The sequence below is a fragment of the Cyanistes caeruleus genome, chromosome 3 (genome assembly GCF_971803275.1).
Source record: "Cyanistes caeruleus chromosome 3, bCyaCae1.hap1.1, whole genome shotgun sequence".
NCBI lineage: Eukaryota > Metazoa > Chordata > Aves > Passeriformes > Paridae > Cyanistes > Cyanistes caeruleus.
The window spans coordinates 36,957,774-37,029,862 of NC_141703.1; the positions used below are offsets into that span (position 1 = coordinate 36,957,774).

At 34.9% G+C, this 72,089-nt stretch overlaps 1 long non-coding RNA gene across 1 annotated transcript; it reads right to left on the minus strand.

Moving 5' to 3' along the window:
- Nucleotides 1-23,869: 23,869 nt before the first annotated feature.
- Nucleotides 23,870-32,575, minus strand: LOC111922744 (uncharacterized). The gene is made up of 3 exons (XR_002860694.2): nt 32,494-32,575; nt 31,034-31,091; nt 23,870-24,427 (listed from the first exon to the last, which is right to left on the minus strand). It is a non-coding gene; the product is annotated as an uncharacterized LOC111922744 (long non-coding RNA).
- Between the last annotated feature and the right edge of the window lie 39,514 nt (nt 32,576-72,089).

The window sequence follows — 72,089 nt, forward strand, 5'->3', positions numbered from 1 at the left end:
TAATTAATTTCTACTTCTGTATTGGTAATAATTTCAGAAATCAACTCCCTTTTATCTCCTAATTTATGTCGTTGCTAGAAGCCTAGTGTCACCCAAAATTCTTTCCCAGATGGATTTAACTGTTGGAAAAAACTGATGGTGGCCTGACCCTTTTTTTTTTGTTTGTTTTATTTTACCTCAAATTTTCCAACATTATGAACTTTAAAATATATGTGGCATATATATTTTAAAGAGAAATGTAACTTTTGTGAAATCCCATCCTACCTGTTCAGGGAGGATCATCCACTAGGAGAAACTAGGATCCTCATATGTCTAACCCATAAAAGATTTTAGTTTTTCCTTTTCTTTGAGTCAGCACATTACCTCTTTTTTTGTTTGTTTGTTTGTTTGTTTGTTTTTCTTTTCCTTTTTTTTCCCTTTTTTCCCAGAGCAATAACAGCATATTTTTCATTTCTTTTTCCTATGCAATGATATGGCATTTAATATATCCAGTTAATTTGTACTGATGAATGCCTATTTAAGGTAAATCTATTTTTCAAAGGAAGGTATGGGCATAAACACTGAAAACTATTTCATTAAGTCAGTGACCTTTATAAAATGAATTCCTGTTGATAAAACTGGATACCACCTAAAGGCAGAAAGAAGGGAAATAGAATTTATATGTGTATTGGTTTTCAAGATTGACATCCGGGAAGAAAACTAGAGGGACAGCTGACATCAAAAGCATAAGAAAATATCTACAATAGTTCTTCTAGTTCTGAGCACTGTAAAATATACATTTTTATTTGATTTTAATTTGAAATAGGAAGTTCCTAGTGCCTGGTGGATTTTAATTTAATACCTAGTAATAATGGAGTTTAACACTCTAATTTTATTGAGAAAGTTTTTCATTTATGCAAGCATAAAACTAATTCACTTTCAAACCTCTTTCTTTCAATGTAAGGAAAAATATATATTACAGTAAACCACAGAAAGCAGCAAGCATGTTAATTATTTTCTCCTTTTACTCCATAATTGAATAGTTTAATTGCCCAATGAATCTGCAGATACTAAGCAGGCTTCTAGCAGTTGTCCTCCAGATTATCGTCAGAGCCTCCAGGGAAAATAATCATTGCAGTAATGACAACTTTTAAGGTAAACAGTGTTTCTATTAAATCAAAACATCAGCATTTGGGTAGACTAGAATCTCATCTATTTACATCAATAAAATATGCACCTTAGGACATTCTAGGTCACAGTTGAGTAATGTATTGCATTTTCCAGTGTTTTTAGAAAGAATGAATAATGACAGTGGAAAGGCTTAGATTCATTAAAGAAAAACAAATTTTGGAGCTTTGCAGGTCTTTATTTAGAAGGAGCTTGTGATATGAGCTGACAGTTGCTTTGTTTAGACAAGTGCCATAACTTCAGTCCACTGACCAAATTTTCTGAAATCAAATGGGGCAATATTTCTGCACACACACTAGGTAAATGATAGCATCAACGGGATAACAGACTTCAGACTGATTTGGAGCAAAATTCTAAAGTAAATAATCTTCTTTTGAAAGGAATGGTATAATTTGACTCAATCTAAATTTTTATCAAAGATGATCTTCAAACAGGAGGGCTGAAATTTAGTGACCAAATCTCTGGGTTTCCCCTTAAATTATAGTGTTGTTCTCTACCCCTTCCTTGTGCTCCAAGTCTTATTTATTCTTGGACTGGGTTTGCATGGCCATATTTTGGTAGCCAGGGCTACAGAGATGGCTTTTGTGAGAAGTTGTCAGAAGTTTCCTCCACATGCAGCAGAGCCATGTCCAATGCCAAGCCAGCTCCAAGACAGATGTGCTGCTGACTGAGGCTGGGTCAATCAAAAATGATGGTAATGCCTCTGTGACAAGACATTTAAGAAAAAAAAAAAGCTATTTTGAAGATGCATTTGTGGGAAGAGAGGAGAGGGGTGAGAATGTGTGAGGAACAGCTCTTCAGACACCAAGGTCAGTAGAGAAGGAGAGGGAGGACGTGCTCCAGGTATCTGAGCTGAGATTCCTTGACAGCATGTGGTGAAGATCATGATGAAGTTTGTTCCCCTGCAGGCAATAAAGGACCACAGGGATCCAGAAATCCACCTGCATCGTCTGGATGAGACCCACACTGGAGCAGGTGGATGCCAGGGTAGAGGCTGTGAACCCATGGGAGATCCGTGGTGGAACAAGGTCCTGGCAGAGACCTGAGATCTGTGGAGAGAGGAATTCACAGTGGAGAAGGTTTCCTGGTAGGTTTTCCAACCCTGTGTGGGACCACATTGGAGCAACCTGTTCTTGAAGGAGTGCCCTTCATGGAAGAGTGTCCAATGTTGGAGCAGGTGAAGGACTCCTCTCCCTGGGCAGTGGCAGAAACATTGAATGAACTGACCATAACCCCCATTCCTCATCTCCCTGCCCCACTGAGGGCTAGGATGTAGAGCTGGAAAAGAGGGAGGTGTGGGGGTAAGGTGTTTTAGAAGTCTTATTTTATTTCTTATTATCCTACTATGATTTTTTAGTAATAAATTCAATTAATATCTCTACTTTGAGTCTGTTTTGCTTGTGGTGGTGTTTGGTGAATGGTCTCTCTCTGTCCTTACTTCAACACACAAACCCTTCATAATATATTCTCTTCCCTGTCCAGCTGTGGAGTAGAATGATAGAGAGGTTTTGGTGGGTGTCTGGCATCCAGTCAAGGGTCAGCCTTGCAGTTCTCAAAACCATATTCCTGATTTCTTAGGAATTCAATGATCTATGCTGTGATACCTAATGCAAGTCTGTCTTCTCCTTCCTTTTGCTATAGAGAATATTTATTGCTCTTCATTGGAGTCTAAATCTTACTCCCAGTATATAACTTTTCCTTGTTACAAATCAGAGTATTTCTGAAACAGATTATAAATAAAGCATTATGAAAAGACAGAGACTGAGAAAGGGATTTTAGGAGCAGGAACAGAATGAAATTTTTAAAAAAGACAAGCTATCTCAATATAAGATTTTCTTGTGAATTTTTAGGAAAAAAAAATTTGAATCGATTCAGAGGACAGAATTAAACCTGCTGTCTTTGCCTGGTAAGAAAGTACCTGTCAAAAGTTAGTTCTGATTCTTGCTTTCCCAACTCTTCAAATAATTCAAAGTCCTGCAGTGCTATCAATGTTCTCAAGGTAAGTTTTCCACCAATAAATGAATTTTTTCCTATGCCAGCACTGTCTGCTATCTAGCACAGTCATTTTCCTTCCTGCTTCCTTACGCAGAGGATGTACTGATAGAGAGTAGCTGAATTCTGTCACAGGTACCACTTGGCTTTTCTAGCTAACCCACCCTCTCTCATGACTCATTTATTCTGTGTGTTACTGTATGCATCAGAGAACAAAGATTTGTTTCAAAAGGCTTACTTTGGAATAGGGAGTGCTATGACGTTTTGTGTTATGTTGGATTAGGGAGCAGGACCGATCAGCTCTGGCAGTCTGCCATGCTCCCAGGATGCCTAGATTATCCATGAAGGTCTGTGATGCTGGTCTGGGCCACAAAACATTAGAAATTTATTTCTATTCTGTTTTTAATAATATTATACTTTAACTTAAGGCTTTTTCATTCTTATTTTTGTATAATTCCCCTATTTCTGGAAGTACTTTATCTACAGACTTTGAATTGACACACCTGTTTTACAACTGTTCTTCAATTAAGAGTCAATGCAGATTTTCCTCCTCTTAGCTGATCAGAATGCAGTTTCTAACAGGTATAATTGCTAAAAGTAATTTATGTCACTTAAATCTTGGTTTATTTTAAAATCAAGATCATAAATACATTACGATATTTATGCCACATTCCCCTGGTCAACACACTGTATTCAAACCCTATTGTTGAACGTGATTTTATTTACACTGCAGAAAAGAAAACAAACAACCAGAAACAAATAAGTGTTATTCTCTATGTTTTTCCACCACTTTCTGTTTAGTTTAAGATGCACATTGTTGTTTCTTTTCTTTTAATATTTATTATCTCTGTTTACAAATAATGAAGTTATGTTTCCCAGGCAGCAAGGTTTCAGTAACCTTTTTGCATAAAAAAGTTGTCCTTTTTTCAAGAAAGTCTTAGTGTTTCTTCTCCTGAATAGGAAGAACTCAGTCAAATATGTTGGCTATTCCTTCACAAGACTGGAAAAAATAAGTCAAACAAAAAATAAAGAAGCTAATATTAAGGATGGCTTCATCCTTGTCATATTCTTAGTTACTTCCTCTGCTTTCTTGTACTGCTTTCAAATCTTTGATATAAAAGATAGCAGCCAAAATAATATTTTCTTCTGCGAGTTCAAAAATATTCTCTTTCTCTGGAGACAGAGATAACAGCATTATGCTCGTTGTGCTGCCCTCAAAGCATTGATTATTTGCTGTTTGTTTTTGTCATCCTTGTGTACTCAGGTTATAGTGTTCTTGCATTGTCAAGCTGCCCACCACTGCCTATTTTTCTGATTCTACAGATTGCTTTCCTGTTCTTTGAGTGTTTTCCCTTAATGGCTATGTGGGCATACTCTTTGCTCAAACCTTTGTGTATGAACATCCTAAAAGTCCTACATACGCACTTTAATCTATAGCAACTGAATGGCAGATAATGAAACTTTAATTAAAAAGAAATCAAGCCATCAAAGTGTTTATATACCTTGCTTAATACTAGAAGGGAACCATTGGAATGGTAAATTCTTGGAACAGACTTAAAGAGGAATTGCCCAAGTTTGTTTGCTTTTACTCTAATCTGATTCAAGAGAGATCAAAAAAACTACAGTGTCTCATAAGCTAGACCAAACATTCCTCTGAAATATCCTCCCAAAAGTTATTATAAGATAAAGAAAACAAATGTACTTTCCTGTGTCTTCCAAAAGAGACCACCTTAAAGTTACACCTGTTAGGGCATTCTGGTCAGTAAACGAGATGTGCTTTTTAAAAAATTCCTTTGCAGAAAGTTGAAAAAAAAAAAAGAAAAAGATGCAATGAGCAGCTGTTGTCAACTCAGTGATCCCATATGCTTCCTCTCGTCTCTATGAGTTGAATATCCTGGTGAGACTACATTTTGTGCTCCACTGCACTCATCTGAGTCAATCCTACCCAGAAAAGGTAAGCTAGTGAAATGTGACATGATAAGACCATAAAAAGTTCTTCTGGCATCCTGGAACACTGATGTAAAGATTGAAGTCCTAATATCTCAAGTTTTGAATCATAGTTACAGTTTTTATCTCTGATAATATCTTCTAATTTTTCTTGTTATTAAATTAACAAAAATTAAATATTTTCCATAATTATTTTCTTTAATGAACCTTAGTCTTCTACAGCCAGACTGTATTTATACAGGCCCTTATTTCCTTCCTACATGGCGTCTGTCTGAGACTCCTGCCAAGCTTCTGCCTACAGAGATCCCTCCACATTCTGTCTCTAAATCAAACAAGTCTTAATCTGGCAGAAAAAGCATAAAGTACAGCTCTTAAACTTGAACTGAGCCTTAAAATCAAATTTGTCTGTACCAACCCAGAAACAGCTGTGCAAGAAACTGGTTTAAACAAGGCTACTGCTGTAACTGCTTTATCCTACATTTCACCCTCCATCTGCAGTATAGATCCACTCTCTCTACACATGGCATTGTGAAATCCTTGTCCCTAAAATTATATAAGCAAGGAAATATGTCCACGGTTTTATTTTCCAGACAGAAGCACCATACCCATAAAAGTTTTCTTCTGTAGATCGTATAAGAATACTGAAGAACAATTTAGACCATAAAAAGCTTGTTGAAAGTACAAATGTCTTCTTCTAGTAAGTTTTGCTTCAAAACATCATATTTGTTATGAAAATCTTTAAGGTGTGTGATTATTTGCAAATAATTAGGACAAAAATTAATGTCTTTATTCTTCCATGAAAATCAAGATGAAACAAAAATGGAATTATAAATTTACTGTTTGATGCTTAAAGATTTTTAGCATTTTTAATATATTTTTCATATACTTGCAACTTTGTAGATTGTTAATACATAGCTATAACTTGTAGCACTTTTTCAGCCTTTTCCCATATTTTAACAAACCCTGACTAATCAATTCTTGAAACTCTGTTTGGTCTTACCTTTCATCTAGCAAGAACACTTTATTTTCACTATACATTGTATGAACAATTATGTATAGAGCTAAGAGATTGGAGGGGGAAGAGCTCCAGTGTAAATATATATATATATATATATATATATATATATATATATATATATATATATATATATATATATATTATATAATATATATAATATATATAATATAATAGAATATAATGTTATATATAATATTATACATTATGTATTATATATTATATATTATAATATATATATTATATGTTATATATTTATTATATTGATAATGTTTGATAGATATACTAATTAACTAACCTTTTAAAAATTGAAAAATTATGGTATATCATGTGTACATATCACCATATTGTGCACCTCAAAGGCTTTCAATTAAAGACTTGCCTTTATATCATCATTGTTTGGAAAGATTTTGTGTTTTATTCTAGGCAACAAGCTAAGTAAGTTTGTCAAATCAGTTTTTAAAAACAAGCCGTTTTTAAAAATTTCCTTCTCTTCCAAATCTATAAAAATGTATTATTTTCATTTTTTATTGAACTGGAAATAAAAAAAAATCTTACAAATATTTTTACCTTCTTTTATTTATGTTTTTAGATAGTCTGAAAACTAATCAGAAGAGTTAATAAAAAAGGAAACATAACCTCAGCATTTCAGAATAATAGAATAGCTCTAGAAATTAGAAACTGAGCTCTAGTCAGGCCAAATTCATCTCTTCTGAAGTATTTTTGCCTTAAAAAAAAAGCACTATTCATTTTTAAAATTCCTGAAATCTTTCAGAGATGAAAGTTAGAATTCCAGAATTTAATAAATCAGTATTGTTGAATTATATATTTGATATATCATGGCTTAAAAGGCTTGATTTAATAAACAGCAGCTACTACTGCTGACAACTTGAAAAATATTCCTCAGATGTTTTTAAAGTCAATTTAATTAATTTTTTTTTTCAAACCTTACCATTCAGTTCCCCAAATCAGGAAAACCTTTTAAGTAAAACAAATAAATAAGCGAGATGAATGAATTAATCCTAGGCTGCAGCAAAAAAAGCAGGTCAAGGGAGGGGATTCTGCCCTTCTACTCTGTTCTTGTGAGACCCCAACTGGAGCTCTGCATTCAACAAAAAATCCTCATCATGGAAGGGACATTGACCTGTTGGAGACTGTCTAGAGGAAAGCTACAGTAATGATCAGGGGAATGGAACATCTCTCCCATGAGGGGAGGATGAGACAGCTGGGGTTGCTCAAACTGGAGAAGAGCTCCAGGGAGATCTTCCAGCATTTGGAAGGCTTCTATTGGAAAGTAGAATTATCTATAGTTGTGACTGAAGGTCTTGGAGATTCATTATGGAAATTCCTTCTAGTACCTAAAGGGGAGCCTTCAAGAAAGATGGACGCAGACTTTTCAGCAGGACCTGTTGCAACAGGAGAGGAAGTAATGGTTTTAAACTGAAAAGGGTCAATTTAGATCAGATGTAAGGATGAAGGTTTTTTAAAATGAGGGTGGTGAAACACTGGAACAGATTGCCCAGACAGGTGGTAGATGACCAGTCTTAGAAACTTTAAAGGTCAGATTGGGCGAGGTTCTGCGCAACTTGATCTGGTGGAAGATATCCCTGCTCTTCATATGGGTTTTGGACTGGATGGCCTTTAAAGGTTCCTTTCAACCCAAACCTTTCTATGATTCTATGTGCTCAACAGATAGATGTGCATGTGTCTGCATACTATAATTAAAACTTAATATGTGATCAGGTGGTTATTTTCCTCAAATGCATTCAGATAATGACCTGGATTATAGAGAAACTTGTAACAAATTTATAGCATTTATTTTATGTCATCTCAAGTACTTGATTTCAGTTTTAGGAAAGAAATACTAATTAATTTTATTTGATAATTTTTTTTGTATTTTTTTCACAAAGCTGTATTTTCAGTTTCCTATCCTAGCCTCAATTGTTTGACCGTTTCAATATTGCATGATAAGGAGTTAATCAATTACATTTAAAATTAAAAATAATTTATACAGAATGTTATGTTGTTTCACATTTTGTGAAATATTTTTCAGGGAAAAAAAAAATAAGACGATTCCTATTTCATTAATTTCTCTTTGTCAAGGAAGTGTAATGAAATTGAATGTGACTATAAAAATTTTGTACCTCTGCCAATGAGATACTAAGAAAACAATAATCTAGTGAAGGGGAAGAGGAAGGGAAATGAATACAAGCTCATAGCTGCAAAATCAGGTGTATAACATGATCTTTAAAAATTTAAGACAAATAAAAGAAGATACATATCTAGAGTGTAATACTAATTTTTTTATTAATTTTTCAAATTCTAATTTTTATCAGCAAGAAAGCTGATAGTAGGTCTTCAGTATAAACAATCCTATTAAAGATCACAGATGAATTTTCATCATATTTTGAGCAAAAACGGTCACTGTTAAGTAATAACTTTAAAATACTCAGAAAACCATACAGACGGTTCATGTTATCTCTATTTACAAGCCTAAAAATTTTATTTCATTAACTGCTGTAAGGTACTCCAGATTTTCATCTCCCATTTCATTCCCTTGGAATTTCCTTGGCATGCTTTCCGTTTTCTTTCCTGCAGGACACAGAGACCTACAGCGTCTAAAACTTAGTTAATACATTCACAGCACGTCTACAGCTGTGCTTCCACATTGTGGTCTGTCCTATGGGACAGCCCCAAGACCCTAGAGTGTACATATGATTAGAGAGGTTTTTCTGGCCAGAAGGAAACACCAGCTCAGGTGCTGCAATGCCCACAACACTGTGGTTTGGGGATTCTTTATGTTTTTTGGTTTGGTTGTTTAGTTGGATTTTTTTGTTATTGTTTTGGTTATGGTTTTTTGGTTTTTTGTTTGATTAATTGGGTTCTGTTGGTTTTACTTTGTTTGAGATATTTTTTTCTGTCTCAGTTTTAAACTTACTAACATTTCTTGATCTAAATCAGTCCACTTTAAACAGCTTGGTTCGCATGTTACTCCTAATGAAACAGAGTTTTACACATCACTGCAATACAGTGAACTCAGAATGAGAGGCTTCTTTGCACCCTATTTCATTCTGCCTTACATACTGAAAGCCATATTACGAAGAATAAATGCTGAGCTTAAGACGATCTTCCAGAAGAGACACTGGTGTTACAGTGTATTTGGCATTTACAGAAACAAAGAATTTTAAAAAGCATTCCTTGTACTTCAAAAATATTCACTGAACTCCAGCAATACTGCCAGCCAGAAAGCCCACATTCCCAGGGATACTGGGGCTGGAAAATATGTGCCCAGTGCATCATTTTAGGGCACCAACACCTTTGAAATCTGGAACACCCATGGAGACTGGGAGCTCAACAGCAACACCAAGATTCAGCTTAGAATTAGGGTTCAGCCAGCCGCAGAGCCTACAGCTCCAGGGTCACTGGTACTAGAAAAGGAATGCCACAAGGATCACAGCAGGGCACCAACAATGCTGCATCCATATTATTCCATTCTAGGCCACTCACTGTTACAGGGACCTCACCCACAGTGTCATAATTCCATTATGGTTAGGATTAGTTAGGGTTCAGGGGGTCATTGAGCCTACACCTCCAGCGACAGCAGGGCTGAAATACACATTCAGAAAAATAGTGAAAGGACACCAGCATTGCTGCATCCACACCTTTCTAATCTGGAAATCCTCTGGTGATAGGGAACTTGGAACAGAGCCCAGACTTATTTATGGTTAGGATTATGGTTTTGACAGCCAGAAATTCCACAATCCCAGGGAAACTGGGGCTTGAAAATGTATGCCCAGTGTGTCACTTCATGTCACCAACATTGCTGCCTTCACACCTTTCAAATCTAGGACACCCACAGAGACTGGGAGCTCAACAGTATCTCCTTAGGGTTGGGTTAGGGTTCAGCTCCTGGGATACTGCTACTGGAAAAGACATGCCAAGAGAATCACACCAGGACATCTACATGACTGCCTCAACACTTATCCTGGCCACCCAAAGTGATGGGGACCACAGGCGTAGCACCAAGGTTCAATTCTGCTTAGGGTTAGGGGTCAAAGAGCCAGAGAACCTGCAACCACACAGCTTTTTCTGTTCCAAGCCCATCCAGCCACTGCAAACTTTTGTCCTTGGCTTCTGTATCTCACTATGGCATTCCAGTTTAATTCCACCTATTTTGAACTGCTTGATATTTATATGTATGAGAAGGAACTCCCTTCTCATATATGTAAGTACCTGGAAACTCATAATCACATTCATATAGGTCTTGTCCACTCAGTTTTGACATCCCACCATACCCCTCTTCTCAGCGTAAGTGAGCAAATTAAACCACAGCTGATTACTAAGTATCATACCCTCAAATGATTTCATGAATATCAGCACATTGATCCATTCACCTAATCTATCAAAATAAATAATTAGGACATGATGAATTGAAAGCAGCCCAATCAATGGAGTTAAAAAAAGAAAGGACACTATCTTTTCAATGTCTTTCTTAAACTGCTGAGAGCAGAAAAGTTTATTGTGTGAAGTGGCTGGTGCTTGTTTACCAATTGAGATGCCTGGTTTTGGGTCCACTGGAATGCATGCAAACCCAATTATTGGTCTTTTCCCCCAATGTCACCTGAAATTAAACTTGAATAGAGTTAATAACATGCTTTTATTACAGATCTAAAAGGAAAACGTTATTTTCAGTGCCTCACTGTCCAGTTTACTTGGGACTGAACAGTTTCATGCTGCTGAAGCTTCTTGTGCAGTCTTGACTAGCGTGAATATGTCTTCATATGCAAAAGACAGGAAAAACTGGTGAATCCCATTCAGCCCACTGCAATTGCAAGTAAAAAAAGAAAAGAGATTTAATCCAAATGGGTCTACAGAATATTGAAGTCAAATGCTATCACATACCACAGCCAAAGAAAGCACAGCATCTCTGGGATAATCTACCCAAGATTTCAGCCTCAGTCATTTTGTACATACAGTGTCTTAAATTACAGGGACAGTCCTTGCCTAATCCTCTTTTTCTGTGTATTAATTCTAAAGCCTACCTTAGGCTTCCCTTCAAAGTATTAGGAGTCTCTAAAATTGTGGAAAGAGTGAACAGAGAAAATCTTCTCAAGATCAATCCATCTGTTCTCCATACTGATCAGTGTACAGATAGGAGGCATGAGAGTCAGAGGAAGGTGGCCTGAAAAGAGGGCCCATGTGGTTTATCTCCCATTCTTTTGTTTTAGAGAAGTATATGAATTCTTCAGTCAGGGAAGCTGGAGAAGGATTAATTCAATAAAACTAGTGTTGAATAATATCTGTTCTGAAATGTCTCTCATATTACCAATTTATTTACCATGTTGTCATGGACGACCCTGACACCAGACTCCTCTGCAGCCATGCGATTCATGCAATCAGTAAAATCAGTAAAAAATCAGAATCAGTAAAAACCTGATACTGTAGTTGTTGGATTAGTGCCTCTTGTGAAATAACTAAACAATTCAATTGAGTAATTGATTGTCTTCAAAATGTAAAGATCCAGTTGAATGTAAAGATTTTGTTCTTATTATATTTATCTGATCCTCTTTAACTTATCTCAGCAGCTCAGTGATCTGTTTAGTTATTAAACTCACATATTGAAGCGCATAAATGTTTACCTTTTTAGATTTCTGAGGCAAGACTGACTAATATTTTTCATTGAGCTAATCAGAACTTTAAACCATCCCTAGCCAATTTAATAGTAAGAACCAAAACTTCACATTAAATGTAAACATTAATCAATTTTATGGTAATAAAGTCTTACCAGTAAATTGGCACTTAAGGTTTTTATTTCATTTACTCTGTCTGTGATTATATTGTGTATATTCAGACTATGGAGATATAAAATAAACCTATGAATTCCTAATCATATGAATAAAAGTCTCTGCATTAGTATAACATATCAGCATTCAAAGCCAACCACAAAATGTCCCATTCTGATGTCTAAAGATCTTGAAACTCCACTTCCCCTGTAATGCAATTACAGAAAATCACACATACTCAGAAGAAAGCAAATACTAGGATCCCGACTCCAAAAAGCTCTTAAGTACCTGACTTCAAGTAAATTAAGCAGGTATTAGGTATTTGCATACATTTGTGGTTCTAGGACTAAACTGCTCTCAATTTTATTCTGCCAATGAAATTGACAGTAACAGTGTGTTCAGAGCCCTGTACCATAATTACAGCTATTGTCACAAGAAAAATTTCTGCCAAAAAGTAGGTCCTGAATTTTACCAATGGGATTAGTCATGAAGAGAGAGAAAAAAGAGCAAGATCAGAAGACAATTTTTGAACCATCTGATAAAGCTGGCAGGAGTATGAGAAGGGAGAAGGACAGATGAAAGTGCCACCGCTTTGTTACTCTCAGCACCCACAAGAAACCTGGTGTACTTGGCTGCAACAAATGTCTCGGCCCATCCTGATTTTCCACCTCCCCTTCCTACTCAGCAGCCTGCCAGGCACTGCAGGATAGCTGCTGAGGGAAAAACAGAAAGAGGCAGTGGTTTAGCAGGATGGTTGAAAAGATACAACTGCTTCCACAAGAGCCAAGGCTTTTCTGGGGAATGAGGATATGCTGCTGCTTGTACAGCTAGACTGTCACTGCTGGAAATAAAGCAGTTTCTGTTTTCATTGAAAGGCATGCTCTACCCTGGCCAAGGGATCCAGTCACTCAACCCAGCCACTCTATCCCTGCAGAAGTAACACAGACTGACACAGGAAGGATAAATGGGAATGGTGTTACCATCCAGGCATATATTTGTGGTGAATTGAACGAAGAATGAACTTTCAGTTGCAAAGAGACAGAAAGCTATTGAAGACAAAAGTTAACAAACCAAATTTCCATTAGCACAATATAGCACACACTTGAAAGTTCTGACTTTTTGACTTTTTGATTTTATGTACAGTGGTCAGCTGGAAACAAGACAATGTCATGTTGCTGCACCTCCATTTAGAGCTCCCAGCTTTAGAGAGATTTTATATCTGTGATCCCACCTGCCTACCTACATTGGTAATTTTGTGCATTTTTCACTAAAATCATCTGCCTTATTAAATTAAGTAAGAGGTTAAATTTGAGGTTGGCAGCTTGGGGTTCTAAAGACATCAGCTATCACATATTCCTTTTGTTCCATGCTGACCTGGTGAATTACCTCGTAATCACATTTTTTTCAAACACTTAAACCACAAGGAAAAAAATCTGTCCTCACCATCAATAAAGGCAGCTAATGGTGACAAATTAGTCAATGTGGCAAGTACAAGACTCTCAGAGAATTGTTCTATTTTATGCCTCTTCCTAGCACAAAGCTATTATGTTCCAATCTACAACTCCATTGATGGCTATTATAAAAAACACCCTCATGCAACTCATCATACTGTAACAGCTTAACAGTGCCTTAAATACCTTATTTTTAAAGATTTTTTTTTGTTGGATTGTTCCCTGGATCAACTTTGAAAACATGAGTAAGAGTTATCAGCATTTCATATTACTAACCTTGAGTGTGTCCCATAAAAAGAAAAAAACCCAGACACCTATATTTGGCTTGGCTTTTAGAATTTCAGTTTATGAGTGTTCTTCCACTCATTAAAAGAGACAAGTAAATAAAAATATGCCCCCCTTCCCCTGCCACAACTTTCTGAACTCAGTGTTCTATCCTATTAGTGTGGAAGTGTGCTAACTCCATAACTCACCATTGCTGTTTATTTACAGTGATCTAATGAATTCAAGCAAATATATGCATTGTCATTTTCAGGATTCTTCTCTCAAACAGACTTGTTTCTGCAGAACTTCGATGTTTTAGCCTCAGGCCACATGCTGTATGTCATTGACAATAAAATTTTATCTTTTCCTTTTGACAGGTAAGGCAGTATTGGCACAGTACTATGGAGGGAAAAAAGTTAATGTTATGGTTGAAAAATACAAATTCTGTATGTGTAACTGTAGGAGCTTTAATATGTTACATAACCATTTGACAACCACAACAAATCTAAGCAGATATGGTTTCAAACATTTCTGAAGTAATTTACACATTAATAATAGATTACACTTATTTAAGCTTTCATAATAAAACCCCTCCTCATTGGAATCTATTGTGCCATATAATTACAAACAATAGTCTTGTTTATAAAGACTTACAAGAATTTACACTTGCTATTATTTAATATCATGTGTGTATCTCAAAACAAATTAACATATCTAACATGACATATCAGTTTAGTGACTGTCAATCATACAGTGATGGATTCATTCATATGAAAGTTTACTTTTATTATTGTCAACACTTATTTTAGGACATGCTTTCTCCAGTAATTGTACTACATAATATTATTTCTAATGAAGTTGAACATTTGTTTATGTGATCTTGTCCATCTCCAAGCCTTAATATTGTTTCTAACTAGAAGTATGAGGAACATTCAAGGCTGCAATTAATAATTATCTAAATTGTTCACAAAGTCTATCATCTACATTGCTGTTATGCAAATATCAGGGAGAATATTTCTTAAAGCTGGTCAAGAGTACAGTAAAATATTCAACCACATACAGAGGACAATATAAAAACTTGAAAAACTAATTGTTTTGAATGTTGTGAACTTCTGCAGACAGAGAATTAGATAATTATTTAAGTGGTATTTATTTAATTATCTGAGATCTTAGCTTCAGCTGATTTAAAACACATTTAAAAATCAGATCTGGATCCTCTTTTTAAGTTTTTTCAGGGAGAGAGATTTTTTTATCCTGGTGAGAGCTGTCATAGATATGGACACACTAATACTATTCAAATAAAACTCCAGAGAATACATACAATGACCTCCTGCTAATAAGTGTAGCATAATTGCATTTGTTTTGAAGTTCTTTTGTGTTAATTATTATAACATTATGAAACTGAGCCCAGGGAATGATTATTCAGGCATTTTTATCACTGACAGCTGGATGCTAATGTGGATTATTTTTATACTGCCCGACTGTATTTCAACAAATTAAGCTACAACTGTGTCCGCATTTTGAATAACTTTATAAAATAGTTGTCCTTTTCCATTGTTTTTTTTTTTCTTATGTTGCCCAGAGACAAATATTACCATACTCTTAAAGAAGTTCCAACGTGAATAAGACAATGAAGGTGCAAAAATTTTCATCAAACTAACTTTCATTGTATGCACTTGGTAAACTATTAACTTTCACATCTTTATCCATCTGTAAAGGCATCTATTAATTTGCACTCAACATTTTCATATCCTGAAATGACAAAAAATACTTAAAGGCAAAGCCTACAGATTTGATCCTGTAAATATTTATGTGCTTAACTATGGAGAATGGAGTTAAAAATCATTATAAGTTATATTGTTCGGTTCTTATTCTGAAGAAGTAGAATTTAGTTTTCTATAAATCTTTTATTACTTTTTTGAAAGCATAATTTTAACTTAACTAAAATCTTCCAACACTGGAGAAGAGCCTGTACTTTCTATACAGCAACAGAAGCACAGACTTCATTGCAGATCAAATATCCACAAATTTACACAGCTCTTCATCTTTGAATTTCAACATTACCTTGTTGTTTGCATTTGTTAAGGTCATTCAACTTTCACAGTATTATTTTTCATTCTTTTTTTCTTAAAATAGGTTCAAAAAATAGCAAGTCATTATATTTTTCTGCTGGCAGATTGTGATACATTGAGTGTAATCCAGAATTATATCAACTAGAACATTCTTTTGTGTAGAAATCTTAGAGGTGACTGCCATGTTATTTGGCAGAAAAAAAGAAAGAGCTCTGTTGTTTCAGCTCACGGATTGCCATCAAACATTACTTTATGGCTTGCTTCTGACAGACCAGGAGATTACAAACCTATGTAAAAACCAAGAAAATTATGAGCCTTGGGACCACTCACCAGTTTCCATGAATATATACCCGGGATTCATAGCTGGTAAAGAAATTGAGCATTCTGCTGGCTTCCCAGGTGACCAGAGATGTCTCCACAACTGAAGTTGAGTTGTTCTGACTCACTGGGAACCCAGCATAGGCAATGTCACTTATGGACTTCTTTCCTCCACCAGAATCTGCCTAATTTCTCCTGCTGGTGCAACTTTGAGGAAGGGCAATAGAAGAATAAATAATGGTGAAAGAGAAAGCAGACCTGTGCTTAAGCTTTGCAGCAAATAGTGTGAACATGCTACAGGAAGGATTAATGTCCAGAAGTCCTAGCTGTACCTTAATTCTGTTTCAGCATAACCTCTTTGTTCAGACAAACTGGCAATGGCAAGCTAGCTGAGTGATGTAGATTGGGGGATATTTAAGATCAGCTTTTCCAGAGGAACACACTTGTATTCTCTTCGGGTATTCCTCCATGTCTGCATGGATGTCCAAGCCTTGTTTAACTCTAGTTTTTTAGACAATCCATTCAAAAACCAATAATTTTCTTCTTTTAAGACAATGTTAAAAGCTGTAACATTATTATGTTGTTGCACCTAAGGCTGGACAGTAACATATCTACTGAATTCTTATAAATAAAATATATTAATGAAATAAACATGAAACCCCCACCAAATCCACAACTTTAAAAAAGTTAACACTTGTTCTTGTTTTTCTTTAATTCTAAAATGTGAATACACTATATTCATTACTGTATTGAGACTAAAAGCTTAATCAGTAGGTCGTTTGCACCAAAATTACATTTCTATCATTATATTATGCAGCCTTCAGTTGGGAAGAATTAACAAAAAATATGGACTAGAACAGTCTGGTGTGTACTCTTTAATACAGCTTCACAGCCTGAAGATGCATAAGTGTTTTTTCTGTCTGTAAAGAATTGTCTAAATGCTCCTAAATTCCAATGGAAACTCTGATAAGTTATCACAAAATTATGGACATTATCAATATTGTTACTTAGATGTAAGCACTACAATGGTTTCAATGCTTAACAAGAAATAAGACATGAAAAACAAAATTCTAACTCCAAAGCAAGACCTTCTTTTGAATTAATCATTTGCTTCTGAGACACATAACTGCAAAATCTGAACACAGTCATGAGGTACCACCTTCAACACTAGCACAAATTTATGAGACACTACTCATAACAAGTGCCACAAGAGAAGTGCCAGAAAATTCATGTTTCCAAAATGTCAATCTAAATCATAAAATGTAGAAAGGAGGGAAGAGAACATTCATGTGTGTCTATGATCAGTAAATAAGACAGATGATAATGCAGAGAAATACCATTTCATGAGCTTTAATAATTTTTCCTGCATATTTTCCATAAGTTATGTTTTGGTATAATTTTGTTTTGATGTTAGTTAGAAAACAAAAAGCGTAATTCCAAAGGAAATATTTTCAAAATTGTAAATGCATTTGTACTTTCTAGAAAAATAGAATTATTATTCTCTTTTCCCTTCCCTTGCCCTTTGTAACTTTATTTTGTCAGAGAAAGGCTCCATAAAACTTCATTTAAATTACAATTATTTTCATTCTCATTTCATCTGTAAGTCTCAGTGCAACCTCAAAATGGCTATGAGATTGACTATGCATTATATAGAATTTTTTATTATTTGACATTCTCCAAAGAATTTCCATGTGTAAATGGTCATAACAGAAATAGAAGCCTTTCATATATATATATATATATATATATATATATATATATATATATATATATATATGTGTGTGTGTAATTTTTCTTTTTAGGCCATGGAATTATTCAAAAGATTATATTAAACCATTATATTTATGATAGAAAATTTTATTTGGAGATTATATGAAGGATCCATCAGTGAGCTGTTGCTGTTTTGCATCTCTCTGACACAGTGAAGCAGCTGTAAATTCTCTGCACTGGTTGGATTTGCAGCTGCTTTTTGCTGCCATCGTGACACAAAGCAGCAAGGCCATCTTGGTGAATCTGGTCTGTAGCTGACATCCTTTAGATTACATATATATCTTTACACATCACTGCTCAGGACTTTGGAAATTTGATTTATAGACCATACAACCTAATGAGAAGAACAGGGCAGACAGACAGACAGAAAAGCTGGCTGGCTAGCTTTGTTAAGGGGTGATACAGATGCAGTTCAAAGCCTTTAGAACAGGCATTCCTCACGTATTTCTCAAGGATTTATTTATTGTGTATACAGTATTGTAGAGAGATATGATTTCTCATTGCCATGCTAAATCCTTGACTTCCAGAGCTTTAGATTAGAACTTGAGTAAATTAACAGCACGTTCTACTTTTTTCTGTGAGAAATATTGGTTTTTTTTCTTTTGCAGCCAGAACTTTTCTTCTGCTATGTGGATCAGTTTACATCTTATTTATTCCATCTGTTAAAAATGATAGCTTCCTCTGAATAAATCTAATCTGAGTACTCGGATTTTCATCTGTGTTGCTGTGCTCATTGAATTCAGAAGTATCAGCTTGCCCTAAGCATTTCAGAGCTCAGGAAAGGAAGGTGACCTGCTTCAGGCATTCACACAATGATTCAAAACCCACCAATCCTCTTTGATTACTTCCAGCCGTACCTTGAGTCCTGCTTGAAGCACTTCTGGGCTGTGTCAGGAAGAAGAGGCTATCCTTGTATGTCTCCAGAGTAAGCTGTACTACCCTCTCTAAGAGAGAAGAGAAAATGGTTTTCATGGTCTGTGTCAAGCAACTCAGTATAAAAGTCGGTCCATTTCCTTTTCTCAGAATTAATCAAAAGTCTTTTTAGTGGAGCCAGGAAAAATAAGAGATAACACTTATTTTAGTTCTTTAACTGCTTCTTTCTTGTACTTAAAACAATCTTTCAGAAATATCAACATGATGAGACTTATTCTGACCTACTAAATATAGTAATGAAGTATTCCATACATAGCTATTACAGGTATACAAATAAAACTATTATTTGAAACCAGATAATACTTCTATATAATTACTTCTTTTTATATTTTTCTTGTGCTTTAAACAGCAGAACTGATTAATGCAGCAAAGAAAATTAAAAAACCACAAACACCAGCATCACCACCACCAAAAAAAAAAAAAACAACAATCCAAACCAAACTGATCAAAACGAAACAAAAAACCAAAACACTTAACTCATACTAGCTCTGCAGTATATTTTTTTTATTATTATTTTATTCTATTTTTATGGAGTGGAGGATTGCTCTGTTCTTATAAAAGGGAAAGATCTATTCCAATGACAGCTATGAGTGTCTGAGCAACCACCGTATTTAGCACAGTGAAGCTACAAGATGGCCTTTGTTTGTTATGGATTATTATGCAAAATACTCTCTACAGTGAAGATAGGAATAATGGTCTTGTTTAGAGGCACTATTTACTATTTTCATGTAGAAGTTAACCAGTGATGTAAAGCCAGGGATTCTATGACTGGAAAATTACATTTTTTAATTCTGTTTAGGTTTTTCTACAGGGAATCAAGCAAATTATGCATATAGATTGATGTAGATAGAAATTTTTTTGAGTATCTATTGTCATGTTTTGACTCTCTTAGGGGTTAGTCTTTCCAATTTCCCAAAAAGCCACTTACAGATTCTTTATTCACTTGAAAGCTTAGTCTGGGTCTATTTATTCCCATAGTCAATTATTATGGCTAAAGATGGAGATGCATTAGGAAATAATCTTTCCATGTGGATAGATAAGTTTATTTTTAACATATGTGAAAATTTGATTTTATTTTGTTCTGTTGGCCTTGTAACATTGAACAAAATTCACTGAGTTACTTCATTTTCTGCTTAGGGGTGTTAATTTTACTGGTGTGATTTTTTGAAGTGGAAAGGAGTAATTGAGATGGTGGGATATGTGACCAATGATTGAGAAAAATCACCATAGTAGGAGCAATCAGGATTTTAGTTCAGTTCTGTGTGATCTCTGGGTTAGAGTATTGCTATCAGCAGTATTTCTCATATATATTATGTCCTTGTGTTTCCAAAGACAGTATCAGTAATAATTCTTCCACATGAGAAAAGAATACGCACCTATTCCACTGATGAAATTCCAGCCCTACTAATTCAGAGAGAAAATGCTTGTGCCTGAGCCAGTCATCCAAGGTTTCCTTAACAGTCAGGGAACAAAGGACATGCTAGATAGTCCATCAAAACTAATTTGGAGAACGCCACATACACTTGATTTTTTTTCTTATTTTCCTTCTCATCTATGGACTATAAATTTATAGAACTGAGGATATCTATTTTGAGTATATATATATATAAATCTAGACAGATAAATCCTTCACTTCGGTCTCTATCTGCTGATGAGGTTAGGCAAGTTGCCTAATTCTTAAGGTTCTCCCTGATAAGAAAAATACAGTGAAAAATAAGAAAGTGACAATCTTGTGGTTCTGAAAACACAACCTAAAGACAAACATGGACATGTAAGACACCAACCCAGTTACCAGCAGCAGAGACCAGAAGGCTACTTGGCCTTACAGAAGTGCTGGTCAAGAATAGCACCCTTTACATAAGATATGCACTCAAACCCCATGACGTGAAGAATAACGTTTAAAGAACTACACATATACCATAAGCACCTTATGTATTTCTAACACAACCTGTTCAGCTGCTAGTAGTTATTAACCCTGATCACCTCCCACATGATAAAAACATTGCTACTTGACAAATTAAAATATGGCCCTTTGCTGAATCTCTAAAGAGGCACATCCTGTTGGGGTTAATTGAAGTTGTGAAAAATGGCAGGTTAACTACTTTGCACTGTCAGAAGCAGGCTATGGCAGAAAAAAAATTAAGGCTGAAACACAATCCTGCTCAAACAATATATTTCATACCTATCATACCTTGCTTTGCCCCGTCACTGAACACTTGACAAGAACTCAGGGCATTGGAACAGTTTTGATGTGACTGGATTTGTTAGAATAGTGTTGTTAGTTTACTGAATGGTATTTTTACAGAACAGTTTGACATTGAAGACAAATTGAAAATTAAGATTTTGCAAATTAAACTGAGATGTTTTCATCGGTAATCATCACACAGATTTATAAAAAAAAAATTAATAAAAAGAAAAGTTTCAGCTTGATAATTTCAAGTTCAGGCAGTTAACTTAGATGTTTGATTTAGCAGACCTCAGTAAAAACTTCCCAGCCTGAACTTTTGTCGAAAGCCAAAAATAATTATGTGCTCTGCAGCAGTCTCCATGTAATTACATGAAACTAGAGAATGTATTTGTTATTTATGTTCCATAATTTAAAAGTATTGACAATAACACTAGTGACTGAATAAAACAATCCCACATAGCCGTGGAAACCTGTTCTAACATGTAGCAGTTTAGGGAGATAATACCCTAATAATTCCCTCTGTGGGAAAGAGGAAGACACAGGGTTCTTTTTCTCTATCTGTGTCTCTTTTTTCTCTTTTTTTAAGAGGGTATTTGCTCTTAAAAACTTATTTCTTTTCCTCATTAAAAAGCAGAAAAGTCTATAAAACAAAAGCAAGACAGAAAGACTTCCTCCTGACTGGACATGTTACATGTGAAGCTAAATATAGATTATCATTGAAGCAAGATAGTCAGCAAGTGTCTTTTGAGCAGCTTGTGGCTCTTAAGCAGTTCCAGTGCCTCCCCATGCTGAGAGAGCACCATGTGTCCGGCAGGAACGCTGCTGAAAAATCCCAGCCTCCAGCTGTGGGAGGAAGCAAGTCAGCCAACCCTGCCGAGGTCGGTGCTGCCCCATCACCCCAGGCTGTAAATGCTTGCTTGTGCAGATGCACCTCACACTGCACTGAGGACATTTTGAGTACCACAGCCAGACCTCATCACCTGAGCTCTCCCTTGACATCTCTTTTCAAATTGAATGCAGCATATCTGGGGATTGTCAGCCTAATGACTATAAGCAAATCTGAATGCACTGGAATTATAAAATACAACTGATCTTATATGATTTCTTTTAATTTTCTCTAATGAGAATAATTTCTTTTCTAATTACATCTGAAAGCAGCAAGAGTGCTAACACTACACAACAAAGCTCTTTCTATACTGTTAAGGCAGCTTTCCTTGAAAAGAGACTAAGGGATTTATTTTCTTAATTTCTCAAGTTAGTCAGAAAGCAGCTGCTCATGCTTGCAACACAAACAACTTTGAGAAAATATCACGGATATTTTCCTCTGAAGTTTTATGTGTAAATTTAAGTGCACTAATTCCTTAAAAAATTTGTTTAGGTTTATAGAAAATGACTAGTACTGCTGTAATTAAAAAATAATTTTGGTTTAATGGAACAAGGCTGTTTGTCTGTAACTTCTAAAAGGAATGAATACATTAAATATTTTACGAGGCTTCTAAATGCTTGATGATAGAGATTCAGCATGGTCTATTCTCATGCTGGATGGCCAGGAACAAGAGGCCTCTTTTATTGTTCTCTGTAAAACCAATGAAATGGAACCAATTGAAATATTGTGCACAGTCACAGGCACAGGATAATAGTGCTTTTCTGAATGGTAAGAACACAACAAAGTGCATCTCAAGAGCTTTGTTTGTATGGAGCAGACCTCTCCTCGGAATGGACTGTCTGAAGAGGCTTTGCTTAATGCACTGTTTAATAGCAGGGCTCTTCAAGGTCTCCCCACTCCATTATGGCATGTGCACTGCTGCTCCTTGGGTATGAGAACAGAAGCAAAACAACAGGGAAAAAAGACTGAGTTTACCTAACCCATATGACTTCCACTCATTTTCCAAAATGTGCAAGCATTAACAATGGAAAATATTAAATCCAACATTCACAACATATGAATTTATAGATATAGGAGAAAGGAAAACTTCTTCACATTAAAGGCTTTTTTACGTGGTGTAAATGATAGGATTTTCACTGTAAGCTGAAATCACAGAAGCCTTGTGATGGTGAAGATGAGTGAAGTACAAATTTCAACGTAATGGAAATTCTTCTGCTACTGCTCCACAGTCAAAATGTATAAATAAATTTAATATAAAAAAATTTAATATAAAAATCTTTCTTACAGGAATTTGAACTCTTTTTGTTTGATTGAACTGTGTTCTTAAATGCCTTTGCAGGACCTGAGAGTGTAAATACCTCTAAAAATCATATGTGGGCATTGCTTATTTACACATTTTAAATACCTTTTACAAATAATATGGTATTTTGAAATGGTAAGCTCCACTAATTACATAAAAATGCTTATCATCTAGGAAGTACTGGTTTGTTTTTAATAAAGAATGACCAGAGCATGGGGTGAAGGAGATGCAGAGAAACATTGTTGTAAGAGGGAATTGTGTTTTGCTTCAAAGAGTCAGTCTGTTTTCACAAAGAAATCAGATTGTATTAGGGCATATGCATGTAAATTCTTTATGATGTCCAGTATGTAAATGCATTGAATCCTGAAGGCTTAGTTGTAAATAATTGCAAAAGAACACTGAGATCCCAGTCCAGTCTAATGGGGGATTGCAGCAACTAGTCAGTTGCTTCCACTTTCTGACAGAAAGAGCAGCTGAAAAATAAAAGACAAAAGATTAAAGACAAAAGAAAAGAACATATTGTACTAGTGCCATCGGACTAAATGGAATTGACTGCTAAGTTTAACTGATCAGAAAGTTGAAATTGTGGAGCAGTCGGTGTAATATACTGCTTTTCAAATTACTCAAGATCATTAGACTAGAAGTGCACTTTTATCTTCCACTGCAAAAGACCACTAGTATTTCTAATTAAATAATTACTCCCTAGCATCTATATTCAGAGTATATTGAAGAAAAAGCTGATGAATGTATTTGATGTAAAAGTCCTCCAAAGACATGACTTACTTTTTATGAAAAGGATTTTACTGTCTCCTCCCATGATTATTTCTCATCTGAATAATGAAGAATGTATATTCTGAAATAATAAATGAAGAAATCCTTATCCATTTTTCCTACATGAGTGGATTTGGTACCATTCCTTATCTGTGATTAACAGGCTCTGTATCACTCCTCTGGATGCTGAGGTATGTATTACTCATCACCTCCCAACAGTCAGCAGAGAGGAGTAGCTGCCATCTTCCATGAGGCAGCGCTAGGTTCAGTCTGCCTCACTCGATGAAACCTCCACTGGTGGTAGAGGGAGTAGGGAACTACACACTCTGTGTCAAATGGTTCTTTGTCTGGGTTCTTTGTCTTTCAAGGTTTTTTTTTTTTCTTTTTTTCTTTTCTCACGTCCCCATCCCACGTGGAGATTTCTTGACTTCACTCGTATAACTGCTCAATTTCTTTTCTTCTGCTTATTATCTCTGCTTTCTGTCCTTTCAGAAAGTTTCATTTCAGGTGAAAAGGTTTCCTCCAGTCAGTTTTACAGACAGACATTTCCCTTTTTCACATCGAAATTTCCTTCAGTGAAGCGTTAGGGAAAATGTTTGTGTGCACCAAATTATTTCCATTTACTTATGCAGCAATCTTAGAAGCACATTAAATCCTTTTTTATAAAAGAAACTAGAATCCAACATAATACAAAGATAAAACATAACAGTATCCCACCTTGAACAGAGATTTACTTTATCCTTGGCTATCATAACAATAATAGAGAAAATTTGGAACTGAGTTCAAGAAGCAAGAAGAATGGAAACTTAGACAATAGTATTTTTTCTTTGACTTTCTATAATAGATATTTGTATCTCTAAGACATTCTTTTGCATGTCTTCATTTATTAATTTCTAGGGTTTTTTAAAAAAGCTTCACACATGAGTTTTTTAATACAATTTTGTGCAGTAAAAAAAGTCATTGACATTTCAAAGGAAATATTCAATTCCAAAAAAATGTAGTTTTTTCCATTATACTTGCACACACATGGGCACAAACAGATTTTTTGGAGCCCACATTTATTATTGTAAATATGGTTAACATCTATTAGTTGCTCAAAAAATGAAGCTTTTGTATAAAGTGTTATGCAGAAACAGTATTTTTAACTTCAAATTGATTACAAAGAATGCTGAAGTCAACATTCATGAATACAAAACAACCTTGGGACCTGAAAGCATCATATGTACTCTACACTTAATATTGCTGTCGAAATTTTTACACAGCTCAGCTATAGCCTCTACTTATGTTTTCTTAACAGACCAAAATATAAGGACTCAGCATAGATCAGGAAAATTAACTGCAATTAATTGCAAAGAAATTATTTTTCCTTCCCTACATATTCAGAGTTTTATTTGTTTTTCAATTTAAAGTTTGTGGTTTACCTATGATTGACTTTATGGCACAGCCCAGGGTTTAAAACTCTAACAAATCAAGGACTTCTGAAAACTAAGCTTTCTTGCTGTTGTTCCCTATCCCTTGGCCTTGTATTCTCTGTATTTTAGAATTCCCCATCTACTTCTGCTGCTCTTTTTCTGGCTCTTTTTCTGGCTAAAGATGCTAACTTTAAAAGAAAATAATAATAAACTGATTTTCATTTTTCTTTTTTTAATCCAAGATTAGCAGGCTGAATTGACAATTAAGAGCTGTTGGTATTCTTTCTCTTCTAATCTGTGGGTATTCTCCTGTTGGGTCTATTATACTCTCAGCCTTTGTTTTACTACTTGATACTGTTAGCAAATGTCAGTGTTCATCAATATCACAGTTTGTTTTACTGCAGGAAATGCTTTCAATTGAATAGAAATGAAAGGTGAAATGCCATTAGATAAACAGTGCTAAGCACTGAGACTCAGTTCCTCAGAATGATGTTTTTATGATTATTCTGTGGCTCCCGAAGACTACCCTTTCTTGATAGACAGATAAAGTGAAAATTTTAATACACTGTCATGAATCATCTCCCTAGTACTTGCTTCACTTATCCTCCTACAGGAGAGAGAAAGCATGCTGAAAAAAACAACCAAACAAACAACATTCCCATAATACATATAATCATCCACAGACAAATTTTCTGCTTCTTGAAATTGGTAGAAGTTCTGCAGCAAAAGTACGGGTAGGAGTAGCACCTTGCCAGTTATGTATAGTGTGTACTGCACCACTCATCCTGACCTGAACAATGTAATAAAGGGGAAAGGGGAAAGGGGAAAGGGGAAAGGGGAAAGGGGAAAGGGGAAAGGGGAAAGGGGAAAGGGGAAAGGGGAAAGGGGAAAGGGGAAAGGGGAAAGGGGAAAGGGGAAAGGGGAAAGGAGCAAGGAAAGCAGAAAGGGAAATACTTGAATATGTGTCAGTCAGGCAATATGGCTGAACTTAAATGTATACAATTTAAATGCATTTATAAATGTATTCACTTTATGGGTCTGTCTTTAATTTTCTTCATAGTAGCCAGTATTGTACCATATTTTTGATTTCTCACTAAAGCACTGTTGATAAAAAGATTGTTATGACTATTTCTGAGCATTGCTTGTAAAACATTAAGGTTTTGGGGTTTTTGTTTTGTTTTGGTTCATTTCTTTTTCCACAATCTGCTCCCTGCAATGAGTAGGCTGAGGATGCAAAAGAATTTGGGAGGAGATACAACCTTAGCAGTTGACCCAAACTGATCAAAAGGAAATTTGAAGCAGCATAATGTTATTTATGCTCCTCATTAAAAACTGTGGGGAGACAGTCATTGCTCAAAGAGTAGCTGGTCATATTTGTGGGAGGTGGTGAGGGATTACCTCTGTATCACTTGCTTGTTTGGGTTTTTTCCTTCATTCCTACATCCTTTAAATTGTATTCACTAAGACCCAGGGATGTTTTAGTTTTCTTGCTCACTACCTTTTTCAGCTTGAGCAGATGGGAGCAAGCAGTTTGCCATGTGATTTTTAGTTGTCTGATGGGATCAACCCACTGCCATACAGAAAACAAAGGTTTTCAGAAAAAAAGTATTTCTGTTTATGAAACAGAAATAGTTTCTTTGCTTAGCAGAAGTAAAGGGAAAGGGAAGAGTTTGAGTGGTAACACAGAGATGTGGTAAAAGGGGTGGTTTAATTTACAGGATGGTCATATGTTCTTTGAAAGTGTAATTTTTAATTTTGTGTGGTATGTATAAGCATGAGTACTGAATATGTAGATACTCATTGAGGAGATGTAGAGAAGAGAATGAGACATTATTCAGTATTACGGTAACATATTTAGGAAAAAAGAAATACCAGTTTAAGCTCTTCCTTCTATCAATATTTTTGTCTCTAGAGCTATTCAGGTACTATAAGAAAGTTCCATCCTCTAACAATGTGGGTTCTGGTGGTTAATGAGCACCTTCAACAATGACATAACTTAGTGTCGCCTGAATTTTCCCATTAAAATCTAGTGAAAGATCTAATTTTAGTCAGATTTTCTATGACTGCTGAGTGCTAAATATAGCTAATTGAGATAGCAAATTTAGATTCATATATGTAAAAAACAGTCCCTCCCTCTGAACTCCACTCTATCCATGACTTAAATCACAGGCTTTTCATAAGTTTAAACCACAACTGTTAACTTAGTATTTACCTGTATGATTATTTTGTGAATTGTATTCAATAAGTCATTTTCTGTATCCACAGTATATGAAAATGAGAAGTTACCCTTTCTAAAGTTTGTATTGAGTGAATATAGACTTGGAATAGTAAAAAAACAGAATAAAAAAGAGCTGAAGGAAAAAGGTTTTTCTTTGAAAAATCAAAGAACTTTAGAGAAAAAAAATATTTCTATTTAAAATACTAGTCAATTATGATTTATATTTAGCACTTTAGTATTCAATATAAAAATAGTAGATAAACACAAAAAGTGAAGATGAATAGCTTGCAACAAATATGAACAACTCTAAGTGCTGCAGCTATTTCACAGGAAACATTTTTTCCCCACCTTGTATTGAAGTGGGAGTGAATGTCAAGCTAGTTAATCACAACCTTTTTTCCTAACATGTAACCTTTTTCTGTTGCTTTCTTCTCTCCACTGCCTCAATCTCCATTAAAACAGGCTCCTCAAAAGGCAGAGCTTGCTAAAAGCACTCATGGGAGGGCCAGCATGTAAAATCCATGTAACAGTTCATTATTTTCAGAAGTATAAGCAACATTGTGAGAATATTTTAAATAAATAGTGAATAAAAAATACAAAACAATACATGCTGGTCCTAATATATGTGAAGAGATTTTTATTTGTCATTGCTATTTTAGTATTTTGGCTGACTGGATTGAAAACTTTTTTTTTATTTTTTTTTAATGTGAGCCTTTATAATCTGACTTCTGAATGAAAGCAACAGGAAAAATGATAGAAAAACAAATCAAGAAGTACCTGGAATCATATTGTACATACAGAACTGTGCACTATTCCTGTCAAAGTGAATAAATCAAACAAGTTAATGGGCCTGAGTTACAGTGTATCATGCTTTTGATTGTTAGGGATTTTTTGGGTGTTTGGAGGTGGTTTTTTTGTGAGGTTTTGGGAGGGTTAGTTTTGGGGTTTTTTTCTTTTCTTTTTTCTCAAAAAGGTCTCTTGCCCATTTAATGGTATCTACTGATTAGAATTACCATATGGATTCTAAACTTATTTTTCATGTACTAGCAGTACATGTAGTGTACTAGTTGTACACTACACTAGTGTACTAGTGCATTAGTGTACACATGTAGTGTACTACTACACATGTAGTGTACAAACCTAGTACTGTTTTACACCTGTCTTTTCACACTTATACCTAGGTATTTTCTGCCTCAAATAGTTCCGTGAGTAAATAAAATTCCTGTGAAAGTTCTACTCAGACATTTTATCTCCTAGTTTAATTAAGGTTATGTATTGCATTAAGGGATAAAGGGAGATGTAATCCCACGCAGCAATAGTTTTACAATAGCCTAGTCTGAAAAGTAGGTGTAGGCATTGCCAGATTTATATCAAAAAAGGATTCCTATATCATTTGTACACACTGAGATAGAAGATTCATGGCTCTGAGAGTAAAGATGCATGTTAGCAGAATAAGCCAAAGTAATGAGGAATAAAACACGTAGATAACATAGAAGTAAAAAGTAAGAAGTGAAACTGAGTTAAGACTTGGGAAAAAAAGTGAAAAACAAATCAGAGTTTGCTCATATCTAAAAAAACCTGTATTCATTTTTGTCCACAGTTACAATTGTCTTATCATTTTAGAGGACACCTTTCAATCAGCCTCCCATTAAAGTGACCTTCAGTGACCATGTTATGGCACAGGCATTCCAGATTGTCAGAGCAAAAAGCAAGCACAGAAGTTTCTATATGATGATGCATATTTTGGGGTCTAAGAGACCCAGGTGAATTGGTGCGTGAGAAAAGGTAAACTGCTTCCCAGCTTGGGTTGGGTAGGCACACTGTGAGCAGGGAATTAATAAAATGTTCCTGGTAGTGAACATGACAGAGAACAAAAAATCTCAAAGTCCGTGCTGAACTGCTGAACTGAGCTTGTAAAGTTGAATTATTGCTCATGTTTTTCCTTTACTTTAGTTGTCCCAGAACTCCATTGTCACAAATGGTGGAAGATGATTATATGTTTTACTTAGGGCAGGTATTTTTAGGAGATTTTCCCTTAGGCTGTCCACACTTCTAGGCAGTTTTCCCTTCCTACTTTGAAAAAGACATTTGTCCTTTTCTTATTCTACTGAAATATTTTTACACGGTTACTCTGAAATTGTGATGAACAACAAATTTAATGATAAAGAACCTATTAGGCTCAGTATAAGAGCAAGGACCATAACATAGGCATCATCTTTGATTCAGTCTGCTCTCCAGAGCCTCAAAGCCCAGCTACATCTAATTTTTGTTGATTCATTCTGCATAATAGCTATAAGATACCATAATCCTCTCTGTCTGTGCAGTTAAATCTCTCCCAAGATTCTCATCATCTCATATCTTGCTTATTGGAAAGTCTTTCTTTTCAGCTTTGAGAGATGATCTTGCCTCAGTCAAATCTATTCAGAATGCTACCGTAAGGAATATTTTCCTAGCTCGCTTCTCTTCCCTTTACGCCCTTCCACTGATTTTTCTGTCTCATCAAATATACACTATTCTTCTTTATTAACAGGTACCCTAATGGCCAATCCCCACACTACATACCTAGTTTCTGTTTTCTATGACGCCAAGCCTGTGTAGATTCATCACCCTTGCCACATTTTGCAGCAAGCAATTTCAGGCTTACTCTCATACTTCCTTTCATGCCTGGGAGGATCTCCTTTAAAAGACCCCTAGAGCTATCTTGTAATCCACCATCAATTCTCTTCCTAAAGCTGTTATTGGCTATGATGCATAAAAGAAACCAAAGCCCCTAAGCAATTGGTGCAGTAAAACATAGTCTATATTGCCAAGCAGTGTTTGTCTCTTGGTCTCTTTGCAGTGCTCTGTTTTCATCCTGCATTCAGTACACAGACTGTCACCTCAACTGGAACAAGAAAATAATTTAGCTCTACCTCACACCACATGGCTGAGAAGAGTCATAACTCATGATTTGTATTCCCAAGCATTACCTAAATACAGAAAGCAGCAGATGATGCTATTCTAGGATTTTTAGTGCTCTAGCATTCTCTATGATTAGGTGCACATTTCTTACCATAACTTTACTTTTTTGCTTTCAATTTATATTGAAAAGAAAAACCCAACCAAACAGAACACATAAAATTATACATGGAAGCAACTAATTAAATTGGAATAGAGTGATCTGTTGAAAAACTACATTTTTTAATGTAAAATAGCTACTGGATAATAATGGAAAATAATTATTGTATAACTAGGACCTCTTTGGTTATGTTATAAACTTCACTATCTAACCTGTCTTCTATATGCAGACAAGGAAGGGAAAACATCATGGAGTTATATGCCTGTTGGTATCTCCTGCTAGTAAAAGAGTCCCTGTGTGACAGGCTTTAATGTCAACAGGCATTTAAGCTAAAGTTAAATTAATTTCTACCTAGCTTTTGTCCTTACACTTTATACCAAACACAGCAAATAAGGTCACTAGCAGATAAATATCAATTTTAAAGCAAATATTAGAAGGCATTTGTGTCAAACCTACCTGCAAGGATTAAGACCACTGAATAAGGATACCATAGCAGCCAAGACTTTGTCTAAATCTGTCCAAATCCCTTTCTTGAGTTTCCTTTCCCTAGATATCAAGAAGAGAATGCTCTACATCAAGACCTTGCCCCTTTATGGACTCAGAGTAGAAGCAGACATGAATTTATATCTGGTACCTGGGAAGACCTTCTAGATTGCCTAAAGAAATGAAATCTCTTCAACCTATAAAATGCCTTCAATCAAATGCAAAAAAAAAAAAAAATACCAAAAACAAAACTCCAAGTGAAATGTTATATGAAAGAAAGTAAATCAAAGGCAATACTGAAAACTGAATACTCTGCTAAAGTCCTAGTTTCAAACTTGGCAATACAACTAGCTCTTTTCACAGTAGCAGAAGATATTTCAGTCATAGATAAAAGGCTTTATATGTCTGTCATATAAATCAAGTGCGAAAACATAAAAAATGCTCAAAATACTGTTAGCATATTAAGTATTTTAAACAGAGATTCTCCTAAAGAAATTTCTAAAGGAATTTTAGCTGCATGATATTATACAGTTAATTTGTATAACATGTTAAAAAAACAAAAATAAGAATGATCTTAATATTACTATAAAGATAAATAATATTTTATACTTTTTCCTATATCCATTGTAGATATATTTTTAAGAGTTTTTTAAAAACAGAGTACATGCTACTTCTCACTCAAAAGTCCAAAAAGTAAGACTTCTGGGATAGAAGAATGGACAAAGTTTTCACCTATATTACCTGAAAAATGTGCCCAGGCTATTATTGCATCTGTCACAGATGAAGAAGCTACCGTTATGCATCATTTATCCATTCAAGGGTTTACAGCTCCAGCTATTCCAGGGAGGTCACAAATTCACCAGCTATCAGAAAGAACTAGACTCTGTGCTTGCAACTACGATTTAGTGTGGAAGAATTCATAATGTCTACGTAGCCAGGGAGCTGGTTCAACATCTGAGGTAGCTCAAATGTGTAGATAATGTTGCTTTAGTTCATTTGAAACTTATGCTCCATAAAATAATTAAAGATTGACCTTTTTCATGTGAAAGTGTAGCTATTCCACAAGTCTAAGAAACAAGCTTGACTATGCTAGTAAGATTGAAAGGATGCGATGCTTTTGATTGGTATGGATCTACTGAAGCAAGAATTAAGGAGATGACTCCAATTCCTTCTCTGCAGCTATGCTACACAGGCAGATTACAGGAAGATGCCAATTACAAATTTGGTTTTGCAAATGACCCTAAACAGTTCAGTGTAGCAGATGTAAATGAAGTTTAGTGCTATTAAGGCAAGCTGAGTAATTCTAGCCTTATAAACTTACTAGAATCTGAGGGAGGAGCTTCTTTCTATCCCCAGTATATCATTTGTGGAAACCAACTTCCTATAGGGCCTATAAATTAAATTTTCCCTATGAGAAGGTCAGATTATTAAAGTGTTGTTTGAAGGCTGCCTATTTTAAACTCACCTGAGACCACCCATCTGGCAACAATTACAATTAGACTCTTTGCCAAGAAATTAAGAAAGCAAAAACATTTTCTGTCCAACATAAAGAAGGCCCTTCATCTAAGTAGCAATACTTATGTGAATTAACAGACTCAGATTTCCAGCTGCAACACATTTCTTGTTTTCAGTGCCCAATACATGATGCTCATTATTCTTTAAATTGAATAAATCTGCAGCCAGTTCTCAGCTGTCCCTTCTCAGAACAACAACAAAAAACAAGATAAAAACCAACCAGAACCAAACCAAAGCAAAGTCATAAAACTACTGCAGCCATTTGCTTCTGATACTTCTTGTAAGGACCACATAATTATATTGCTGCTTACTTAGTCAAAACTTCCAAAAGTGCTTTATTATCCAAGGTCATTCTCACAAAAACCTTTAATGATTAACTTTTTTTCTGCCAATTGCTGTTTTAAATGCTAGGGTAGCATCCTCTAACTGACTTAGTGGCTGCACAGCTGATAACCAGTGGGGAAAATGGCAGAATGACCCAATTTTTATGCCCTACCAAGCAGAAAAGTCTGGTTTTGCTTTCTTTATGAAATGATCAATAAAAATAAAAATAACCCCCTGAAAATTCTTAAATAATACCTTGAAAAAGATGAAATTATATAATCCAAACATAATTCCTGCAATACAGCTATTAATAGGAAGAACATGAAACTGAAACTAACAACACAAAATATGATGAGCTTGGAATTGTATTGAACTGGTGAATAAAATAAATACAATTTATTTAAGGCCCTATCCAAAAGAAGAATGAGACATAAGATACAGTTTGTCCTCATATTGTATATTTCCAGGTATTTTCTCTACATGCCTGTATTTTCCTTGCTGAACTGTCTCAGGTGTAGAAGATCCATACTCGCTTGCTGTATGATGAACTCAGAGTAAGCACTTGAAGTAACATAATTTTCAAAGGATGCACAGCAAGCTCCAGGTGTTTGGATACTTCAACACTGCAACTGGAACAGGTTTTATACTTCAGAAATGGACAAGGGAGAAAATAGAACCATAGTTTAGCTATGGTACAGAGACTGAATGATTAAAAAAATCTATATTTTAGTTAATACTTAGTCAAAGGACACAATCACTGGACTTCAGACTATGCAAAATTACACATATTACTTACCTGAGACAGGGAAACTCCACAGAAATAAAATCAACATCTATTAGTGCAAAAGGTATAAAAGAAGCACTACTCTCTATAGAAGGGACATCTTCTAAGGCACATTTCTGAATTGAATTCATTCTACTTTAAGGATCATCTGTTTATATTAGGTAAAACTCATGATGTTTGGGCAAGATTTGCCTAAATTTGCAGGTTATTTGTGCCATTTGAAGGATCTACCTCTGCCTTGTTCCCCTGACTCAAGGCTAGATTCATCTGTCAATATCAGATGTCTAGGTATTATTAAAAACTCTATCATTTTCCAGTATTAAGTAAATATTTAACACAGACAAAGGGAAATGGAGGAAGACAATATGTGGAAACTTAGAATAGTTTCACTCAGATCTAAAAGCAAATGAAATTAAAAATAAATGACCTTATTTTATACTTCTATATTTACTATTAATGTTAGTGTGGGTAAAAATAATACAGTATGAATACACTTAAAAAGCCAGAGAAGTGACACCTTTACTATCATACATAGAGTACTGTCATATTTTAACTACAGTCAGCAGCTCAGGCTCACAGAACTTCTCACTCACTCCCCACTGCTAGGATGGGGAGGGTATCAGAAGTGTTCAAGTGAAAAAACTCATGAGTTGAAACTGAGTTTAATAGGTAAAGCAAAAGCTGCTTTTGCAGACATCTACAGGCAAAGCAAAAAAAGGAATTCCTTTGTTGCTTCCTATGGACAAACAGATGTTCAGCCACCTCCAGAAAATCAGGAATCCAGCACATGTAGTGGTGACTTGGGAAGACAAAAGTCATTACTCTGAATGTCCCACCTTCTTCTTTCCCCTGTATTACATGCTGAGCATGACACAATATGGTATGGGATGAAGAACAGCATCCTTTGGCCATTTGGTGTTGGCTGTCCCAGCTGTGCTCCTTCCCAACTCCTTGTGCATCCCACAGTCTGCTCACTGGTGGGGTGGAGTGAGAGGTAGAAAAGGTCTGTGTTAGTGCCACTCAGAAACAGCTAAAACATCCCTGTATTAACAACACTCTTTTCATCACAAATTCAAAACTTAACATCACACAAATTCCTAGCAAAAATATTACCTCTATCCCAGCCAAAATCAATACAATGCATTAGATTATAAATATGTATATAATATAATAGAAATTGCAATCCTTATATTGCAAAACTGAAAAGTAAAGCATCTGATAATTTCAGGGCAATCCAGATACAAATATCCTTGGATTCCAGACTATCCTTCTGTCTTTGATTTGGTTGCACATTGAACTGTGAGAGAAAGTGGATCATGGCCAGGTTAGCTGGACATTTTTTAAGTCAAAATTCACCTCAGAATTCAACAGTCAAATGGCCATTAATATGTATATCCTTATATACAAACTTCATTTTGCTCACTATAAATTGCTCCTTTCTATTCAATGGGCAGCTGTATTCTGTCACTTATATCCTCAGCATAAATTTAAGGTGTCCTTCTATTTTTGCTGAATGCCACCATTATGGAAATAAAATTTTAAGTCACCAGAGAAGGATTCTGCTCAGAGAGGAAATCACACAAGCTCTTAACCAGATGCAGGTGGAGCAAGAAGGCTTAGTACTATTGTACTGTTTGATCATCCAGAAGAAACTGCAAATCTAATCAGATCCCTATGTTGAGAACTTCATGAACAAAAACCAGGCACATACACTCAAAGCAGAGGAGATGATATAACCTCATCCAAAGCCTCCTGTTGCTTTCCACATCCCACACTAATCATTTAAATCTGAATTGTATGAGACTTGGCCAGCTTGCTCTCATCTGTGCTTGAGACTTACCCAGACACAGAAAAGCATTTGACAGCTTTTTATTTGGGGTGAGATAGAGTATAAAACTCCATGTCATGATCATGCTGAAACCATCATATCTATATTTTCATTTTATTCAGGAGCAATAAGGTTTTGTGTCAAATCTGATTAAATTTTACAGAATTTCTATAGCAGTTGCTACATTAAAAGAAGAGAGAGAGGTTTCCAGTGTTATCAATATAAAACTGCTGCAATACTTTCTTCAGTGAGGCATTTAAAATATTAACTCATATGTGATATAAAAGATTAAAAGATTAAGCATATTTTATTAGGAAAATATTGCTATTGCTAGTTTTACTTTCATAAAACTGCAACTTTATCAGCAGCTTTGATATCATCGTTTAATTCACTTGACAGTAGTGCACAAGATTTGAGTCAGCAGTGCCCTGGCATCCAGGAGGGCCACCCATGTCCTAGGGGACATCAGGTACAGCAGCTCCAGTGGGATTGTCCTGCTCTACTCTGCTCTGGGGTGGCCTCACCTGGAATAATGTGTGCAGTTTTGGGTGCCACAATATAAGGAAAATACTTAATTATTGCAGAGTGTCCAGAGGAGGGCAACGAAAATTGATTAAGGGCTTTGAGGGGAAGCCGTATGCGGAGCGGCTGAGATCACTTGGTCAGTTCAGCCTGGAGGAGACTGAGGAGAGACCTCATTGCAGTCTGCAACTTCCTTATGAAGGAAAATGGAGCCACAGGCACTGATGACTTCTCTGTGATGACCAGCGACAAGAACAGTGAGGGAATATCCTGAAGTTTAGTTTAGATATAAGAAAAAAGTTCTTCACCCAGAGGGCGGCTGTGAATTGGAAGAGGCTCCCCAGAGAAGTGGCCACAGCATCAACCTGACATTGTTCAAGAAATGTTTGGACAATGTTCTCAGGTGTGTGGTGTGAAACTTGGGGCTTATCTGAGCAGGGCCAGGGACTGGACTCAATGGTCCTTGTGGGTGCCTTCCAAATCAGCTTGTTCTGTGATTCTGTGACAACTGTTCTAGGAGGTATGCCTCTCAAAGAAGGGTAATGGGACAAATGAGATTAAAATAAGGGACAAGATTCAGTGCTGAACTTGGCAGTGCAATGTTTATTCTTGGACTTGATGACCTTAAGGACCTTTTCAAGTTTGTGGTTCTATGATTCTATGAAAAGGACCATGCATTTCTGAAATCAATGTCCCAAAAATAGAGGCAACAAAATTACAAAGACAGGGAAAGCCTGTTGGCACACAATGGTGATAATTTTTAATAAAGCTGTGTACCTCATCGACCAGGCCTGAGAGGGATCATTTGTTATCATCACTACAGGAGAAATAAAATCCTTAAATACATAACCTATCTGCATTTCCACTCACCACTAGATAACTGACTTATACAAATTATTAGGTGATCAAAATAACTACAAAATTGTGCAGAAGAAAAGATAAAGGATAACAGGCATTTATCAAAGCTCACACTTTTTTTAAACAGCATAGAAAATTTCTTAGGTAAAATTCATGAACATTCTAAGTATCTGATCAGCTGAGAGAAGGTACTTTTCTGAGACAATATTTTTTCCTCTCATTTATTTTGAAGTGAATACAGGGCTTTGTTGATACAAACTATCTCAGTTACATCAGTCAAGTAGAATCTTAATTCCATCCATATTTTTGACCATCTTCCTTCCCCTTTTAGACAACACATAACCAGCAAATATCTACTAAAGGAGGTCTGAATTTAGGATAGTCAAGAGAGAGGTAAAAGGAAATTTTGCTTCTTTCTTCTTAATCTGGACACGCAGCACAACTTTCTCTCTAAGTACCTAAGTACATATACCATGTGCTTTGGAAGCAAATAGTAGCAGCAATAACTATTATCATTTGTACTGAGTTTTACATTTGCCAATCTCTGTGAAAACAGTAATTACTTTACTGAAACAGAGGTTCTGTCATTTACATTTCTCCAGGACATACACACTGTTATGTGTGAACAGACTGAGAACATATTGTAGGTATATATTCTACCATCAATTAAGATTCCTTTTAAACAAAGGGCAATCACTCTCAAAAAGCCAAATAAGTAGCTGCAAGTTCAAACTTCGCTATTAGCCCACCATTAAAATTCTGTATAAGAAAGAAAAAAGAAGAAAAACTGGAAAGCCTAAGGGAGTTTTCATAACCTCCATCACTGAACATGAGAGAGCATTTATTTTTTAAATAATTTAGATACCATGGCAACACTAAACTGACCTTTGCTAATGATGAGCAGGCTTCTACCCAGTGGTGGCTCTCCATGGCCATAAACATCACATGTGTACCAATACTAAAAATGGACAAGGGTGCCTTTTCTGTGGTCCTGAAGGGAGTCTCTCTTCTCCCCTCAGAGTGGGGTGGTCTGGCCCACACAGGCTGTGATGGACAGTGCCTGACCCTGCTTTCTCCCATACTGTGCCTGGATAGCACAGGCCAAAACAGAGAGAAAGCAACGAGGAATTAAATAGTAGAGAAGTTCATGGACCAGTGCTCTTACCCTGATTAATGAGAAACATAGCTTCAAGCTTCAAGAGTAATCCTAAAATCTGCTGTCAATTAGTGTAAGAAGAAAGTAAAGAATATAAAGGCATTGGAAAGGGTGTGTGCATATGTAACTTATAAGTGTTTTTTCTTTCAAATATGTTACAATTTTTCTATATAATTCAAATAGTTTTTCAAAGATAACAGGACCTATAATTGTGAAAATATTTTATTTTTTGTTAACTGATGTTGAGCAAACCTTCATTAGACAAACTCACTTGCAATTTATATCCTTTGAAATTAAGAGAGTTGCCTCAGGAGTAAATTTGATCCAATCTTTTCAGCTGTGTCCTAACATAGATTGGAGTAAAGTGACAATGCTGGAATAAAAATTACTGAAACCTAAAAGAGTGGAATCGAATTCCCAAATCAAGTGGGGAAAATTAAAATTTAAAAAAGTCCTTTTTCAGAAATGTAACTGCTCTGTAACTTTGACAATGATCTTGCTTTCCTATGGCTTTTTGGCAATTACAACTGTAGCTCTCCAGACCGACATGGATTGCTCAGTGTAATGGCACAGGCATGACATTAGAAAAAAATACATTAAGTGGAGGAAACATCACATGGGACATTGACCTTGATTTACAGTAATAATATTCTGTAGTCAAGCACAAAATATGCTCTCTGACTGTCTGCCAGTGAATGAGATTCTTTTTTGTTCCATTGTCTTTTATATTTGTATTTTTCTAATTTTAGTAGCAGTTTTAGTTAAAAAAAAAGGAATAAGACATTTCAAATCTTTGTCCTCAGTTATTTAAAGCGAAAGTTAGCAGTATTCTACACATTATTGTAAAATTTTTTTACTAATTTTGCTTCACCAAATTTATCTTCTTTATTGTCTTTCATACAAGACAAAATTTTAGCAGAAGTTTCCAGATCAAACTTCTAAAAAGAGAAACAAAAATTTTGGACTAACCATCCAGAAAAGAGAGGCTCTGAATATAAATGAGCGCCTAATTCAAAAATATATTTTTTGCTTCCTTGTAAGGAAAACAAACAAAACCTCTGAAACTGGCAACCAGTCCAAAACAACCAACCAAAAAACCACACAACACCAGAAAACAATAAAATAGAGTTAAATGAACAGCAATATTTAAATGTCTCAAAGTGCACCATTGCCTACAAGATAAGTGGGACTCAACAGAGAAGTAATTTCAGTGATCCTCTTCAAATTCTCTATTTTATTATTTTTCTTGATCACAGTTTGGAAAGCTCCCTTTACATGAACTGGTTTCTTATGTTATCAAGACAAAATGAAAATATATTTCACTTGGTGTTACCATTCTAGAGATGAATTTATTTTAACCTGGATTTTAATTGTTAGCAACTATTCCCATTATGCCTTCACACTTATTCTTTAAAAATAATCCAGAAGAGTAAATAAAAATAACTTAATTATATAGTGTGTGACGAAAGAAAATAAAAAGTATTGAAAATATTGGATATGAAGTCTAACTGAGACTTTTCCTTCTTTTTTCCTCCTTTTCATCTTTTTTTCCCCTGGTTTTGAAATGTTGCTGCTGTTGTTCATGGACCTGGCAACAAAAAGAGACACTCCTCTTCAGCAAGGCATAATCAATCCACTGCTGGGAGAGGAATTTTGGCACAACTAGAGGAGACTGTCTCTTGAAAATCTGCTCTGAACTTACAGATCCTTCCAGGTTTCAACTCTGACCTGAATTCTTTGTGTCTTTGTGTTCTTGTCATTAAAAGTCATCAAATGAAACTTTGAGGGGACCAATGAATTAGAGTCCTGGAAAACACTGATTGTAAATTGATTGTTGTAAAATTGTTGTAAAATAAATAAGACAAGGCACAAATCAACTGTGTGACAATGTCTGTGGAAATGTAACTTAATGCATGAATTTTCTAATACTGTTATGTACAGTTGCTATTTATAATTATATAAAACCTAAAAAAAAAAAAAAAAAGCAGTAAAATATGTTATCATATTGTCCTTACTCCAAATATATTTTCAAAAAAATTCTTTGCCCATTTCTGTAAAAGCAATGAGAAGATAATGCTTACTAAACAAAATAAAATGAACTGAAATGATTTGTCTTTTTTTCCAGGAAAAATTAATTTAAAAAAAAAGAAAAATATGAACATTAGGCTTTTCTCTAAATGACATTGCTTTGGTGAAATATCTCTACTAACGAAAATGCATTTTGATTTACTGACTAATAATTCAATATCTGGTAAAATGTTAATACTACTTCTTCATTCCAGCTGATAGTTTTGTCATCTCTATGACAATCAAAATGCAAAGTATAGAAAGTAAGAAGTAACACATGACATAAACTTAGCTAGTAAAGAAAAGACAGAGCCTATTTGTAGTTATTTCAGCTTTTAGAGTTCAACATCCATTAGTTTTATTTCCCCTGAACTGCTTAATATGTAAAGAATTCTAAATTAACATTGCAACAGATGTCAGTCCAGTTAGGTCTGATTCCATACCCTCCTATTAGTGAATGAAATGATTGAGCTCAGTATCCAGTGGTGTCTGAGCACCCTAAATACTGAAAGGCAAAAACTTCATGGAATTCTGATTTTTACAGTCCAACATGCTTCTGAACCCAAATTGTTTAATCCTTCTCTTTGAGAGTATTGCCAATGACAACAATGTTTTGCAGTGTAATTGACTGATGGAAAAGGTCCAATATGTTAAGGAACCAAGAAGGGAAAGGAGGGGTAGGAAGGGGATGTATCTGTTCTTTCTCAGTGCCATTTGGCAATCTGATGAGCTCTGAGAATTTGTCAAAATTAAACTGACCATGCCCGGACGGAATTGTTCTTTTTCTCTTTCCTGGAGCAGCTTTGATGGCAAATGGGGTATTATTTCTATCTTTCTGTCAGACAGTTATAATGTACTGTGTTTATAAATCCACCACCAGTCTGATTTTTGCTAAATGGTCTTTCAAAATCTCCTTACCTCCTTGAATAAGCAGTACTGCCTAAAATGTTGTGAGGTGCCAATATACATTAAGTTGAAAGTTCCCTTGATGTTTTACTTTTTCCAGAAATCTAGCTACTCTGTAGTATTTCTGAGAAGCATATTTTCTTTAGGGTCATAGATGCCAAGACTAACAAGTACAATTTTATGTGTGCAAGAAAATAGTATGGTTCTAATTTGGAAGTATATGTTCTCTTACAGAAAATGCACCTGTGGTAAAGTTTTTTTGAGAAAAGATATTGTAGTATTTTTCTTTATTAGTGAAATGCTATCTCTCTATAGGGTACTTCCCTCTTCCTCTCACAGCTTTAACTTGCAATTACTGCAATGGAATACTTTAGGAGTCCCAGAAATATCATTCTAAAAGGAAAGCACTTCCTGAAAAGCTGCAATATTAATGCACTAGCATTTTGAAAATTACATTCTTTGAAATGAACCAGTGTTGGAGAGGGTGGTAATTCTGAAAGATTCAGAAGCAAATATACTGTTGCACTGGAAGATAAAACTAGTTTGGATTTTTCCAAAACATTAAATTTGAAATGTTAACACCAAATATTAGAATCAAACCACGTTTCAGATTCTAGAAAGGAGCTGTAGTATGATAAGCTGTGATGAACCCAGAGAGCTTCTGGCTTGTTTTTTGAGCTCCATTGAAAAGTAGCCTTAGAAATCTTTAATGCAAACTATCAGCAAGTCTAACCTGAAAATGTGCTACCATTAATGGCACATGGATTTTAATTTTTTTTTTTTAGCATTAAATATGAATTTATAGTTCAGCTTAATTTTTATTCATAAACACGAGTCTAATTTTCTGGCAAACACCTTTCAAATTGAGTTTCTTTAGAAATGTTACAGGTTTGTTTTGACTAACCTTGGTATCTATGGAGCTTTTTTTCTTCCATATCTATGGACTATATTTAAAAGATATTTCACTAACAGTAAAATCAAGCCTATTTTGCATGCACACATTCATATATTCCATAAATGCACATTCATACGCATACAAATTATGTACAAAGTGCATGCATCTGTATTTATACATCAAAGTGATTATGAAATTAGTCTGAGTAGAAAAGTTTGAACAAAAAATAGAAAATGCTGAGAGTCAATCTAAACTTAAGTATTTTCGTAAGCATAGCAGAGGCAGTTAAGGCTGAAATGGTGTACAAAAATGTAATTTACATATGTTTTTCTGATTTCTTTCTGATTTTTTGAATTTTATTTTTCTTTTTAGAAATTCAAAATATTATGCATAAAAATCTAAATCAGATAACAGACTTGTTTGATCAGAACAAGGATCCCCTGGGTGCAAGTATCTTATCTCTGATGTCTGTGATCCGTAAGAGACACCTAAGGCAAGAATTACAAAACGAAACAAACAACCAACCAAAAACCAAAATAAACAACAAGCAACAACAACAATAAAAAACAAAACAAAACCAAAAACCAAAACCAAAACAAAACAGAAAACCCCCAAGCAAACAATTAAGAAAGAAAGAAAAACTGAGAAGGAAATTATAGAATGACTAACCCTTTCAGCCCCTGGTAGGTAGCATAGTTGGATATTTTACTGAACACTGAATATGGATCACACCATTTTAAAACACAGATGAGTGGTTCTATCTACCTGTACTCTGCTACCCACAGCTGCTTACACTTGACATCCCCTGTGTCACTTTGTGACAATGAGTTCCAGGTTTCAATTCTTCATCAAATTAATAATGTCTGGAAATTTTTTTTTTAAAGAGCTATTAATGCATTGCTTCCTTTCTTCAGTTGTTCTTGTCTAAACAAAAAGTTTTAATCTATTTAGTCTTCACACAAACAGCTGATCATACTTGCTGTTGTTCTGGCATTTCTACAAGGTCTTTTTCTGACCATTGCTGACAGTTCAGAGATCTGAAATGACTCACAGAACTTCTTTGCAATTAGAATTATTTAAATTCTTCTAGTCTACATATATTGTTAGTACTATTTTTATTCATTATTTTGTGTGAAAGTAATTTCATTTACAAATTTGTCACCTCTTCATTTGATGACCTCCTCACTCAGTGCTGTCTGATCTTTGCACAAGTACTTACACCCACATTTAAATTTGACTATTCTCAATAATTTTCTGTCATTAAGCAGACTTTGTTACCTGTTTCCACAAGTTAAAATGAAAGCTTTGCAGCCGAATAATATGTGACATTCGATTTAAAAACGGTATTTGATGTTTTTTAAATCCACATTTTGCAATGTCCTATCAAAATTCATAAATAAAAAAAAATTTCTTTGAAAAGTATCTGAGCAATCTTATCATGAGTAAATTCCTGTGGTGGAGGTGGGAAAGGAAGAGAGGAAAAAAGGTGGGGGAAGTAAAATTGAAAAAATCCAGCATTTTCCTTTAACTGGCTTACACTTTTCTGGACAACCTTTTTATTCCCTTGTTGATAAATTAAAAAATCTATTTATTTCTTTTTCCTCAGCCACTCATATTCATTGCTTTGGGAGAGTTACTAGTCTATAAAGTCATACCTTCCACTTACCACAAATAAGATATTATTTTCTTTAATAGAATTTTATATAGCCAGTGGGATTTTTTCCTGCCTTTGCACGAGCATTGTATGGTTTCCTTGATAAACAGGATTCACCTCATGCCATTGATACCAGGTGCTTCACTGAGGAGACAGAAATGTGATCATGCAAGTAACAGTGGCTGAGCTTCATGGAAACAGGAGATGGAATCTGGGCTTCCCACAGTCACTTCTGTGTCTTGTAAAATCATTAGATTCTGAAATGTCCCCACCTATATGTGAAATTATGTCTATGGAAACTTACAGCTTAACCTTGAAGAAAGCATGTTGTACTTTTCTTTTTTGTATTTATATCACAAGAATAACCAGGGGGCCTATTCAGCCCTCAGGGCTGCATCCAGATTTCTAGTTAAAAAAATACAGTCTCCATTCTGCAGAAACTTTATGATGATAATGACTAGATAAAATATATGGTTAAAATAAATCCATAGACAAAGAGAGGTTTAAGGTGACAGCAACAGAAGTATATAATTGCATAGATGACGAGAACATGCTGCAGCTTTGACCTGTTCTTGCTGATTGATTGCAGTTCATGCAGAATCTCATGGAGATGGTAATTCCATGTATCCAATTTATGTCCTTGCTAAATAAATGTATGCTACACATTGTTGCCATAGACATTTCAAGTACAAATTGCAAGCATTGGTATGTTTAAACAGTCATCAGTTCTTGTATTACTGAACCTCATTGAGATAAAACTTTACATTTTTTCTTGAATATTGTAGGATTCTTTTCTTCTAAGATGCAGCAAACAGCCCTTTTCTTTTTTTTTTTTTTTTTTCTTACTTTTCACACTGGAAATAATTTCTCAACCAATGGATAACAGAAAATGCTTCCAATGCAAACCAAGTTTGAATCATCCTCTGGATTTGAAGCCATGGAAATGTAATGACTGACAAAATATTTTCATAAAATTCTGGAGGAGGTAGTCAGAACAAGATATTCTTCTTCTTCAAGAAAGATATTACCATTTTAGTTGTATTAACTTTCCTTAAGCAACACATTGTATTGTTAATCCCAGGTCTTCCTTACCCTTGGCTGCCTTTCCTCAACATCCATGAACCATGAAATATTCAAAGCAACCTACTATTTAGGAATGAGAAATCAATGATTTTGTAAAGGTACTTATAATGGTCAGCCTAAAAGAAGCACAAGAGTAATTTGATATAACAATATCAGTGAGGATGCCTTAATTAGGTTCTTTATTTATAACCTCCAGAGACTGATTTATAACCTTCAGATACTCCAAATCACTCTAGGAAAATTCCATTGACTATATAAATCACTTATATTTACAAAATCAGAAATTCCTATTAGGTGTTTAAATTCTTTCCTCCTGACCTTTTTGTGTTCGTTTTTACTTCTAAGTGGTTTCATCTCTTTCAGTTGTGAATACTTAAAACAAAAATAGGGAAAAAAAGGATAAAAATCAGTGTAACAAAATGTTTCCAGAGGATAGCAAATTGGCACATCCATCTTATGGGGCTCTGAACTACAAAACTCAGTTCTCATAGGCCCATTTCGGCAAGGAGCTTTCTTTGTGGTGGTTCCTCATTGGACCCTCTCTGTATGCCTCAATTGTTTAAATAATAGCCACACATAATAGATATACAAAATAAATAGAAATAACAAGAGGACTCATGCATTCTCATTTTTAAAGACTACTTTTGATCAATGCAGGTCTTTTTCAAACACACTCAGTGATGGACTTTGCTCACTTGGTAAAAGCCATCACTATAATGTAACAGCTTCCATGAAGTAGGTTTCTACCCTTTGGTCTGCTCCATTAAATATCTCAGATCTCCAGTGTCAGTACTGGGTTGTGGTCATCTGAAAATCCATATCAAATAAATTAGTTAATTTCCTGAAGGCTTTCGATAAACAAACTCATTTATTCTGATAAGTGAAAGCACTTGGAAAAGCATGTGCTTCTGGTCTGAGCAAAAGACTGACTCACTGACACTGCAGATAGCTAAGTTTTCTTATGCAGGTGGCCTCATTTCAGATTTATAATCTAAGCCTGGAAATCTAGTTTGACTTCTCTTTTTACTATAGTACTGGAACTATAACAAAGCTGAGAATTAAGTAACACATTTTCCAGCATGTTCCTCACAGTTTCTTCCATGATAGTATTCCATTTCTGTAAAATCATAGCTCTTTGCAGTTACGGATATTTAATTTGGATAAAGATCTCATTGGGAAGTCAATTAGGGTTTGCAGAAAGTTCCACTAAATTAGTACTTAAAAAATTGGGAAAAAAATCCTAAAGTTTGGATAAAATTAATAAAGCTGCTATATATTTTGTTTTTGTTTTTGCAGTGAGTTTTAGATTTTTATAATCTAATAATATTAGACGGCAAATTGTTAATAAGGAAGCTTTCTGCAAAATAGTGTGTGTACACCCAAAGGAGTACACAAGACAATCCACTGGGGTGCAGGAGGATTTTAATTTTGCATCATTATTAAATAATATATATTTTAAACAATAGCAGATTTCATCTTCATCTCATTGTTTTTAATATCTCATTTTATGCATGTTTTATAATGTCTATAATATGTTAGTATAGTAGTACACCTATAAAAATTATAAAGAAAACACAAACGTGCATATATTGGCAGAGCATGTTCACAATTTTCTTATATGGTCATACAGTCAAAAAAAAGTTTAGATACCACTGCAATGAAAAATCAATGGCATTCACAAAACCTTTTTCAAAGTACAAAAACTTTCACGTACAGAAATCTCTTGTATAAATTTTGTGAGCAAAATTAAAAATTGCAGTATAAAGCACTAATCAAAATCAAGATAGTGCATTAGAAATCTGTGAACAGTTCCATAAATAAACACTCTTCATAATCAAAGCAGCTTGTAAAAATCATCTTCCTATCTGTTATGAGTGGCATTTAAATTCTGCACTATTCCTTGACAATTTCCCTATTAGGAAAAAGGTCAGAGATAAAAAGAGTTACAGATGAATACACTTTAATGCGGCATGGGAAAGAAAAGCCCCTTTTGTAAAGAAGACTCATCTCTTGCTAAATTTAGCTAAAATAAATTTTAAAAATATATTTCCTACTCAACTATAAAATATAAGCAGCTACATACATGGAACAACTATTTTTTATTGTTTTTTTGCCAGTCCTTGACAGAAAAATTATGCTTGGGAATTTGAAACTCTTATACACCATTCACATGTACCTAATAAATAATGACAGAGAACTGGGTAAGCCTAGTGGCTTACATGTCTGAATAATATTTACTTAACCAGAACATTAATGCATCACTTTTTTTGTTTTGTTTTGTTTTCCCTGAGCTGAACGGTTCAGCTAACACAATTGCCACAGTCATTCTCTCAGCAGCGCTGAAATCTACATTTAAGTGCCATCTGTGAGGCAGTCAAAAACTGGCTGATTCTGTGCCTTTGTTGTCCTGTAGGATGTTATGCCTTAGTTAATAACTGAGAATTCAAGCACAGAGAAAGATGAATCTCTCTGATGTCATTCCCTTCATTGTATGTGAAGATCTGTGCCCCACCACCTACTAAGCTTTCCCTGACTGACCCGTGTTTACCTTCTGTTGGTGCCACTTCCCACTGTGTTATTGATGTGCTTTTCTGCCCAGGAAGCCGTCCCTCTCAATGCACTTTGTTAAGCTCGGGCCATGGGCACACACTGTTCTTTGTTGTACTGTATATGAGGAATGTTTTTGGAGGGGAACACTGATGGTATCAACGACTTGGAGTTAAAGTGTCCTCGAAGCCACAGAAGCAACACGCTGCATTGCCAAGGCACTGTATTGTAGGGATTAAACTAAAATCTATTCGATTATCAGGCTTTCTCCTCATGCCTAACTGTCTTTCATTTACATAACAGAAACCTATGTGCTTCTAAATACACAGACTAGGCATGTTTCAGTCACTCTTTGATTGCCTTCTCTTATTGTTTAGGTTTTCTTCATTTAGCATTGTTCAAAGCAGTGCAGAATGTCAGTCAACATTTAAGATCAGCAATACCACTTAAGGAACAAAGTCCCTGTCGATTAACCTCCAAAGAAACCTCACATGGAGGCAAGGAATTTGCCTTTCTGATTTGATTTTTTTTGCCTTATATTTAAAGGTGTTTCCCAAAATGCTCTCAATCATGAGTTAGGGAAAGAAAGAGGAAAAAATAGGTACACAAAAAACTGTGGTTGGCAGAAGGACAATTAATGAGGTTATGGTTTGGTCAATACATGCCAGAGACAGATCATGAATATTCTGGGTTTCATTTCCCAAAAGAGCAGAAAATTCACCTCTAAAAATAGTGGGAAATGCTCCTCCTGGGCTTTTATTTTTTCTCTTTGTGGTACTGGTGGTGTTTTCACTAAACCTCTAATACCTGCTTATATTTCCTGAGTAAGTGTACTGGTGAACCAACTTACTCTCTTTCTAATTCTTGTCATTATTCAGAAAGAAATCCATGAAAAGGTGGCTGTTCACTTAGGAATAACAAATCCTGTAAAATTATACCTTGAATGAGGTCTTTCCTTTCCTTCCCTCTGTGCAGTTTGTCTTCTAAACTTAATCGATTCTGACTTTGTCTCTGCAAGAAATGCCAATTGTGCATTCTGATCTCAGTTAACCCACCTAGGGAGAAAAAAGTGTTTCAAAACACATGTGGAACAAGAGGCCTGATGAAGCAAAATGATGAAATGATGACTAAGTCTAATGAGCACTGTGATTTAAAGCATCTAGCCTTTGGGAAAAAAAAATATATTGAGAGAGTTTTCTTTCCTGACTGCCACTTCAACTGAGTTGAGATTAGGTCTGTGACAGCACTACTAATTTTCTTCTTTCTTCTTTCTTCTAGAAGTGCAATGGTCTATATTATCTTATTAGTTATGTTCTTTATTGCATAAATGCTCTGTCTTCTTAGCAGAAAAAAAGTATTAATGAACTTCTGGTGACATCAAGGGGACTAAATGGGTTAATGGATGATAGACATGTTAGATGGGGCACTAAACACATCATCAGAGCTTGTTTATTCTGAATGACAGCATCTGTGATACTCCTGAAACAGGAGGAATATATGAAAAATTGGTTTTCTACATTTACCTGCAATTAATGGTGGTAGTAATTAAACATTTATTCTTGCAGGAAAAATCACAATACTGATTCATTACAGGAACTCCTTAGTTTCTTTTAAAGTGGATCCTTAGATATTGAGAAAGAAAAGCAAGCTAGCAGGAAAGCAAAACAAAAAAAAGACAAACCTGGACTTTACATGATTTTAACATGTCTACATTTGCTTGATTCTAAAATAATAAAGTCAACTAGCACTAACAACATAGTTTGATAACATCTAATATGATGGTCACACTTATTTAAAACATTGAAAAACATTTTCCTCAGGAATCTTTTGTTGTATTTTTCCCCCCATATATCATATGCCTGTACAAAAGGTGAAGGGTGCTTTTTAGGATATGGGTTTCTTTTTTCAGTTACAGAATAATCAGGAAAAAAGTCAAAATTAAGCAGTGAAGATCTGAAGCAACCACTTTCTAATGTACTCTATCTGAATTCTGTGGGAGGAATAGGAAAAAAGAAAGCCCAAAGGAGAACTCCCTGCTGTTTTTAGAGGTGAGTTTTCTGCTCTTGTGGGAAATTAAACCCCAAAAGAGAAGGCAGTGAACACTACTTCTCTGGTATTTATTACAAATCCATTAATCATTAATGTTCTATTTTGTTAGTCAATCAGTAGTAACACAGTTTCATAGAGACTTTGTTGTAATTTGGCATGTCTCAACGTCATTTTTTAAATAGCTAATCAATGGCTTGTATTCAAATTCAAGAGTTTGAAGATTGAAAAAACAGGTTTGATATTTCCCTAACTGAAAGGTCTAAAGAAAAGTAATATTTCATATTTGACACTGCCTTTTTCTTTATTGATCACTCAGTAGAGCTGGAAAAGATCACTGATGTCACTATTGCTTCCCTGCTTCCTGTTTTATTAATGATGATATATTGCTCTCCTTGGAAATAAATACACTGGAAGCAATATACTAAGAACAGGCAAAAGTGCCATACCAGTTCTGGTCATTTTTTTTAATCCCCTTATAGACTAGTTATGGGTGAAATGGTGCAAGCATACTTATTAATTCATGTTCTGTTTGCAGTTGAAAATATGGACTAATTCAAAGGCAAGTGCTTTAAGATAGAAACATTTCTAGCATTTTCAAAGGAGAATTTTTTTTGTTGTTGCTTTAGACAAACTATTTAACAACCTATGGATATGGGGATGTTAATTTTTTTTTTCTCTAGATAAGCAGTAATTTAAGGGTTTTTAAATTTCAGTTTTTTGTTTTAATTAGGACCAATGTTTTAATTTAATTTGAAAAGGAATTAAAAAAAGAAAACAGGACTACTAAGGGATTCATAGCTAGCTATACATAATGAATTACTTTTTTCAGTAATTATTTGTAACATGAATAAGCATGGCATTTGCAAATATAATGATGCACTGTGTATCATCATATCTCTCAAGAGATGTAACATCATATCTCTCAAGACATTTCATAAAAACACGTGGCCTTCATTCATCAGAATTGATGACAAATATACAGTTGCATTCTATATATTGTTTGTAGAACAAAAATATCCATGAATATTTTTCTTCATCCATTTCTCAGTTGCAATGTGCTGTAGACAGATCTTTTAAATGCCAGCCGTGCATTATAGAAGATATGACTAATCTAGAGAATTTCCATTTGAAAGAGAAATGAGTAATAATTGATTGGCCTAGATCCAAAGTCACAGTGGGGTTCAAAAAGCTTGTAAGTGCCCTCATAAAAATAGAAGCTGTATCAACCAATTGAATTTAATTATATGTGAAGGTGATGAGGGAGCTAAACAGCCTGTAATTGGAGTCCAATTACTCAGCTGGTCTTCCATAAAATTAATTCATCTGAAAGTTTGCCATTGTCCCATGCTCGAGGCCTGCTGCTGGTTTAATTAGTTAATACTGAGGAATCTTGAAACATTACATTATTTTGTCTTTATTGCCAATTATGGGTTAAGGAAAATTGTGTATAAAATATTAACATCTGCTTCCAGCACAACTTGAAGAGGGCAAAGGCAAAATATCTTATACTTAATCATGTTAAGGGAGGAAAATTTCTTTAAACACAGAGAGAAATCTTCTGACCAGTCAAGGCTTATCAAATAAAAAAAATCAAGGTGCAAAATATCATTTGAATGAGATGTAATAAAAATATGAAGCATGAGAGTTTATACAGCAGCTTCATGTAGAAACAGTTTAAGTCTGTTATAGAGTTCAAGAATCACTTGGATCCAGAGGAAAGACAGAGAGGAAAATGTGACTGTCCTTTTACTCAGTGATAGGATCCGTATTATCCCTAATAACGATGGGAGTGAGCGCAATAGCTTTCCCTGACGTCCTTCACTACCAGCAACACACCATTCACGTCTAAACATTAACATTAAATAACAATCTTTTATTCTGAAGAGTGTTTTTGTAAAAGGCTTGCTCATTCATAAGCCAACAGCTGCTAGATATTGTTCCAGCAATTTCTGTCTCTCTTTTTCATATGAAACCTGTGTAGACAACTTGAAATTAAATGAAAAGGAGTCAGGAAATACCTGTACTTAAATTAAACTCTAAAAGACAAAAACATTCAGTCCTGGTTTGCTTCAAAACTGTCTGCAGAAACTGCAAGATTTTCTACTGTTTTAACAGATTTTAGATCAGTCTGCTGGCTGAGTTCAAACCTTTTTTTCTTATGGTAATCTTAGAAATAAACATTGAAAAAAATGTTCTATGTGGTCAGAAGTGGGCACCATGTGATACATGACTCCAAAACATTGTTTGAACTTGAAATGGTGAAGGAGAAAAAAAAATACTTGATGAGTCCCAAGAATGGTATGCATTTGTTTCCCCAAAGACTCATTCATATCTATAAAGAGCTAATTACAGTATGAAAGCTATAAAAAGCTCCATTTTGGAAAGTTTGGGGAAAAGTGTATCAACAACAGGCTTTTTTCTTTTTTCAATACTTAAAAGTTAAAATTTAAAGAGAATCCATTTTGTGAACAGTGCAAATTGGATTAAAGTAGCTTTATAAAGACTTAAAGACTTTCTTAAAGACATACGCTACTGAATTTTCTAGGACATACAATAAACAATTTTATCATAGCCCCATTGAACATATGTAATACAAATCACCATTATGGTTTTCTATACCTCTTCCAGGATTAGAACTATTGAAGTGAGTTGCTATTTAAACTCATATTATTGAAAATGTGGGGATAAGTCTCTGCTTACTGAAGTAATATTGAAGTCAGATTTTTAAAACAAAATATACTGTGTATTTCAGAAACTGTGAGAAAGAGGCTAATCTCCTAAGGGCTAGATTTCATGATGACTCAGAAAGGTAAAAAACAAACAGAAAACCCTCTGTGAGAAAACGAGTCAGAAACTGAAGAACTTCATCTAACTTTTAAAGAAAAATAAATATAAGGCTTCATTTCCTAAACTTAAAAAGGAAAGTGCTTGAGCCTTAAACATTCTTTTAGGCCATAGAGATGCATTAAGTTTCTTTGATTAATGTGAACTATTTCTATGCTCTGCCAGCTCTTTAAAACATGAAGAAAAAAACAAAAGAAATATGGAAGTAAAAAAAAAAACCAAAAGAAATATGTTGAACAGTGCAGTCAGGAAGGCAAGGAAGTTACATCAGTAAAACTTAGGGGCTTCCTGACAAGGGAGGGTCTGCCATAAAACCTATTACAAATTATCCAAATGATTTGGTAAACAGATATCAAATAGAATTCACTATATGTAATTAACGTGTAGGATTACTCCATCATGGGTGATAATAGTGGATGACTTCTAAGGCTGTTTCTGCACTTTTCCTTCTGCTGATGGGAAGAGGGCAGAGAGCAGCCCAGCACATGGGAAGTGAGCAGCTGCTGAGGGCTGCTGGTGCTGGAGAGGAGGTGCAGAAATGCTCCCTGTTGAACAGAGATGGCAGGACATTGCCATTAAAAATGTTAAATTTTTGTTAATTGTTAAATTAATGTGGAAAGCATTCACTAAGGAAGGAAACACAAGTACTGGTACCAAATTTTTGTACTAAATTGAGTGCCTGCCATTCAGATAAATAATTCATTTGTCATACAAAAAATCCAAGTGTTCTGTGTTTAGAGTAACAGAGTTTATACAAAGTGACAAATCCTACAAAAAAAAAAATATATCTCCTCTGTCTCCTTCTCTCTCCTTCTATACTCCTTAAAAAGCAGCTCCAAATTATAAGCACCAACTAACAAAAAAAATATTTCCTTTCCTTGGGATGGAAATACTGGAGTAAAAAAATAATGTTGACTTTAATTATATGCAGACAGTGAACTTTATCCCCTTCATTATATTTATGGACTGTATATATTCTGTTTCTCATTCATAGCAGAATAAGTATGTAAAAAGAAAATCTATGACACTTTTACAAATTGTTATTTACAGTTAACAGTGAGGAATAAAATTTCAGCCCTGTATATCTACCAAATCTTTATAAAACAAATAGTTATTTTGGCCCTGGAAATATGAAATTTGAGGTTTATGAAGGAGTATTATGGATCTCTATCTTATTTATGGGACATTTTACTTATATCATGGACATTGAACAGAGCTATTTTATAAACTGTATAGCCACAAATAAGAGAAAATCATAAAAAGTTCAACAAGGAATATAACAAAATTCCCCCTTGTCTACCTTAAATAAATATTTTGTTGAAAAAAAAGAGTCAATATTGAAATATTCCTGTCACTATATTTTATTTTGCACTGACAACAAGAGTATAGATATAAATGATCTGGTATAGTGTCCTCTGTCTGCATCCATGCACTCACCAGAAAGAAACTATTCTTCTCTCTTGAGGAGTTCTTCATATGTCTTTCTCCTCATGGAGAAGTTTCACCCATGTAAGTAGCATAGCTTGACAGCTTCACTCATGAGCAGAAAAAGTCAGTCTTACACTTCTGTTAAAGAAAGTAAATAATTGCTTTGACTGAAAAAAAAAAAATCATTTCCAAGGCAAAAGCTGGATATATGTATTGACATTTTCACGTTGTTGAAATCTATAATCTTTCAAGAAGTCAGCAAACAAGCTGTACTTAAACAAAATTGCCTGCCTACATGAAGTTATTTGCAAGACTGGGACATAAAGGAGCAGCAATCCATAAAGACAAATTTATTTTTATTTGACTTTAATGACCTTTAATATTTGCAGAGCACTTTAGAAATGAAAAATGGTCCATCTAATTTCCACATCAGATGTGTGCGCTTCATCTCATCAATATTCCACCTGTATGTGCATCATTCAGACGGCTGCTCAAGGGCTGGTGACTGACTCTAAAATAAAGTACTGTCAGTGAGAGCCAAAAAGTGAGCTGCAAAAAAAGACTGCTTGTGTTCTTTGGGGCTAAAGACCCTAGACCAAAGAATGCTCAATATACATATCTAATTAGATGTGTTGTTGGGTCCATGCTATGTGACACGGGATGCAAACCTTGCTTTCCTCAGGAAAAAGGAAGACCAAGGCTGTTTGTCATTCCCTCAATAAATTCATGGTCTGTAGAGCTGCTGTTGTACTTTTTGTGGCAGCAGTGGTCTCATAGGTTAGTGTGTCTGAAATAGAAAGGCTGTTTTTACATATAGGGAAAGATTGATTAGTCTTATATAGAACTTTTCATATAAAATTTTGCTACACAAAATGTTGGCAAAGGGACATACTGCTTTTACCCCTCCATTTTAAACTGAAGGTCAGTCTCTATGACAGGACTAAATACATCACTTCTTGTCATTTATACTCTTTCCTTGTTTAACTTGGTTAATTATTTTCACTGTCTTAAGAGAGAATAGTATTTTTAAAATTGGTTTATTTGAAGGAAGAGAGGTCTGCAGCAGAATTTTTTAAAGTGTATCAAATGTATAAATCTGTGTCTTTCAGTATGTGTGTGATAGAAGGTGTTTTATGCCCCACTGAATGATTTCCATTTTCACAGGAATCAGGGATGTAACTGTGAGCAACTTACATTTGATAGTTTTGTTTTGGCTAAACCATAAGCAAAAGGAAGGTGTTTTCCTATTTTGCTGGCAATTACAAGTTTCATTGTTTTATTTTTAATTCACATTCATCCATGTACTCTCATTTTATCATAAGTGTAAAATGCTGTTTTAAAATTACACTGAATGATATTTAGAAGTAATATCAGCTATGGGCCGAGTTCTGATGAACTCATAAACACAAGCCTCCATCAATTTCTTAGTAAGATGTTATTGAGAATACAGACTTTAATAATTTTTACCTGCATAAATATCTGGCAAATAGAACATTAATGGAAAAAAATATTTTTATAAAGTGTGATAATTATAAGAATTATTTTTAAAAGATAAATTATTTGATGGAAAAGAGAAAAAAAATCCCACATAAAGGTAGGTAGTCATGTCATGAGTTTATTATTCTCTTATAAACTGCAAGAGGAAAAAGGAATAGCTGTTGTCACCACATAAGTATTGAGAGCATTGAATGATTTTGTATCTAATTCTATGAAAACTTTTATTTAATATTTGAAGGACTGTTACTGTAGGATACTCCATGTGATAGTAAGTTTCCACAAATAATCTATTATGTAAAGAAAAAATATATATTTTCCTTACTTCCCATTCCATGCTTGCACACGTCTTCCATCCCATGCACATCACAAAGTTGTACCTTTTGCCTTAGTTTCCACAACCCAAGCACAACTGTGGCTTTTAAAAGTGTATCTTTTTCCCTGCCTATATTAGATGACAGAACCTGGAATAGAATTAAAACACATTAAAAAATCTGAGAAGTAAAAAAGCCAATAACTTAGCAAGGAAAACCAGTATCCTTTGTCATTATATAGTCCATAACAGTTATGTTTTTTTTACTGTAACTCTTTGACTTTAAATAAAATAGAAATCTTTCCTCTCCTAAAAGGCTGGAATGCTTAAGGCCTACCCTGAACTTTTCAACTCCTGTGTATGCCTCTTGGATATGGCTCTGTGTTGGCTGCTGAACTCCTGCAAGATCATCTCTGCCCTCCCAGCATTCAGCCAGCTCAAGCACATCTGACTGGGAATTGCTTCCAACCATTGTTTGCAAATGAGTATTTTGGTCACCAGCTGTTTCTCCCTGCAAATACTGCTTCATGCATTGCATGTAGAAATTCTCTACTAATGCTCACACACATATATGTACAAAATTTTGGACTCGAATGCTAAAGAGCAGGATGTTTTATTTGCATAGATTTTAGGTGCATAAAAAAAGAAAAAAAAGGAAAGTAAAAATAAAGAAGAAACCAACCACCATCCCAAAAAAATTCAACCAATCCAATCCAAAACCAAACCCTCAACAAAATAAACAAAAACAAACAAACAACAAACAAGTAGAATGGAATTATTTTGACAATGACAAGAAAATAAATTTTTTTTGAAACATTAGCTGTGTCTGTAAAGAGAAGTGACAGGCACAGATGACGTATAAAAATAACTTCACCTGCACAAGCTGCAGTTGCTAATGTTAAAACATTCCTTTCTCTGTTGCCCTTAGTACATAGCAAATCTCTTCAATGTTGTCATTCAAATATTTTTTCACAGGAGTACTCAGGAAAACCTATAATCTGTATTATGAATCAAACATATTTTTTAGTGGTTGTAGAGTGAATCCATGGAGGCTAATAATTCTTGGATGCAACACAAAAGTTAATATTTCCTCTTGGTAATACTATATGCATAAAGGTATTCCTCTTCTCTCTTCTTCATTTAAGTATTCTCTGGGAATATATTTTATTAATTTAAGCCTCTCCTACATAAGTCCTCTTTACAGAAGAAGACTTACATCTAAATAACTCTCTATAAACTGATATGAAAGCAAGATCTATATAATTAAATCTATTACAGTAAGATAAATTTGATCTAGGAAACACACACATGTCTGTACTCAAATAAATAGCTCATTTGCCTGCAAATTTGTATCATAAATATTGTGGTATTTGACATTAAATAAATACTACTAATTTGAGCAATATATTTGCAATTTCTAAGAGCTGAAAACTATTTTATAAAGAAAAAATAAGAATAGTGCATAAAAATGTGGCATTTTACAATAAAATCTGAAATCCACTGTTAATTGGATTTCTTACATGCAAAGAAGCAGAGTACAGTTTTCAAAACCATAACAGCACAACATAGGCAGGAGCAGCTGTGGCTTATTCCTTCACTGAAGTCACAAAGTTTCACACTGATTGCCCCATACCATCCAATTCCATGCTTCCATTAAGATATTTAATTTCATGGGCATTTCATAAAAGCAGATGGCAAATCAAGGAGTATTTTATGACAGTGGTTTGCAAGTAAGTGGTGGTCTCTAGTTTTCCAGGTGGCCCACGCAACTATAGCTGTCACAACAGTGACACATCTGTCATTTGGTAAGCAGTGACACTTACTGTTTGTTGTAGCCTGAGACTGGTTTAGAGTTTCCAGCATATTTTGTAACCCTCTGCAGTAAAAGAAACAATACTAAACAAAGCAAAACAACAACACCAAAAAAAATCACATTTCTGTACAGCTGCTCTGTATAAAGTAAATCTAACCATGATCAAGCTTGTTAACATGCTAAGAAACCTGAAAATTGTGATCTTTACCATGAACTGATTAGAAATGAGAAAAATAAAAGAAATAGAACTTTTTTTAAAAAAAATCTTAATAGGTTATTATATTATACATATATATATATAATATAATATTATATTATATATAATATGTATTATAGAATATAATGTCTGAGTTTAAAAGCTTAAATTCCTAGATCTATAAAGGACTTCTCCATCTAGAAAGGAAAAAGCAAAAATGTACTTGGGAAAAAAACCCTGAATTCCACACAAATTTAAACAAAATTACTGCTTTTGTTGCATTAAGGCAAAGTTATTTTCATCTTGTTTTCTTTAGTCTTACTTTTAAGCAATCTGCACTGGAGACATGAGAAGAGACTGGAATAGTATGGAATTGACACAATGAAACACAAAAAAAACCCCATAAAGTTTTATGATGAAAACGTGTCTTTTATCTTCTATAAGACTTAAGCAGAATGTACAACTTAATTTTAAGTTTTCAATGAGAAAACAAAACACAAAAAGAGAAGAAGAAAAAATATTTTGTGATCTTGTTGTCATTTCCCACAAAGTACTGAACTGATTGGTCTTCCTGTTACAAAGATCTTCGTATATAACTTAATCGGTCTTTCATGAGCAGATGCAAAAAATTAGGCAAAATCTTCTAAATCATTTAGCTGTTCTGTCCATTTATTTTCACATCTTTGCTTTTGCTGCTTATTCTTTTTAGATCAGAAAAAGAAAAAAGAATAAACTAATCAAAACCAAAAATCAATTGAGAAACAGATTAAAATTTACTATGAAAAAATACAGTTTTTAATTCTTATTATTTTTATCTCTCTCTCTCCTGTACATCTTTTTTTTTTTTTAGCCATAGAAGCTTTACAATTTTGCTAGAAATGCACATATTCTGTTTGCAGCAACAAAACATTTTAATATCATTTCATTAAACATAAAAGACTGCATTTTTAAATCATAGCTCTGTTTATGATCTAGTTACATTTCCTATTATATTACATGGAAACTGATAGTGTCTAATATCCAATTTTGTCCCCCATGGCTTCTGACAAACAAAATCACAACTGTATTTACATTAAAAATAAATCAAACACATTATTTTCAGTGTTGCAACATTATGAATTGCCACAGTCCCCTGGTGGTCTTCAAACAATGTTAAAAACACAGCATTCAAATAATAAAGAAAAGGGAAGAAAGTGAAAGAGTATTTTATAGCCTAGAATAATATGTTTTATACATCATCTTTACATACTTTCTCCAACAATGTTGTCAAACTGTGAGTTCAGTAAAGGTCTCTAGTTGACAGTGTAAACTCATGAAAATGGTTACATAAACACTCTAAAAGACGATAATACACCTATATAATTCCAGGATTTTTAATACTAGAAGGGCTGATGTAGTGTCTAGTAGAAACTACATATTGCCTACATTTTGCTTTTGCAAGTCTATATAGTCATAATGATACTGTAATTTTTTAATACACTGCATCTGAGAAATTTATGCTGTAATGCAAATTGATTTCCTTAAAATAATCAGAGTACGAATTACCAGTTTGTTCCGACACAAAACAGCATCCACAAAAATATCGAATATTTTTCTTTCAATTCATGAAGGCTCAAAACCCCCAAATTTTATGCAGGTTTCAGTACCTTCTATCAAGGAAAAATCTACACACTGGGTTGTTTGGGGTTTTTTTTTGTAAATGTGTTCCAAGCAGAAATTTGCTCTGTTTAATTTGGTTTCTATTTATATTATTTAATTTTTTTTCTTTTCTATGAGGCATTTAGTATTATTAGGGGAAGTATTCCGTCCTTGTCAGATAGGGTATGGTTCAACATAAAGGCGAACACTGCTCCAATGTCATTTTCATTTAGCTTTCAGTTGTGGTTTTTCCGATGTTCAGATTTTGAAAGCTTAATGATTGTTTACTTGAACCCAGGAAGCTGGAGGAGCAGACAGACTTTATGCAGCTCAAAGAGGATTTGGAGCACGCAACCGTTCGTGCCGTGGCTTCGTTATCTTCTTCTCCCTCTTGTGGCCTCCAACAGTAAGAGCAAAAAAGACATTTTGGCATCCAGCACAGCTGTTACTCCTATAATAATTGGGGAGAAAACCAGACTTTGGGGGAAAGTGCCATAGGATCCAGATGTTACCTCAGCTCTGGGGGGCTTCTGTGCGGTGTGGTGCCCTCCACATGAGAGGGACACGGGGGTAATGATGATGGCAGGGTTGGGAACAAAGCCACCTTTGCCATGCTTGCCCTAGGGGAACCCTATGACACAGTGGGAAAATTTCCCCAGCTGTGCAACAAAATTAAGTCCAGTGCTTTTGAATCAAGATTTTCAACTGGGGATAAGTTATGAGAAGAGAGAATCCACATTCGTATGAGCTGGTAGGACTACATTTCTTGGAATCATCTTGATCCTGTCCCAGAAATGACCTAGAAACTTAAAAATTAAATGGAATGTCTAGTACAAGATAGGAATAAATTCAGGTGGTAGAGGTTCCCAGACTAATTTACAATTTGGTTTACTACCAGCTTTGCTCTCTTCACCAGGGCTCCAAGATCACTGAGGCAATTTCAAGGCAGAGTTGCCCATTTCAGTTGCAGAAACCAGTTCTTTCCTGGGCTCTCAATAGTAATGACAACAGAAATAAACAGCATTAAAGTGCCTCTTTGCAGCCATATGAAATAAACAGTTTAATATTCTGACTTTAAGGCCTCAAATTGGTGGCTATAAATATTGTACTGCATTCAAAGTTCTGTATATGCCATCTGGTGACCATGTGATTAGTGTATCTATGGGGCAAAAGGAGGAGGGGGGGTCTTGTCATGCCCTTATTTATTTTCTGTGCTCAACTATGCACTCACTTAAAACCCAGCCATATGCTAGAGCATCTGTTATAGGTGGGGTTTTTTTGTAAATTTTCTTTTTTAAAATTGAGTCGATTTTGCCCTTTAGGAGCCTATGCTCTGAGCAGTACTACAGAATGACATTTACTGCAGACCAAATTATTATTTTATTAGGAGTTACAGCGTTTAGTTTGAACAAACAGCAAAATTCCAGTTTGGAAATAAATTAGTACCTTAAAATGTATAGTACTAAACCAGGCAAATCATTCCTTTCTGCTTGCATCCACTGAAGAATATATGATTAATTTAAACTCTGTTTGTGCGTGTATTCATAGACAGAGATTTTCAAGCTGATTTTTATTTTCTTCAGCATGTTAATATAAAAATATGCCTATTTGCCTTAACAGAAAGAGATGCCACGCAGCAGTCATAAAAGTGAATAGCAAATTCGGTGCTTTATTGGCCCAGTGCTCATATACGCATAATCATCATTTAGTTTACAGAATATTGCTCAAGGCAGTCTTGTGAAAGTAGTATGCCAGTATGCCGTTGGGAATGAAACCAAGAACACAACAGTTTTTGCAGCTTTCCATCATGCCTCAGAAAGAGAAGGTTAAGCTAAAATTGGCTCTGCAAGAATAATAGAAGTATACTAAAAATACCCTTATTTTCAGTCATACTTTCTGTTAAACAAAAAAAAAAATTTAAAAAAAATATATCTATTTCTGCAGTCTATGCTTACTTAAAATATCCAGTGAAGGGAATTTCATTTATTGATATCACAGGACCAGCTTCCAGTTTCACTGCTCCAACTTTTTCAGAAGAATTTCTTCCTTTTCTTTCGCTAACTGAATAAAGTGCAAATTGTAATGTCAGGTTGAGAAGAGAAATGTAGAAGCTCATTTTTGAGAGCACATCAATCATTTTTAAACATGATAATATCCTACTCCTGCTACTCTTCTCTGCCCCAAACAGCTTATGTGGGAGCACTTTATTTCCTTTTGCAATACTCAGTAAGGTAATGCTGTCTTAGTGAACTTTTCCCCTCTTCCAGAACTCCAGGATTATCCAGACCGACACATCCATGTCACTGTCACTCTGTTATCCTACTTTCCAGCATTAATTTCATGCACCAGATCCCATGATGAACCTGCCCTGTGCCACTTCTCAATATTTATGCTAGGTCAAGGTGGTAGAATTTAATCTTGCAAAGCGAGCTCAAAAAGGCCATACCAGCTGCCATGTCTTAGTAAATCAGATAACAGCTATAGATCTAAAGAGCGAATGAGACAGAAGTAAGTGAGATTATTGCAACTGCTTAAATCCCGTGTCCCTTACAACCATTTTGAAAGCACAAATTTTTAAGTGACTGAACAATATTAATGTTAAAACATAATAAAAAACAGCCTAGAATGTAATTTAATTTTTTAATTCTAATTGTGGTTTTTAAAATAATTGTCAGAGACCTAAGAGCAGCTGGTAAGAAGTTCAGATGCAGGTCAGCATACAGCCTAACTGAGCTAAGATTTCTGCATCTTTAGCCTAAATTAAAAGAACATTAAAGATCAATGTACTGTGATTTGAAATGGCAGTTCTGAGCCTGGTACACAAACAATGTGTAGAAACGAGGACAGGGTGTTGTATTAGAGTGCTGATGCATTCTGAAAGCACTGACAAAAGCTTGGGAAAATGAAAGCAAGAAATGAGGGGTTTCTTTTTTTTGTTTTTTTTAACCTAAAGAGAAAGAATAGAGATATTGTATGAGGACTGGAGAATGCCCTTATTCTGAACTGTACACATGATTTATGAAAGTTTACTTATGTTCAAAGGGCATCTGGGCTGGTAACTACTAGACTTCATAAAAATCTAGATACAAACATTCATTCTCAGGAATGACAGACCCTGGATAGAAATTACTCTTCTACTGGCTGGTCCTTATACATGGCACCATGGATTGTACCATTGCCTTGGTGACTTCAAGAGTGCTCTGCAGCAGATATAGCCTGGAGGACATAATTAATGCACGAGCACCTATCACCTGCCAACATCCATAAATATGTCAACTTTGATACCATTTCCAAGATGTTTAAGTGATACAGGAAAGAAGGGATAACATTGTGTGAGAGTCAACATTCTTATGAACTGGAAGGACTACATGTCTTAAAAGCATTTTAATCCTTCTCCTGCACTAACCTAGAAGGTTGAAAATTAAATGGAATCCCTAGTGCAAGATAGGAATAAATTAAAAATGGGAATAATGTATTATTTTTTCCATTTACTTTAGTATCTGAAAAGAAAATTAGATCTCAAACTTTAAATTGAAAACCATTTGTTTCCTTCTGAAATAGAAATTTTAAAAAAATTATTTACACTGTATATGATATTACTGTGTTTCTTCTTATTTATAATTTGACTAAAGTGTCTTTTTTCTCAGAAGATCAATCAGCAGAACCATACTGTAGAAATCATTACCTTTTTGATATTGCACTGTGTTTTCTTATTTGAAGAGGGAGATGGCATTCCATGGTTGACTTCCTGTCTGAGAAATAAAGAATGAGAATCTCTAAAAATGTTCTTTCTGGAGATGAAAATATATTATTCCTGATTTGAAATTCTTCAGTAAAGGAAAACAAAAAACAAAAGAAACAAAAAAACCCAACAAAAAATCAAACAAAAAAACAAAAAAACAACAAAAGACCACCCAAACCAACCAACCAACAATCCGAGCAACAAACAACCAACTAACAAACCAACCAACTAACAAACCAACCAACCAACAAACCAACCAACCAATCAACAAACAAAACAACTAACCAACCAATCAACTGAAAACCATCCTCAGACAAACAAGTACTCTGTTGGAGGCAATTCTGGTGTGACCATGAAGCATTCATGGCATTCCTAATAACTGAATGAGAGCCTATGACAAGCTATAAAGCAATTTGAACTGAACAATTTGAACTAAACATTTTTCAGCTCAGAGAGAGATATTCAGAACCCTTTCTCTGTCTTTGTTCTCTACAACTCCCACACATCCAAGAAATGTCTGGTCCATTACCATTCTGTCAGATGAACAAGAAGGGTTGAAGCTGTGAAACAGCCAGCTCCAATAGGAGAAAAGGAAGATTTTTCTTGAAAAAAAATTAATTTATTTTCATCAGGATATTTCTTTGGCATAGTGCTGACCCAGTATCAATACTAGCTATAAAATCTACATTTAATGCAATTACATCCATGAGTGCTGAGGCAGCTGTTGGACAGCACAGGGAAAAGACAAACTCATGACTCTCAAAATTGAATGTAAAATGATGTGTTGAATCAACTAGGGTGAAAAGAAGACATGAAGCTGAAGAACTTAATAGTCTAAACCACACTTCTAATGTTCAGAATAAGGGACAGAAGTGATAGACAGCTTTAGAGATCAAAGCAGGGACCAAAGCTGTCTTCTGAAACCCGAGTATAGCTCTTCATCTTATCCAGTTTGGGGTCAATCAGAGTTTGATGATGAGTTTGCTGGGAAGGAGGGCACAGTGAGGCAACCTGTGGTTCAGTTTACTTTATCCTCACAGAAACACACCATGACAGTGAGAAAGTGACAGACATCAAAAGTGCATACTGCAGGGGAGAGCAGAAAGCACAGAACATCACATCAAAGCTAGTTTTCAGCCCTACTCTCAGGCAGAACTTCATCTGGAGAAAGGCTCATCTATGCAATTATTTTTTAACGTAGCAGGAACTGAATCGTCATAGCATTTTTTTCATGATGTCAATAATTCCATCACAAAACTGGCATTAAATCATCAATGATGTTTTTTGTAATCACCCTGCAAAAAGGTGTCCTACCTCCAACATTACATCACACCAGGTAAGGGTGTCAGGGACACAGTTAAAAGAACAGACACCACTATCCAATATCAAGATCCCGCTGACACTAAGATGAACAAATTACTGCACTCAACCACCTCCTGAATCCAGTCAACCTTGCTTTTCTTCTGAGAAATGACAGGCTTCTAGCATAGAGTAGTGTATGTTGCACAGTCCTCAGAGGATCATTTAAGCCTATAGACAGGAAAAAGCCCCTAACAAATATCAGGTATTAAGTTAACAATCTGGGAAACTCTTTACAGTGAAAGCATTGACCATCATTTGGAACAGCAACAGGACCAGCAGCAGGAATACCTTTAGAAATGGGGGATTTTCAGCTGCTCAGTTTTATTCACCGGCTTAAACTGGAATAAAGACAGCAGAAAAACCTGGGAAAAATATAATAAAATAGGAAATTTATTTTTCCACATTTTAGATAACGCTGTTTCCATGTTTCCTGCCATTCCCAAAGTATTTTCAAAAGGTGGATCTTTTTTCCATATCCCTTCCCTCTTCTTTGGCTGGGGTGGGCAGTAGCAGTGAAAAAATAGAGAGCATATTCATCTTCTATGACACAAAGCCCTAGATCAGGTATTTTTTGCTTAACATTACCTGTATTGAAGTGTGATTTTTCTTTGACATCATTTGTATTTCTTGAATTTCAGGCTCAAGATCATGCCAGGACTGACAGACAGCACCTGGGTAAAAATGATGTGATTCTTTCAGTGCTGTAATTTCCCATGTATTCAGCTTTGTATTCAGACAGAGAAAAAAATTATTCACAAGCCAAGACACTTTTGTGAAGCTGCTGATTAGGCCATGGTTTAAAAATGGAGAGTAAGGAAAAATGCGCTCGTTCTCCTTCACGGTTGTGCACTGAAGCATTGACTGTGGAGGGCCTTGAGACCAGTTTCAGTGCAATCAAAGGGGCTACACCTGTCTGTGTCTCACTCTCCTGGAGCTAGGAAAGGAAGCCAGCTTTTAACACAGTAGTTCCCCAGTGCAAAAGAGAAAAAAATAATTTGCAGTATTAGATCATGGCTCACCTTGGCTACGTGCCAGAAAGAGAAAAGCTTTCATTGGTGCTGCAGTCCCAGAGATGCTGAGTGAACAAGCCTCAGAGAACAATTCAGACATGTCTTTATGGAACTAACAGAGAACACAGCTTTCATAAAACACGGGCCATTTTAACTTCAGACACTGTTAATTCAAAGGGAAAGCCTTTTAATTGTGTTATTTTATCAACGGGAGGACAAACAAGGTTAAATGGTGATAGATGCTGAATTAACAAGCTATTTGCCTGCAGCATTTTTTTTTTGCTGGGAGGAAAAAAAAAGCTGTAATTATTCTTCAGCTTTATGTAGGGAAACTTTCTTCCTACTTTTCACTGTCAGGCTCTTCCAATTGATTTTATCATAATTCAAATACATAGCAAAATGCTTCTGAGCACAAAAGCAGAGGGCTAAGCCCTACTCTCTTTCATTACACCAGAGAGCCACTAAATAGCAAAGGATTTTGATTTAGATTCCTGCATTAAAATTAAATCACACATCCTAAGGAAAAATGATCCGTAATAATGAAAGTCACACACATGGGGATTGAAAGTGCTATTGAATAATGAAGAAAACTATAGTAGCAATGAATGTAAAGGGCCACTATACTTTAATGAAGAGATATTTCCGAAACAAATGTCTCCCTTCAGTGTTTTCTATTGATAGTCTGAATATTATAAAACAAATTATGTGAAATATGAATACCACAAAATCCAAATGAATTACTTACTGCCTCTTGATTTGAGTTACAACATTTTTATGTCTCTGCTGTAGGAAAGAGTTACAGGTAACCACAGGTGATTTTTAGTGCAACCTGCAGGTCAGTACAAATACACTGTTTTCAGTGCCCAAGGCTGCAAATGTACTTCCATTTTGCAAACTCCTACACAGTGACACTGTGACACCTACACAGTGGGCATTGTTTAGTGAGATCATATGCAGTTCCAATATTTACGTCTTTCTTTTGCCTTCAGACCCCCTTTACTGATTTTATAGATTAAAATATTTTTCCCAATATCAAGTTGTTAATCTCGCTGTTTTAAATATGTCTGATTTTCCATTTCAGGATCTGTAATTTCAGTTTGATCAAATAATTTTTAAAATGAACCTTGGTAGTAACTCATTTTTAGCACAAAGCTTTAGTTTTGCAATGTGGTAGTAAGATTCTTTGGGAAAAAATCATGAGATCTGGCAGCATCAAAAATTTTTATTTGACTGGCCACAAACAGTGAATAAATGAAGACTACACAGAGCAGGTTCATGCCACATTTTCCCGATGTCTGATTTGAGCACAGTGTTCTTAAGTCCCACTGTTTGGTTACCTTTTAGCACTGCTAACAGAATGATAAACAGCATAGCATTGATCCTATTGCTCTATTACTTTTTTTGAAAGGAGCCTGGTATCTCTGTGCAGACTCAAAACCCACAAAAAATAATTTTCTATCACTTTGTCAAATAATAACAATTCACATGGAAAAGAAAATCAGTAAGTGCACAAACAAATCATGAGCCATGATTTTTTTTCTGAGGAGTACAGTTACTACAATCACTATGAGGAAAAATCACTGGAGATACTGTTTTGCATCTGTTATCAGTCTTTTGTGAGAAAGATAAAGGTTTTGGGGTGGGAAAGAGTATGGGGATAGGAGCTTATAGCTCTAAAGCATAGAGGAAGAAAGTACTTCTCAGTTATATATCGATTAGGTCCATTCAGGCTTCAAAAATGTTCCAGAATTCTTATTTCTTAATTTCATTTTGTCATTGTATATAACAGCGAACAAAGTTCCCTTTCAAAATGGAAAGTTATATCTAAGAAAGGGACCAAAGTACACTCTAAAGTATTAATGTAACAGCAGATGCAACCCATTAACCTCGTGGTTTGGAAATTCAACTGAGATATGGGAATTATCAGTTATTGTCAGTTATTATCAGAAATTATCATTATACATCAAGAAAGATGATTTTTGAAAATTATTATTGTTATTTTTATTGTTATTTGTTGTTGTTGTTTTTAGTTTTGTTCTTATTATTGTTAATAAATTCAATTAACTGATTAATTTTAAATGCATAAATGAAACTTGTCACAGACATGAAAGATTAAGAGCGCTGCTTCTTCCGCACTAATATATTACCATGATAATTTTCGTATGCTGGTATCCCTGAAAATACTATACATTCTTTGCTGTTCTTTAGGACAACTTTAAAACTATAAAAAGAGAACAAGACACAGCCCTTCTAGAAAACATGCAGCTTATAGTTTTTTCACAGTTGAAGCCTCCTCTTCTGGAAAGGCAGAATTCCAGTTGAATGATGGAGAGAAATGAATGCTGCTATCCCTGTTTTTGGTGAATGCTCTAACTATTATGATCTCAATAAAGATCTAGATTTTATTTCATATAAAATGTATATATACATATATATAAATTGTGCTCAAAAAATATCTGTGATTGAGTCTTAGAGAACTTATCTGTTCCCCTCCTTATTAACAGTGATGAGATTTAGATAAGAGCTGTGCACCTACTCAGATTCATACTCAGAAGTGTGGCAGGTTGAGGTAGCTGCTCTATGGAAAAATTTGGAGTCCCAACTTCACCTGGCTTGGAGCAAATTTTATTTTTTTTTTCTTCTGCAGTGCCATCTTGTTTTGTGAAGGAAATTTCAGGGTCCTAAACCAAAGAGGTGTTTTCATAATATTTCTTGCTATTTCTTCAAACCCCAGGATATCCAATAGTCATTAAAGAACTTTCCATTTTGGACTCACCATTCCATAAATATCTACCATGGGGACTGTTGTTCAGTTTCTTTGCCACTATTCATAATACCTAAAAGAGGTTTTTGGCCAGGTATGTTGCTGCTCTGCCCCACAAAGATAACACAGGCTGAAATTGGACAGGAAATAGCATGACAAAAACATAAGTGAGAAAAAACACGCAACTGGTTCTTATAAGCCCTGAATATTTACTTTTGGATACTGAATAAGTTCACCCATGTCAGTATCAGGGAGCACACCTTGTTACCCCTGTTATGTCAGTCCCCAGAAATGTTAACTTTCCAAATGTATGAGATTTTAGATGCAGATCTTACTTATTTCAGCAGAACAGATGGGTACGTTTGCTATTCAATAAACATACTAAGAACTCCTTTCACACCTCTAACAGTCACAGCTTTGCACACCCATGTGCTGTACATCTGTGGATTATTGGCAGGGAATTTGGCTGCACAGTAGGAGTATCTCAGGTTTAAAAATTTCCCTGTATCTATTCCTTCCTTGTGACTCCTTTGAATGTCTGTCTTCTCCTTTTGTGCATCTGTTCACAGCTTTGACCACAAAAAAGAGACTTGCGACATTTGCAAAAAATTTGAGTCTGGCAGCCTCCATGTGAGAGTGTAAGAGTGTTTATAAATGGGACAGGGAACAAAGTGCCTTTTCTTCTCTTTTTTTGTTCCCTTTTATTTATTTTTTTTTTTAGCAGATCACTTTTTCTCCTGAAAAGAGTAGGTACAAAGCTGTAAGCTTATTTTTAATTGTGAGGTAGAGGAAATGCAGAGATGGGAGAGGGATGAATAAAAGAAGGAAAGAGTAGGATTAGTATTTTCCAGTAGTGCTATTTAGCCCAAATATGATGTTGTACAAATGTAGTTAGATTTCTTCCTGCTCTGGAACTGTCTTATTCAGCTGTGATCCCAGCATTTCAGTATGGTACTGCACTGAGAGATGCCCACGAAGCTCTTAAGGACCCTAAGTCTGTGTCTGTGATATCATTATGGCCTGCCTTCCTTTTGATGTGGTTCAATTTCCCTTCCTTCTAGGCAGAGATGAGCTTTCTGTTTTCTTCTCATTCAGGAACAAGTCGTAAGTGTTTATTCCCACATTGGATTATCTGTACACCAATAACTTATCCTTTCTATTTCTACATTTTCACTTTCCATCCTCCCAGCCAACTTAGTTTCCTGTTTGTCTGGGTTTTTTGTTAACCTGTTCTTTTCTTTCCTTTGACAATGGGAAGCATTTTTATCATTTTCATCTCATTCAGCTCTACTAAATATTAACTTTTTAAAACAATTAATATTGGCAGAGCGGGCAAGTGCAACTTCCATGGTGGTGATGAAATATCCAATAACAGCAGTGTTCACTTTCATGCCTAGTAAAACAATATGTACATCTCATTTTATATCCTTCTGTACACTGACCCCTGAACTTTAATACAGACATGTTCATTACTTTATACAGTGGAGTAATTTCTATAGGTTGTTACTGACTACTGCATGAGACAAGTTGTAGTTAGTAACAGTGTTACAATACTGAGTTTTGTTCTTTAAGTGATAACATAACACTTACTTTTTTTTTATTTTTTGAGTTATTACTCACAAGAGAGGACAACCAAGGACAGTACTAAAAATTCCACCTGGCCTTTTTTTGAAATCTCATCTTGTATCAACTCTTAAAACTGTATTTTGCTATTTGATTTCACCAGACAAGTTTAAAAGATCAGATTAACAATTTCAAGTTTGTTTCATCAAATATTTAGTAAACTGATACCAGTTCATTAAAAGGGACAGACATGAATATATTGACTTTTCCTCACTGGAGATATCCAAGAGCCATTTGGATACAATCCTGTGCATTGTGCTCTGGGATGACCCAGCTGGAGCAGAGAGGCTGAACCGTATGACCTGCTCTGGTCCTTCCTGCTGGGATTCTGTGACGGCTGTAAATAAGAACAACTAGACAATAACTTCATAATCAAGCAGAATATTTTTTACATTTTGAATCAATATATGTTATCAAATGTCAAATAGGTATCCTTTGTGTGTTAAATGCCGACATTGATATATTTTTGAAATATTATTTATTCCCTTTTCCTCTGGAGGGTTGGTACTTATCTTTAGCAGCAAAACTTTTGGAGTACATAAGATATATACAAAACAATAATACTTGTAAATATTTATCTTCCTTTGAAGTTCCTCATGAGACTAAAGATGAGCAATAACTGTGAATTTGTTTTGCTTATCATCAAAGTAGAAACAAGGAGAATATCACAGAGGGTATTCACAGAGCTGAATATGATATCTTTACCAATTTTTTTTTTTTTTCTGTGGTGGCTACTTCACAAAATACAACGTTCTACTTATATGAGTCTTATAAAATAGGTAAGAAAAAGTACAATAAAACAAATAAAGGGAAAAGAACAATCTAGAATTTGCCTTTTGAGTTCTTATTTTACTAACCAAACATAATTATCTTTAAAATAATTTCAGATATATTTTATGTATAACAGATGAAATTGACAAAGGAACTAGATTAGAGTTGGAGACAGTAGTCAAGTTAATAAAATTTCCTATGGCAATCCATTCAATCATCAAGTGTACATTGATGAAAATGCTTAGCTTCAATGATATGTTGCTTATAGACTGAGTAAATTAAATTAACTTCAGAGTGTATCTTATTAGACTTTGAAAAAGAGTCATTAAGTTACTTCTGGCCTTTGAATTAGGAGAGTGAATTAACAGAAGGATGAGAAGTTGCCAAATCTTACTATCAAAATTTTAAATCTGTCAAAGATAATAATCTTGCATTTAATTAAAAATAATAATTAGGAGTCATTGACCAAGGATTTACTGCATCAAGTAACTATTCAAAATGCTATTTATATAACACATGAGAATTTAATTATTTTTTTAAACTTTAAAGAATATTACTTACTGATTTAAAGATGGGGACATGAAAAAGGGATGAGATACAAAGAAATTATGTTAGAAACACCAAAGAAATAATATATAAGAAACTTTTTCAGTGACAGGACTGAAGCACTTCGTCATTCCAACAAGAATAAAATTATTTTACAATCCTCATTCATGTTGTGAATAGCATTCACTCAGGCAATTCTATTAATTCAGTGATACTTCTTCAGTGTTAAGTACCAGCATAGATTGCAGTTTCATGCCTTAAATGAAAAACTGAAGTGAGTTGTCATTCATTTATTCATTTGAAATGCAATCCAGTGCACTGTACATTCTGTAGATAAATGGAATTTGGTTTTGATAGACTAGTTTAGATATGTCAAGCTTTCTGGGTTGTTTTTTTGGTTTTTTTTTTTGGTGGGTTTTTTGATTGATTTTTTTATTTTTTGAGGGGGGAGTGTGGTAACTATGTGACTGAGATAATAAAAGAAAAAGAAATTATTCAGGCAGTTCAACACACACTTTTCTGGTCATTGCTTCCTTTTAAGCTCTCTGTTCCTCTGTTCACCTACAACATAGACTCACACCTTAAGTTCAAATGTGCTAAGATCTTTAATGTACTTCACTCAAGTAAAAGGAAATTATTATCTCCATTTCAAGTGCAAGCAATCTTGAACATCCATGGAAGCCCTAGGTCACAGAAAGATTTAAGCACCTCTAGTAAGCTGAGTTTTTTATCCAGATCCTCTAGATGTGCTCTTTTATAACTAGAAAAGTAATAATGGATTTTATATACTTCATGTATCATCTATATTATTTATTTATCATCAGTAGTAGAATGAACAGCGACTTTTTGTATTATTTATCTATACAAATATGTGTGCATAATTCTCTGATGCTTTTTGGTTTTCACCACACAATTTACCAGATGCAAAACATATGTGAACCAATATTTACGTGCAGGGTTACTGAAATCTGTTTACTACTGAGGCCATAAGTATTGATAAGACACAGTTTTTCCACTCCACAAGCTATATTGCTGCTTGCATTCTCTCCTACATACATTCTTCATTTTTCACCCTCAGCTTCTTCCTACCTGTGGGCAAAAAAAGGAATGAACATCCAAAACCTGCACCAGCAGCTACAGATGGAAATGGCAGACTCAGAAACCTCATCAGAGATGTTGTCTAGAACTGTGCAAGGAAAAATGTCAGGGGAAATCAAATGGAAGTAAATTCAAATATGATAAATACAGAATAAATGCTCCCAAATCATCAGATTCAAGTATTATAGGGAATAATGTTAGATGTTGTTCACACTCTATGTATCTCTCTAC